The sequence below is a fragment of the Rhipicephalus microplus genome, chromosome 5, assembly GCF_043290135.1.
Source record: "Rhipicephalus microplus isolate Deutch F79 chromosome 5, USDA_Rmic, whole genome shotgun sequence".
Classification (NCBI taxonomy): domain Eukaryota; kingdom Metazoa; phylum Arthropoda; class Arachnida; order Ixodida; family Ixodidae; genus Rhipicephalus; species Rhipicephalus microplus.
The window spans coordinates 102,739,481-102,811,569 of record NC_134704.1 but is presented as its reverse complement, the minus strand read 5'-3'; the positions used below and the strand labels follow the sequence as shown (position 1 = coordinate 102,811,569).

Sequence of the window (72,089 nt, the reverse complement as noted above, 5' to 3'; positions counted from 1 at the left end):
GGGATAAAAAGAATAGAAGGAAAATAGACGGAGAAGAAGACAGCCAAGCGAGAGAAAAAAGGAGATAGGAAAGTGGGGATCCGGTCGAAGCAGTCCAAGGGCGGGGCGCCACAATGCGAGAGCTGCACGGCTTCAGGAGACCGCGGAGGGCGAACCAGTCGGCGGGAGCTACGCTGAAGTCGGAGATCGCGAGGGCACAACCGTCCAGCTTGAAATCCTGCGAGCGAATCCCACTAGTTAGTGTACGTTGTGCGACTGCTTGCCCGCGGCGGCCGGGAGAGAGACACCACAAAGGTGGATGCGCTGATGCTGGTGCCATCTCGTGGGCCACGTCCCTGTGCAACCCTCCTAAACGCCGGCGAATCAAACTCGTGTTCTCGCAGCGATGAGCTAGCCATTTTAGCGTAATAAGAAACATTGGTGCGATAAAGTTTTTTGATTGAAAACTTCCGATCGTGCAGGTGATGGAAGAACTTCGAACCACGAGAGCTTCAGAGACGACGGCGTTGGCCCTCCGCTTTCGCCGCATTCTTCGAGAGATAACCAAGCACCTCCACCGTATCTAGAGTGTATGCGTGTCGTGGCTAACCTCACCGAGCGTAGAGCTCGTTGGGTCATCCCTGTTGAGACGACGCAGTATACTTGTGGTAGCCCGTCTTCTTCGTTCCGGTGGACAAGGCCCGGAGACCCAGATTCCGACGACAGCGCAGCGTCCGGACCGCAGTCGGCTGGCGTGGGCCCACTGTTATCGGCGAACCCCGGTGAAGAAAGCAAGTTTCTGTCGGGCCGCCTGCCGTTGGAGCAACCCGCGAGACCATCGGGACTGCGCCATGATGAATACTATCTGCAGCCCACGCATGCGACGCAACGACCTGTGTTCAGGGGTGACGCCTGGGAGCAGTTCGTGCTTCACAGGAATGAATGGAACCGTCGGAAGGGAAGGTTTAGGGGAAACCAGAGCGGAACCGCCGCTTCGGGCGCTGTTCGGTTCACGCGGCCTCTACGTGAGTAATGACGTGTCTACGCTTCATTACAGCAACGGGGCAAAACGCGCGTTATCTAAATTTTTTTAAAAATTGAAATGGAAAATAAACGAAGGAGTTTTTGTCACCGTTACTTATCACGGGTTATATATATTTTTTTTCTTGTTTTCTAGGGCGACCACTTGTGTGAGTCAGACCTATATTCACAAACCAACGTTATCTCCGATCTGGTCTTTTCCTGATTGTTCATGTGCCCATAATGCGTGCGCAGTGTTGTACACGTTCCTGTAAAACTGTAACAGAAGCTCGTTCCTTCCAAATTTTGGAACGAGTTCCCGTTACAAGTTCCGTCAATGCAACAGGAACTCGTTACAGGTATACATTTCCGGAGATCGGATTGCGTAGTTAGGTTGACGTCACATCGGACATTTTGATAAATATATAGTGTCGCATAATCCTGGAGCGAAATAAAGTAATTTCACGCTTACATCAATCTACATGTATTTATAGGAATTTAATATCAGGATCCGGACAGGCCGCCATTGGAAGTTGAACTTGGCAACGTTTAACGCTAGAACCTTATCTAGTGAGGGAAGTCTAGCTGTACTATTTGAGGAGCTAGAGGGTGTTAAATGCGATATAATAGGGCTCAGTGAGGTTAGGAGAACAGATGAGGCCTATACGGTGCTACAGAAGGGGCTGTCGGGAATCCCACCGCTGATCACCAGTTGTTGTGATCCCGGGGTGCTGTGGTAGCGTGGTGTAGCTTCGGGTTGAGGAAACGACCGCTTACAAGATGGGGATACGAAAAACAAACAAGGTTTATGGCACTATTTACAAATATTTACAGCATGAGGTTAAGAGTTCACAAACCACGAGCGTGGTGGTTAAACCTTTGCTTGGTTCAGAGCGTCACAAACTACGAACGTGGTGGTTGAACCTTTACTTGGTCCAGAGCGACGTCCTGCACTCTGCGGCGCCGTTATAAGCCCTGTCGGGCTCCTCCTTCTTCAGTGGAACACCAATCACACACACACACAACAGGTGAGGGGTACGAGCATGCACGGCGCACGTGAACAGTCAATTTCGAGTCAAGATCACTGCACTTAAAGGTGGCGCCAGAGAGGCTCTTGCTCGTCGTGTATGTCGCTGGTCGAGGGGTCCCAAGCTTCGGACAGCAGACATCAAACGGTCCGCCAATCTGTCTGCTCAATTAGCAGGGCACTTTGTGGCGGCGGTCGCCGTTTCTTCAAAGGAATACGCTGTCTTTGTTGTCCCCTCTGGCACGGCTTACAGCTTCGTGGCGACACCACGTCTCATCCGCCGGCTAGCCGGGACAATACCTGGCGGGCATAAGCATTCGGCGAGTCGGCTACTTGTTTGAGGGTTAAAAGAGCGCCGCTCCTCCGTCAGCTCTCGACGTTGGTTCCAAGAAAACCTGGGTTCCAGGCGTGGGAACGCGGCCCGGCTACGCTTCTCAGCGACAGCATGGCGCCTACCGATGGCGGTCGTAACAGCTTCCCCCTCGCCAGATGAGTCACGGAGGGCAGCGGTCAACACTGCTGCTCGCAGGGACGACGAAAGGGTCAGTAGTTGAATGCCAAGAACTGGCCTTCGCTTGTGGCATGGTCCGGGTGATCGCCGAATCTTCGACAGCATCTCTGATACTCGACCACATGTACAAGTAAGCACTCGGCCCCCTTCGAACAAACCAAGCCAAAAGAGGGATAGCAAACCAATTTTAATTACTAGCTTTAACAAAAGCTCACACTCAGAACTCTCAGGATTTACTTGTGCTGAGAAATCAAACGTGCTACCTTAAAAATTTGCATACGATGCACGAAAAAACTAAAATATCAATTTTGTTACACCAAGAGCACTCCAGAATGGTTTAGAAAGAGCGGCTGAGCGCGTCCGCGTTTCCATTCAATTTGCCTTTTTTATACTTAATATCAAAATGATATTGCTGAAGAATCAAGCTCCACCTCAAAAGGCGACTGTTCTTCGATGTCGCAGTTTTCAGCCAGGTAAGGGGACAGTGGTCTGTTTCTACTGTAAATTTAGCACCTCCGAGGTAACACTGCAACTTATGAATGGCCCACACAATGCAAGCGCACTCCTTTTCTGAAGCGCAGTACGCCATCTCACGAGAACTCAATTTCCGGCTCAAATAGAGCACGGGATGTTCTTTACCATCGTCATCCTTCTGACATAGAACGGCTCCTAGACCTCGATCGCTAGCATCACATTGGACCGTGAATTCGCGGTCGTAGTCAGGAGCTTTCAAGACTGGACGGCTGATCAATGCTGCCTTCAGTTTTAAGAAGGCAGTTTCTTTCTTTTCATCCCAGGCCACCTTCGTAGGCTCTGTCCCGCGGAGAGCATCGGTCAAAGGACTTGCCAACGTGGAATAATCTCGGATGTAATGATTGTAGTAGCCTGTGAGTCCTAGAAACGCCCTGACGTCGGTCTTTGTTATTGGCCGGGGATAGTCAGCTACTGCTGAGATCTTTAGCTCGCAGGGTTTCCTGAAACCTTGTCCTACGTTGTGACCTAAGTAGTCGACGGTTGCTCTCGCAAGACAACACTTCTCAGCCTTTACGGTAAGCCCTGCTTGACGCAACCGGCCGAGCACCTCCCTTAAATGCATCAAATGATCCACCCAGGCATCGGATAATACAGCGATGTCATCCAAGTAAGGTACAGCAAAAGCCTCGCAGCCCTTTAAAACCTTGTCCATAAGGCGGGAAAAACAAAACGGAGCATTTTTGAGACCGAAGCTCATCATAGTGGGTTGATAGCTGCCCGCGGGAGTAACGAAAGCTGCGTATCGGCTGGCTCGCTCAGTGAGCGGCACTTGCCAGTAACCTCGAGTAAGGTCCAACGTAGTCACGTAAGCTGCTCGACTAACCTGTTCCACTCTCTCTTCAATGTTTGGAATCGGATACACCTGATCCTTTGTGAGAGCATTTAACTTTCGATAGTCAACTACAGGTCTCGGGTCTTTGCCCGGAGCTTCTACCAAGATCATTGGAGAAGCATATTCGCTCTCTGAGGGTTTAATTACTCCTAACTCCAGCATGCGCTTTACTTCTTTATCGAGAATATCTTTCTGTCGTGGAGATAAACGATAACAATTGGACTTCACGGGTTCCTCGGAAGTCAACTCAATGTCGTGCTCAGTCAAATCAGTCCGACCCGGCTTGTCAACAAAGCAGTCGTCAAACTCTCCTATCAGCCCTCAAAGATCCGAAAGCTGGGATTCTTTTAGTTCCTTTCTTTGCTTAGTTTTATTAAGGAGTTCTTTAGCGCTGCCTTTCCCTCCATTTAGACAAACAAAGTTGTCCTCCATCTCCTCAGGAAGATTCAGGGTCATATTCACCACAGCCTCTCTTTGCACATAAGGCTTCATTAGGTTGCAATGATAAATGCGTACCTCTTTACGTCTACCTGGAATTTTCACTGCGTAGTTGGTCATAGATAGCTTTGCAACTACTTCCGCAGGCCCTTCCCACTGTACTTCGAGCCTGTTCTGCCTTGACGCTTTTAACAACATGACCCGGTCCCCTATATTGAAAGTTCGTTGACGAGCTGTTCTATCATAGTAAACTTTTGATCGGGCCTGGGCTGACTTCATGCTGACCTCCACAAGTTCTTTGGCCTTATGTAGCCTCTCCAGTAGATTGAGAATGAACTCTACCACGGTCGGATCTTCTCCGTGTCCTTCCCACGCTTCGCGCACCATTCTCAAAGGTGAGCGCAATGACCTACCGTACACCAACTCGGCGGGGCTAAAACCAGTGGATTCGTGGGGTACCGTCCGCAAAGCAAAAAGTGCCGCTGGGAGGCATGCATCCCAGTCTCGTTTGTTCTCGTAACACAATCCTCGAAGGACGCGCTTCAGGACGGAATGCCATCTTTCTACGCTATTGCTCTGAGGGTGATGAATAGAGCTGTGCACTATTTTTATGCCACATCGTTCGAAAAAAGAGGTCGTGAAGACACTAGTGAATACGCTGGCCTGGTCACTCTGTATCTCTGTAGGAAACCCTACTCGCGAAAAGACGGACAACAGGGAATCCACAACACTCTGTGACGTAACCTCACGCAGTGCCACTGCCTCAGGAAATTTAGTGGCTGGGCATAACATAGTTAGAATGTAACGACATCCTGTCTTTGTCACAGGGAGTGGTCCCACTATATCGATCACTAACCGTTGAAACGGCTCGGTAATGATCGGCACTAACACCATAGGTGCTTTACACTTATCCTGCGCCTTTCCAACTCGCTGGCATGTGTCGCACGACCGCACAAAATTTTCCACGTCTTTGAAACAGCCAGGCCAGTAATACTCTTGTAATAGCCTCAGCTTAGTTTTTCTGTGTCCAAGGTGACACGACCACGAACTGCCATGTGAAAGTTTGAGCAGATCTGCGCGATATTTCTGGGGAACGACTAGTTGGTCTCGTTCCACTCCGCGCTTATCCCTGTATGAGCGATACAACACGCCATTCTTTAGATGGAAAGAAATATTTTTCCTGGCCTGTTTACTCGTTCTTTGGCGCTCTCTAATCTCCTGAATGGTGGCATCCTCTAATTGCTCAGTGGCCAAGTTATCCCTGTTTGCACTCAGAAGTAAAGTAAAGCTATTTGATGCTGGTGGCAGTAACGCACACTCAAGTTCATTATCACGAGATTCCTTCTCCGGCTGACCGATCTCTGGTGCCTTGCTGCCACGGTTGCCTGAAATGTCTTCCTCTGTTTGCACCACTGTTACTTCATGCGCTTCCTCAGTACTATCTGGCTCCGAGGATAGCTGAGTTGCCAATTTTCGCGCCTTTGAACGGGTTAAGGCTTGAACTACCCTGTCACTGAAGAGAATGCCCTTCTCTCGCAATAACATATCCGATTTGTTTGAGAACAAGTACGGATAAAATTTAGGGAGTTTTTCTGAAACTGCTGCCTCAGTTGTTAGTTTACCAAAGGGGCCCTCAATTACAACGGTTGCGACAGGCAAGCATACGCTCTGCTCTTCCACCACCTGGCGGATCCACGAGCACTGTCCTGTGTAGTCGGATGGTGACACAAACGACGGGTGGACAACATCCATTGTTGCTGCCGAGTCACGCAGCACTTTGCATGGCTTTCCATTCACCACCAGGTCATGCATGTAAGGCTCCAGTAACCTCATGTTTTCTTCGCAGTCACTGACAAATGAAAACGCCATCTTTTCTTTTCGGCAGTTCGCGGCTATGTGACCAGTCTCATTACACTTGAAGCAAGTGAACGGTTTCTTAACCTCAAAAGCATTTTTCGCTTTTCCCGCGTTTTGCCCTTTTTCGCCAGGTTCACCATCGTCCTTCTTTTGAAATTTGTTAGAAGAAACACTTCTTTCGCCTTTTTCATGTCGAGAGCTCGAAAAATGTTTTACGTATCCTTTACTTGAATTTGGCTTGGAATTGTGGGCTCCATCTGCACCCAGGTTATTGCTAAAATATCGTCGCGACGCATACTCCTCCACGAGTTCAGCAGCTGTCGTCGCAGAACTTATGTCACCCCGGTCCAGTAACCAGTTTTTTTCCTGCTCTGGGAGACAATTCAAAAACTGTTCTAATAGAATTCTCTCTACTACAGCGTTCTTGTCACTGTATGACTCTGTGCTCTTAAGCCATTCTGTCAAATTCGCTCTCATTTTGTACAAAAAGTCGGGATAGCTCTCGCTTTTAGACTTTCTAGCGCCCCTAAATCTTTGTCTAAAGGCCTCTGCGCAAAGTCTATATTTTTTTAGAAGGCAAGCCTTGACCTTCTCATAGTTGTCTGCGTCCTCCTTGCTGAGTCGCGCAACAACCTCTGCTGCCTCGCAGGGCAGAACCGTGAGTAGCCTTTGGGACCAGGTGTCCTGCTCAAACGACATTTTCTCACACATCCGTTCGAAATTTGCCAGGTACAGACCAATATCCCCTGACACCACGTATGGCTGGATGTACTTAGACATCTTGAACTCGGCCTCCCTGTGGGGAAGAGCTATCATTTCCTGGGGACTGCTACCCGACCTCTTTCCCAACTCTAGTTCTAGTTTACGCATCTCGATTTCATGCGCTTGTCTTTGTGTTTCACGCTCTCGGTCTAAGCGACGTTCCTCTCTCTCAGATTCCCGTCTTTTTGTTTCACGCTCTCTTTCGCGCTCACGCCTCTCTTCCTCCTCCTTCTGCTGTCTCTGTCTCTGACTGATGAGGTCCCATGCTTCACTGAGCTCCTCATCCTCAGCCCCCAAATCATTAATGACTTGTATGATTACGGGTTTTCGTGCCAAACCCTTTGTATTGATCCCCAATTCCTCACACAACAGCAACAAGTCCGGCTTATGCAGCTCCCGTAAGTTCATGATCGTACTGAGTGCTCGCTACTTCCAAAATAACTTTCCGAAACGGCGAAACTGAGTCTTTCGGCAAAGTTAACTACCAGTTCTAAAATTTAATTCTCTTTTAGAACCTGGTTCACTCAAAGGAAAAGCCAAGCACTCACCCATACGTGATCCATGTCTCGAGCCAACTGCTTCTCTTGGGCCGACTGTTGTTGTCACTTGTAGCTTCGAATCCCTCCGCTGCCAACCAGTTGTCGGGAATCCCACCGCTGATCACCAGTTGTTGTGATCCCGGGGTGCTGTGGTAGCGTGGTGTAGCTTCGGGTTGAGGAAACGACCGCTTACAAGATGGGGATACGAAAAACAAACAAGGTTTATGGCACTATTTACAAATATTTACAGCATGAGGTTAAGAGTTCACAAACCACGAGCGTGGTGGTTAAACCTTTGCTTGGTTCAGAGCGTCACAAACTACGAACGTGGTGGTTGAACCTTTACTTGGTCCAGAGCGACGTCCTGCACTCTGCGGCGCCGTTATAAGCCCTGTCGGGCTCCTCCTTCTTCAGTGGAACACCAATCACACACACACACAACAGGTGAGGGGTACGAGCATGCACGGCGCACGTGAACAGTCAATTTCGAGTCAAGATCACTGCACTTAAAGGTGGCGCCAGAGAGGCTCTTGCTCGTCGTGTATGTCGCTGGTCGAGGGGTCCCAAGCTTCGGACAGCAGACATCAAACGGTCCGCCAATCTGTCTGCTCAATTAGCAGGGCACTTTGTGGCGGCGGTCGCCGTTTCTTCAAAGGAATACGCTGTCTTTGTTGTCCCCTCTGGCACGGCTTACAGCTTCGTGGCGACACCACGTCTCATCCGCCGGCTAGCCGGGACAATACCTGGCGGGCATAAGCATTCGGCGAGTCGGCTACTTGTTTGAGGGTTAAAAGAGCGCCGCTCCTCCGTCAGCTCTCGACGTTGGTTCCAAGAAAACCTGGGTTCCAGGCGTGGGAACGCGGCCCGGCTACGCTTCTCAGCGACAGCATGGCGCCTACCGATGGCGGTCGTAACAGGGCACGTCCTTTGCTATCGGGGCTTGGCTGACAGCAGAAAACTGGGAGTTGGGTTCCTAATTCACAGAAACATAGCTGTCAACCTAGAGGAATACTATAGCATTAATGAAAGGGTGGTAGGTATCGTAATTAAACTGAATAAGAGATACAAGATGAAGGTGGTACAGGCTTACGCGCCTACATCCAGCCATGATGACGCTTCAGTTGAAAGCTTCTATGAAGACATGGAATCGGCAATGAGTAAGGTAAAAACACAGTATACAATACTGATGGGAGACTTTAATGCAAAGGTAGGGAAAAATCAGGCTGGAGACCAGGCAGTAGGATATTATGGCATCGGTACTAGAAACTCCAGAGGAGAGATACTAGTAGAATTCGCAGAACGCAATAATTTACGAGTTTTGAATACCTTCTACCGAAAACGAGGAAACTACAAGTGGACATGGAGGAGCCCTAATGGCGAAAATAAGAACGAAACAGACTTTATAATGAGTGCACACCCAGGTATCGTGCAGGATGTGGAAGTGGTTGGCAAGGTACGATGCAGTGACCATAGAATGGTACGGTCTCGAATTCGCCTAGACTTGAGAAAGGAACGGCAGAAACTGATACGCAAGAAGCCAATCAATGAGCTAGCACTGAGAGGGAAAGTACAGGAATTCAGAGTCTCGCTTCAGAACAGGTACTCGGCTCTTAGTGGGGAAACCAACCTCAGCGTAGATACAATGAATGATAATCTGACGCGTATCATTACGGAGTGTGCAGTGCAAGTTGGAGGCAAGGTAGTTAGACAGGACACTGGCAAGCTTTCCCAGAAAACGAAGAATCTCATTAAGAAGCGTCAAATCATGAAAATCTCAAGTACAACAAACAAAATAGAACTAGCAGAGCTTTCGAAGTTGATTAATAGGCGTAAGGTATCCGACGTAAGAAGGTATACCATGGAGAGAATTGAACACGCTCTGAAAAACGGAAGCAGTGAAGAGGAAACTTGGGATAGGCAAAAATCGGATGTATGCACTATGGGACAATGAAGGCAAAATAACTACCAATATGGATAGGATAGTTAAAATAGCGGAGAAGTTTTACAGAGATCTGTACAGTAGCCGGGACAACCACGACCTTAATTCTATAAGAACTAGCAGTAACCCAGACGACACCCCACCAGTAATGATAGAAGAAGTCAGAAAAGCTTTAGAGAGCATGCAAAAAGGCAAAGCTGCTGGTGAGGATCAGGTAACATCAGATCTGCTGAAAGATGGCGGACAGATTGTGTTAGAAAAACTAGCCACCCTGTTTACGAGGTGTCTCCTGACGGAAAGAGTACCAAAGTCTTGAAGAACGCTAGCATCATCTTAATACATAAGAAAGGAGATGACAAGGACTTGAAGAACTACAGGTCGATTAGCTTGCTGTCTGTAGTATACAAGCTATTTACAAAAGTAATTGCTAACAGAGTAAAAAAAACATTAGAATTCAATCAACCAAAGGAACAAGCAGGATTTTGAACAGGCTACTCAACCATCGACCACATTCATACTATCAATCAGGTAATATAGAAATGCTCAGAATATAACCAAACACTACACGTATCCTTCATAGATTACGAGAAGGCGTTTGATTCAGTAAAAATATCAGCCGTCATGCAGACACTGCGAAATCAGGGCGTCGTTGAAGTATATATAAACATCCTGGAAGAAATCTACATGGGATCAACTGCTACCATAGTGCTTCATAAAGAAAGCAACAGAATACCAGTCAAGAAGGGTGTATGAGGCAGGGGGACACAATTTCCCCAATGCTATTTACCGCGTGCTTACAGGAGGTTTTCAGAAGCATAGAATGGGAACAGTTAGGGATGAGAGTTAATGGAGAGTACCTTAGTAACCTGCGCTTCGCCGATGACATTGCATTGCTGAGTAACTCAGGGGACGAATTACAGCTCATGATTACGGAGTTAGACAAGGAGAGCAGAAAGGTGGGTCTTAAAATGAATCTGCAGAAAACGAAAGTAATGTACAACAACCTCGGAAAAGAGCAGCACTTCGAGATAAGTAATAGTGCACTTCAATTTGTAAAAGGCTATGTCTACCTAGGGCAGGTAATAACCACGGAGCAAAACCACGAGATTGAAGTAACTAGAAGAATAAGCATGGGGTGGAGCACATTTGGCAAGCACTCTCAAATTATGACAGGTAGATTGCCACTATCCCTCAAGAGAAAGGTAAATAACAGCTGTATCTTGCCGGTACTTAGCTACGGAGCAGAAACCTGGAGACTTACAAAGAGGGTTCAGCTTAAATTGAGGACGACGCAGCGAGCAATGGAAAGAAAAATGGTAGGTGTAACCTTGAGAGACAAGAAGAGACCAGAGTGGATTAGGGAACAAATGGGGGTTAATGATATCATAGCTGAAATCAAGAAGAAGAAATGGACATGGGCCGGGCATGTAGCGCGTAGACAGGATAACCGTTGGTCGTTAAGGATAACTAACTGGATTTCCAGAGAAGGCAAGCGGGTTAGGGGAAGACAGAAGGTTAGGTGGGCAGATGAGATTAAGAAGTTTGCGGGTATAAATTGGCAGCAGCAAGCACAGGACCGGGTTAACTGGCGGAACATGGGAGAGGCCTTTGTTCTGCAGTGGACGTAGTCAGGCTGATGATGATGATGATGATGAATATCAGCCAGCTATACGTACGTGCACAAAATTCGAATAAATGCTGCTAGATATATTTTTTATAGACAAATGACCTTTCTGCAACTTTTGCGGTCGCCTAATTAAAGTTATATGGGAATTGAATTACGCTAGAACAAAACTTCCAGTATGAATGTGCCCATGTATATGCGGCACATCACACTACGGTCTTCAAAGGCGCAGTCAGGATACTACGCGCCAGATAATTAAACAGATAGAACTGTCTTGAATGTACCAATACAAACATACGTCTTGCACAAAGAAACCCCGTGAAAAATGGTGATACGTACATGTTTAACGAGCGCTGTTTCTATATTTCAGAGTGCTGTAGAAAATGATGACATTTGCCACTTAGTAAAGTTCCCTATTTGCAATCAGCGAACATATTTCTGTATCCTTCCTTCTTTGTCAGTATTTATGTTTATTTTAATTTTTCTCAGAATTTCTTCTTTCTTTCTTCATAAATGTTTCTTTTTTTCCATCTCTTCGTTTATACGCACTCTTTCTCCCCTCCTCCTCACCATCAGTACCCTTCCCAACCCACTGCTATACTATATAATACAAGCACGACCGCTGGATGAAACAGTGCACGGAGCGCTCTTTTTCATCTAGTGGCCGTGATACAAGGCTCTTCTAGCAAGCTCACATGTTGCAGAGAAACGCAGAGCCAAAATAATCTCCTCAACATCCTACTTCATCAGGATGGTCGCTCGGCGGAAATGTAGATGTATTTGAGCAAAGGGAAAGTCAGCCAGAGAAAGAGAGAGAGAGAGAGAGAGAAATATAGTGGAAAGACAGGGAGGTTAATCAAGCCAGCCAGAATGTTATTTGCACTGATGAGATGTTTATCGTTACCGCCGTTCTAGTTGTGTGTAGCTGGTAATGGCCGTTACTTGATGTAGTCGCCGTGTAAATTCAATTTTTTTACTGCTACGTGTTCGTCATTGAGTCGTGATTCGAGCACAATGAAAATTTCTCTATTTGTATTGAATCGCTGTAAACTGCTAGTTTTATGTTGAATGTTTACCATGGAGGAGGAAGAAAGAACTTTATTCAAAGTCCAGGGAGTTGGTGGCATGGGCCAATGGCCCCGCCTAGGTTACGGTAAGGAGTCCTTGAATCCTGGCGGCTTCCTCGGCCCGCAGGACGGCGCACATCGGGTCTTCGAAGGCGGGGCTGAACATTGCGGCTTCCCAACGTGCGCGAAGGCTGTAACTAGAGGCCGCATACTCGTTTATGGGCAATAATCCCTAGGAACCGCCATAACACGTGCTCCAAATTAAGTGGCTCTGGGGTCACTACGCTTGCACTTGTCCGTTTTGTAGATATGGGCATATATAATGTGTGATAGCGCAGGATTTGGATACGTCCTAGTTTGTAACTGCCCCCATTCGACAGACTGTTTTTTTTTTGTTACTTTTCGGGGAGGTGGCGGGATTATGCCACTCTGTAACCTATAATGTTTTGTAATGTGATTGTATCTGGTCATTATGTCGTCTTAGTCCCACTCGTCTACCGCGCTGTCATCCCAGAATGTTGCTGGTGTGGCACTTAAGAAGGCAGCTGGAAGCAAAAAAAAAAAAGAAAGAGTGAATAGCCGAGTGTTTAGAACGCTCGCCTTGGAATCTTATATAGGTGGTCTCGAATCCGGCCTCACCAAAATTTCTTTTCTTCTTAAAAAAATTTCTATTTCTCGGTGTCTCTTTCTTTCACTCTTTTGTTTGTTCTATCGCCCATCAGATTTATTGCATCCTGATCCGGACAAACCAGGGCACATGTTTGGGGAGCGAAGCAAAAGAAGAAGAGGTCGCGTTCCGGTTTTTGACGTTGATCATTTTTATTTCTGCAGAGAGCGGCAAACATCGAGCATAGCATCTCCACCGTAAAAAAAAACAAATAAAAAACAGCTGTTTTTTCTCACGTGTGGCGAGTATCGGCCTCTTTCGCAATGCATGAGCTAAAGTTGCCTCACACCCCCGGCTGGCGCCTTAATGGAAAATGCAGGATGCATCGTAATCACGTGATGGGTGAGTGCTACATTTCGGCGCCTCACGTAGTTGTCCATCCGCTCTGATTTGGAAGATTGACTGCGTGCGCCTGTATAAAATGCCGTGAAACGTTTAAAAAAGAACGACGTTCCCTATACCGTTTTTTTTGCAAATGTAAGATGTTACCATTACAGATGCATTTATCATAAATGGAACGGTGGCGTTACTCCGTTCCTCCAAAAAGGAACTAGTTCCTGGAACGTCATTCCGCACAACGCTGGTGTGTAGTCCCTAAAACAGTAAGCAGAATGAAAGAGAACCGAAGTGTGTGTGTGTGTGTGTGTGTGTGTGTGTGTGTGTGTGTGTGTGTGTGTGTGTGTGTGTGTGTGTGTGTGTGTGTGTGTGTGTGTGTGTGTGTGTGTGTGTGTGTGTGTGTGTGTGTGTGTGTGTGACTATTTCCTTCATAATGACTTATGAAGTAGGTTAACGGAATAGAAATGAAAAAAATAGACGCCCCTAAACCACGATACGATTATGAGAGATGCCGTAGTGGAGGGCTCTTTAACGTGCAACTGGGGTCCTTTAACGGGCAGTTAAGTCTGAGCACACGGACCTACAATATTTCGCCCCATCACAAATGCAGCCGCCGCAGCCCGGATTCGATCCCGCGACCTGCGGGTCAGCAGCCGAGTACCTTAGCCACTAGACCACCATAGAGCGGCAAAGGAACAACAAAAGAGACTTGTTGTTGCGAGCGTGTACAGTTCCCCAAAATACGAACTGCCAGAACTCGACCTTTTGGTATGACAAATGAAGAAACGCGCCTACGGGCCTCTGTTATAACGGGAGATTTCAACGCCCTTTCATTACTTGGGGCTACAATTCCACCACAAAGAAAGGTGCGCGAATTGACGACACGGCTTGGCAGCGCAGACTGTCTCTGTGGAACAATCCACTCCAGACAAGAAGGGTAGAGAATAGCGTCTCCAGAGACACAAACCGGATCTCATGTTCACGTTAAATGTGCGTTCGGCAGAGAGAAGCTGTCTCCCAGAAACCCCGGAAAGCAACCACCAAATCGTCCAATTAACCGTAGCTTACACTCGCGATCCCAGGAGGAGTGGCAGGGTCCAAATAACTGAATAAGGATCATTCTGCAATGCTCTAAATGTGGAGACTACCATCGATAAAGTAGACTACACTGTGAGGAAGGTCCTTACCACGGCGGAATGTTGCTTCAAAAGAATACGGCTGAATGAGAAAGCAGCAGTCGTTCTCACGCGCCTCCTCGATCTCAGCGAAGCAAGAAGATCTATTCTGAGGATATAAAAGAGCCAGAAGCTAAATAAGAAACTCAGGAGGAGAATCGCCCTACTCAATGAACAAGCGCTGGAATATGCAAAGAGGTTAGGCAGACAGACCTGGTTTGCTTTCTGCGACACACTACAGAGAAATTTAAGCACAAAGAAAACACACATTCTTCGCGCTCTCCTGGACGGCGGCTCTACTCAGCAGCGACAAAACATTTGCAAGTTCATACACAACTACGCCGGATCAGAGGAGGGCCTCTTTCGAGAAGTCCAGAGGAAGCTTTGCGGAGACGAACCCATAGCCACGATGGCGGAAAACGAAACCCCGACCTCGATGAACCTATTACGCTAGCTGAACTCGGTGCAGCACTAGCTACACTTACCTGCCCATGGAAGGATCGCATTACCAGCAAGCATCTCCGCTACCTTCCGCAGCATTCCACCGACGCCATAATACAGTATTTGAACGATCGCTGAGAGAGTGGAGAACTACCAGCTCCCTGGGAACACTCGGAGGTTACAATGATCCTAAAACCCAACAAGCCCCTCAGCATCAAGAATCTGTGCCCCATTTCCTACACCTCGTGTGTAGGGAAACTATTCAAGCACATACATATTAACGCAATGTTCGGCTTCCGTCAACACCTATCAGCGCAAGACGTTTTCCTTCTGCTCAAGCAAGACCTCGTCGATAATCTGAGAACCAGAAGCAAATTTTATATCCTAGCAATCGATAAAAAGGGAGCTTTCGACCTCGTGAGCCACGGCGCTGTCTTCTTCAACGTGGAACATCTGGAATGTGGGCGTCGGATAAACAACTACGTTGAATTTTCTCACACACCGCACGGCCACAGTGGGAATTAACAATCTCCGCAGCGACACTTTCCTACTACCGAGCAGAGGTACACCACGAGGTTCGGTTATTTCACGGTTGCTTTTCAACGTTCCATTGACAAAGTTACCCAGCCTCTTCGACACTATACAAGACTTGCGACATGCCTTTTATGCAGACGACATTATGTTTTAGACAAAGGCCTCAAATCCCGGAATGCAACTGGATTATAGAGCTAAACGTACACACAACAAACGTGTTATTCTCTCCAGCAGTCTGCTAGTGTGACGGCATTAGGAAATAAGCGGTCGTCTGGAGGGGTATCAGTTGTCGATTTTCTCCTACACTGCTTTGCCGTGCAGTTGCACCATCAATCGGCCTTGTCCCGTGCGAACATTGGGTGCGATCAATTGACTGGTCTCACTTCGTTGTCTGCACTTTCGGCGGCGGAAGTGGAGATACCAGCGTCTAAGCCGATAAAGCACAAAATCTTGACGCGCTCAACGCTCAGTGCTGACTGTCTCCGCGTGTTTGTCATATGAAGGAATTCAGTGACAACGAGGAAGCAGCGCCTGTGGTTGATAACTTGACAGTGAAGGGTGACAAAGAAACCAAAACCAAGTCTGAACTCGTAGAAGATTAAGGACCCTATCGAAGCTCGGGAGAGGTAAAACATCGCCACCAGGACAGAACACACGAAAAGATGCCCAGATTCAACGCAGCATCTCTGCGTCGTTCTGCATGTCTTGTATTTTTATTTGGGGGGGGGGGGTTATCTTTCAAAGCAACTCGTCCATGCATCTGCTTCAGCTGATAACACGGCAAAAAAAAAGATCTCACGGCGGGCACGCAGCATGAATTTCACCATCGCACTTGTTACAGTGAGCATTCTCCCTGCGTCTACAACGTTTTCAAGCAAGTGAAGTTCTCATTCCGACACCTTCACTGCTGCGTTTCAACATTGTACTTCTGCAAGGTGGCAATATATATATATATATATATATATATATATATATATATATATATATATATATATATATATATATATATATATATATATATATATATATATATATATATATATATATATAAGGTATGGAATATGGCACAACGGGAGCGTTGTCAACAAGGATAAATATATTTATTTCCCAACAGTTTCGGGAGGGGTCCTCCCTTCATCAGGGGATGAGTTATACTGACATGAACTTCCAAACTTCGTTGCTGCCGTGTCCCTCTCGCCTTGAAAGATGTTTGCGAGAGTGAGAGGGGACTAAAAAAAATAAAGAAAAAAGGAGAAAAAACGAAAAGAAAAAGAAAGAAAAGAAAGAAGTAAAAAAGAGGAAGAACCACTGTCAACACTGAGAACGAAACCAACTGTACGTGTACGTCCACATCCGGTTGTTATCACGTGCTGGTCAGTTCTCGACGTGTGTCGGGCCACCCAAGATTGTCGCCGCGGTGGCGGGAGGGGTCCGTGACGGCGTGCGTAAAGAAAGGGTTTCCCCTTAATTGCTCAGTCGGCTCTTTACCTTTAATCTTCGTCCGTTTCCCTTCAATGGTCATCAAGTGGTAGGCGAACATAAACACTTTGTATGTGCATGTGAAAAAAAGAAAAAAAAGGAAAAAAGAAGAAAAACAAAAAAAAATTGCCCGCAGCTTCCCTCGGGGGAACACTGAGGAGGATGCGGACCATATAATTGGTTAACGGGGTGTTAAAGTGCGACTTACTTGGGTCGATGGCTAAATTGGTTAACGTGGTTGTGAAATGGGGTGTTAAATTGCGACTTACTTGGGTCGATGGCTAAATTGGTTAACGTGGTTGTAGGAGGGGGTGTTAAATGAGTGAACACGTACACACGTATGCGAAAGGGCGGCGCTGGTCGAAGGGACGTCGATCATTGTGTTTGTGGATTCGTTGGAATTCATTTCACCGCGACCTTGGACGTCGACGCGCCGTACAAACCAACCGACGAGCGGCAACTGAGCGAGCGAGCGCCGACCTTGAGTATATATACAGCACGACGGCGCATGCACTGTCAGCTGTTGAATGTTCTCGAAGCGCGACGCCACATGCGCGTTCACTGGAGAATCAGGAGAATTGTAGATGTCGAACGCGGTGTGTAGAGGAGGAAGGGTGCACAGATGGTGGAGGAGTGAAGCGCGCGCGGTGTGTAGAGGAGGAAGGGATGCACAGATGGTGGAAGAGTGGGCGACGGCGCGACGGCGCATGCGCGCGCGTCAGCTGTCGAATGTTCGAGAAGCGGTGCGGACGGCGCACTACAAGGCGCGAGTATAAGATGCTCCGCATCTAAAACAAGAAAGGACAGCGTACACGTACAAGTCAGTCAGAAAAAACAAGCATGGTGTCCAGCTATCAATCTTTGTTACCAATTTCCTCCTGGCTTACTTCTCGGAGGCAGGAGAGTTTTCCGGGGACCTCGTTGATGCTGGCTACTAATGTTCGAAATTTGAAAATAAAATATGCCTCACGCTGTTCGCGCTCGCGTCTGTTTGGGAAACCGGACTGCAAAAGAGTTACGCTGATATTTTCAAAACTGTGGTTTGGCAGGCGCAGATGTCTAGATAAAGGTAGCTTCGGCAGTGAAGTGGCGTGGTACCGGTGATTATTGAACCGCAGCCGAAATGGCGTGTCTGTTTGGCCGATATATTCTTGTCCGCAGATGTTGCAATGTAGCATGTATATTACGTTACTGGAGTCACAATTAAGGCTTTCAGTTATGCAGAATTTGAAATCCGAGAAGTTCGCTTTGGATTCACGTGTTGTGACCATCTGTGGGCATACCTTGCATATAGCTTTTCCGCAGGGATGGCACCCTGATTGAATTTCGGGGGTGTTTGTTTTTGCTCTGACAAGAATGTCCTTCAAATTTTTATCCCTGCGGTACACCACGTGAGGTGGCTTCAAGAAAATAGAAGTTATTCGTTTGCTTTGCCTGATTATGTTGAAATGGCGGGAAAGTATGTTGTTGATTCATGGCGCTAATCACAATAAACGGTGACTCCACGCTTCTCGGATGTTCCCCGCACCGAATCTGCCATGACTCGTCTTCAGAAGCGAATAAGTTCGTATTTTAAATAAACGACGTGGCATATTTTTAGAATAAAATTTTCATGGCGTGCGTTTATTTTTATTTACTGCGTGATCGCCAACTCTTGTCTTTCAACGAGTGAATGACGTTGGAAAAGGAGAGAGAAAGAGAGAAATAAACGTTTATTTAGAAACAGTGTTCCGAGCGAGGCCCGGTATCACCCTAAGGTGGGAGGGTTCCCTAGTTCAGGAACCCTCTGGCTTGGACTGCCCTCTTGGTTCTGGCGATTAGTTGTCGCTGGTCTTCCAGGTCCTCGAAGACGAGCTTGGCCTCCCACGTTTCCATTAGGTGGTCGTCGTTTATTCTTGGGGCTTGGTCCCGCTCGAGTTGGATGTCGTGGTTTGCATGTCACTGGCATTCCAGGAGCAAGTGTACCAGTGTGTCCGGTACGCTGCAAAGCGGGCACATGAAGCCATGTGTCGTTGGGTAGAGGCGGTGCATTAATATTTTATGTATGTAAGTTTTGCTTTGCAGGCGTCTCAAAATCACGCTCTTTTAGGTTAGTCTTGGATGGGGTGGAGGGTGCAACCGTCGCTCCAGTTTGTAGTGTTGAAGTAGCGACGAGTAAATGTTTTCCACTACCTCGATCTCTGCAACCGCGGATCGGGTATCTTTTGGTATCAGGGCAGCCCGGCTGACGTGCTCGTGGGCAGCGGCGTAGGACGCTTCATTTCCCTGTAGACCCTCGTGTCCAGGAACCCAGATTACGCAGGTATATGGAAGTGGAGAGCTTCGCCGTTGCAGGTTGTTAATTACGTCGGCTGAGACGCCGCCCTTCGCGTAATTTCGGCAAGCGGCTGGCGAGTCAGTGAAGATCACCGTGGTGTCTTTACATGTGATGGTGGCGAGAGCGATTGCCGCTTCTTTTGCTGCGTCTAAGTCGTGTGCCTTGACTGTGGCCGACGCTAACTCTCAGCCTTGAGAGTCTACGACGCTGATAGCATACGCGTTTCTACGGAGGTACTTGGGCGTGTCGGTATAGCGGGCGTTCAGGTCTTGCCTGAACTTGCGTTGAAAAGCTTCTGCTCTAGCCTTTCGTCTACCTTTGTGGAATGTGGCGTGCATATTGCGTGGGATAGGCGCGATGGACAGGGACTCTCGAATGTCCACCGGGATGTGCTTTTTTCGGTCTGCATCTGCAATGTATGATTCTCTGTAGTTGAGATACCGGAGTACCGGCCTCGCAGTGGGCGTGAGCTTGAGTCGTTCCAGCTGGCTGTTCTTGTGAGCCTCCGCAAGCTCTTGCCACGTGTTGTGGTCACCCATCTTAAGAAGTTGTGAGGTAGAAGCCATGGGTGGTAGCTCTAAAGTGGCTTTGGTTGCCTTTCTTATCAGATTATTAAGTTTTTTCCAGTTCCGCGGTTTTTAAACTCAGGTATGGCGTGCCGTACGTGATGCGGCTGGTGAGCAGAGGTTGCATTGTTCGTATGGTGTCGTGTTCTTTAAGCCCATTGCGTTGGTTTGCGATCCTCTTGACGAGGTGCGTGAGCTGCGAGATAGTTCTTCGGAGTCTCGGTATGGTGGCCGCTCCTGATCCATCTTTGTGTATGTGAAGTCCGAGCACCCGTAGCGCATTAGCCTTCTTCTACGGCATATATCACAGCGATTCAGGTATGTCAAATCTTAGCTCTCGTTGTGTTCGAAATACCTTTTCTTTCCGTAGGATTTGCAGAACATGGTCTCTCCTTTTATTATCCACCATGGTGAATGTCCCTGTCGAAAAAACACGCTCTTTGGTGTCTTTCGTTTTCGGCAATAGGATCATGATTAGAGGCCGGATTTATAGTCACTAAAAATCGAGCTTCAGGCATGAAAAATTAGGTTGCAGAACACAGTTTTATGTCCTTAAAATTGTAAACAGGCAAAATGAAATCTATACAAAATTTTGAAAAACATACGTGTGATTCCAGTGTCTACGTCAAGAACACAAGAAATAATTTACCTTGTGCAGGTACAAAGATATCAATGGGTTAGCAAGCAAAGCCATGAATTCCCCCCCCCCCCCCGCAGGGTTTGCAGAACCTAGTTTTTTTCCTTTTATTGTCCAGCATAGTCAGTGTCCATAGTCGAAAAAAAAAACATGCTCCTGGGTCTCTTTCGTTTCGGCATGGCTGAGAAGCGGAGAACAGGCACGAATAGCCAGACCGCTAATAGGCCAGGAGAGTATTTTAGCCTCGTATTAACCAGGTATAACCACGCAGGTTCTATGAACGCCTTAAAGGGCGCTTCACCAGGTTTGAGCATTTCAAGGAGCCAAGAGAAATGCATGCGTTGGGCGCTCACAATCTCTGGCGAACGCATCGTTCCCTCCCCGTGTTCGTGGCCGTGGCTCGCTCGTCGTTCCAGAGCGCTGCTGTACCAACTATAATAAGAGTGGGCTCTGTGCTGGTGCGTGAACGATTACACCTTGAGGGCGTGTGGACAGTCCGTTGTGCGCAGCTTGTGGCTCCTGCGAAACACTTGAGAATCTCGTAGTTCACTGTCCCACGTTAGCTACGCAGCGGGCTTTGCTGATTAAGGAATATAAATTCCTAGGACTCAAGTGCACGACCCAAGACGACTACCTCTTTGCGAGAGGTTGTGCTTCCCGATGCGATCTGGCCCTCCGAGCTCTCCTTACATTTATTAACCGAACGAACCTGGCCACCCGTTAATAGATGGTTTTTATTATTATTTATTTTTTTACTTATACTCGTTTGTCTTTATCATTTTTTCTTTACTTCCTTCTCTTGTTTCGCCACGCCGCGGTGGTCTAGTGGCTATGTTACTCGGCTGCTGACTCGCAGGTCGCGAAATCAAATCTCGGCTGCGGCGGCTGCATTTTCGATGGAGGCGGGACTGTTGTAGGGCCGTGTGCTCAAATTTGGTGGCACGTTGAAGAACCGGAGGTGATCGAAATTTCCGGAGCCCTTCACTACGGCGTCTCTCATAATCATAAGGTGCTTTTGGGACGTTCAACCCTACATATCAATCCCTTAATTAATTAATTAATACTTATGTTATTTCCTTTTCCTCCCCTCTTATCTTTGTTTCATTTATTTCTTCCCTCCTCCCGAAAGAGTGAGCAGACGTTGTGCCCCTCCAGGTGGCAGTTGCCAGCTTGCTCTCTCCCTCTTTCTTCTGTGTCCTTGTGTATCTGCGTATGCAAATCAAATAATAATATTAAGCGCTTGTCTGTATCCTCTCTGAGTGTGTGTATTTTTGCGCTTGTTTCATCATGAACCTGTACCAACACGCCCAACTGGCAGTCATCCTAAGTAATATTAATCTCTGGCGGCATAAGCTTCACATTTTAGTCATTGTTTGTTGACGCACTACGCTTACTGCGCTGATCGTATTGATGTGAATTTTATTCCATTTCAAAGCTTTCGTTATTCACTTCCTAATGCAAGCTAGTAATGCCGTGTTGTCTGAAGCAGTATTGCATAGTAAAATCGGCGTTTTTTTTTTCTGTACAAGCCTTCGTTGTACTGGCAGTGTGGCAAAACTGTTTAACATTCCCCAAATGCAATTTGCTGAGCTTCCTAAGGAAGCATTATGCAAGATTTCTCCAAAGAGGAAGAATAAGATTGAAAGTAGAGCACCCATTATGTGAAATATTGGCATCAAACAGCTGTGACACCATGACTGAGAAAGGAAATATTATGGTAGCAGACTCATGTGGCAACACACTGAGGCTCATCGAGACTCTGGTCAAGCTGTGCATCTGTGTTGCTTGGTCTCAGCAATAAGTTGGCGAGTTTGATTTCAAGGGAATGCAGTGGAGAAAAAACTTACTCACTTTGAGTCTGAGGGAGAAATTTTTGGTGAGTCTGAATCCGAGCAAGTGTCCAGAGCAAAATATATCTTTCGAGTGAGTTTAAGCGAGCTCCAATACTCTGGCTGGCTTCTCATTCTACGTTTACCTTTATATTTGTTACTAAATTGCTGCTGTGCATAATGTTTATGCTTTAAGTACTCCTAATCGTTGACCTCCTAATGTGACATGAAACATCATTTGCATTTAGTGTTCTTTTAATTCAAGGAGCACAAGTCTAACTGTAGGTTAGGAGAGGCAAGCATAATTCACCTTCCATTTATATTGCATATTGCAGTGCGTCTTTGTGAAATGTTAAGTGAAAATGTTTGTCAGTAATGGATTCAACACTGACGCCCTGGGCACAGCTTGTTCTTGAGCACCAAGCTGATGCTGTCTGTGCTTTTATCATTGAGTAAGCAATGAATATGAATGCCTCTAGTAAACTCATAAGTGTGCTTTACAAAAGCAACAAGCATCATAAACAATAATTGCTACTGCTTTCTCACATATGGTTACTGCTAAAATAAAAAGACATCATTGTTATATTTGGCACTGTTCACCTTTTTGGAATATAGCCTGTGCAAAAAGGGAAATGTCCATGTTTATGTATCAATCACCCGTCACTGTAACTGCCACTGTGACGTGCACTCCTAGACTGCTAAGAACGTCATTTGTTATTTTGAGTTAGCTTATTCACTGCCTGGCATGAAATGATTCAACTTTTGATGCCCCTTAGAGTTTTGAAAGACACAATGAGTAACTCTGCTTTCTGTTATGGTACGAGTAAAAAGCAAAGTGTCCTCCGCTGCGGGTGGTGGAGACAGTAGCGTAAAACTAGTACAACAGCTAGAAGGCAAGTGAGAATATTTTGTTTGGTCACGCTTGTTATTTGTTCGTGTGTCTCGGCTGTCCATGTCAAATAAAAGAGCAAGGACAATGTTTTTTACTAAGATTATATCTGAAAACTGTACTTGTGCATAAATGCTATAGGCAGCTGCTTCATCTGTTCTTTCATTATTTCTTTTAGGCCGTGCACCAGAAAGGTACTCCACTGAAGAACTGCTGGGGCTTCATAGATGGCACGGCACGACGAATTTGTCGGCCATCTAAGCTCGAGCAGGAGCACTACTCTGGGCACAAGCGCTTCCATTGCCAGAAATATGAGGCTGTTATGTGCGCCACTGGTATTATTTGCCAGCTAGATGGCCCATTCAGGGGACGGCGTCATGATGCTGGTAAGTGCTGGGAGTAAGATTTTGCCTTTGCAGAAACTCTGCTTATAGCTGTCAAATGGCAAATTGTCATATCACAAACATACCTAGGTTATAACTCATGTGCTAAGAACCTAGCTGAACAGTGAGCTTTTGGTCTAGTGTTATTGTTATTTGTCCAGGGCAGTATAATGTCAGCATACTGAGATCATATTTTTGACTTGCAGACGGCAGGCAGCTATTCTGTGAACAGATATGGCTAAGATCACTGTTAGTGCATGACGAAGCCTCTGTGGCACAAGCACATAGAACACTGTTTCAGTTTTAGGACAGTCGCTGAAGGAAGCAACCGCAGTAGGTAGGTAGTTGCGATTGCCACCACTCCCCATGCATTGAGAATAAATTACTAATAATATACCACTCACTTGAGTTAGTTCTGAGAAATATTTTTCAACAATATCGATGAATAAGTCTCCTAATCTAAAAGCCATCTTAATGTTTGATCGTGTGGCTGAATACAACTCCTGGATTTTTTTTTTTTTTGTGTGTGACCACTGCTTCACAGTCAGCTTAAAATAATTGCATTCATGCAATCAAATGTGGTGCCACATCGTCAGTGACATTCCAAAGAGTGCTCATGCACACAGTTGCATGAAGTACAGATTGCTGAGAAAGAAAGCTACTTGATCTTGCATAATCTTTTTCAACCAATTCATCAGGATATATAATGACTACCAAGAACTTCTTCAACCAATTCATCTGTAAATATAGTGACTACCAACAATGTAAGCCAAGATGCCATTCCAGCTACCAAAGTTTTCGTTTCACAGTACACCAAATTTTGCAATAGCGTGAAACCAGACTTCTCAATTGTGGAATACAGTCGGGAGGTGAATGTTCTGATTTCAAAATTAACTCAACATTAGGGGCCACATACAGGTACTATGTTTGCATCAGCATTGTTCACTCCACTTGCACTCTTTACTGGAAAACCATTGTTTGGCATTCAAAAAGTTCTTTATTATTACTTCCTAATAGGCTTTATGGTAGTGCAGTTAAATATTCTGATGATTACAGTGCAAGCTTAACATTTCTTTGTTACATGCCATGCAAAAAATTCACACGTAGTATTTTCACATCTGTCACACAATAATCTAATCAACTGCATTGTATACTGTTCCTTAAATACAAGTTAAACAGAATAATTTTGATCTCGTAAATTAAACTTGCCCAAATTGCTTCAAGATCCTACAATGTGAAAAATTACCTCCTTTCTTGGAGCTGGCTTCAAGGAAACTTTGTCACTTGCAGCCATGTGTAATGAACTTCCCAACTTTTCACGTTTTAGCTGGATTATTAGTTATTTTGCTAGAAAGTTGTTAGATTAGCTTAAATGGCATATAGTGTCAAATGCAGGTATGCAGCATGTCTGGGGAGAAGACACGGTGTAGAGCCAGCATGGCATTCTCTGCCATTCTTTACAACCATGTTGCAACAATTGGACACAAAAAATACTGTCGACACTGATCTTTGTGTTAATGCTGTGCACTGACACTCATGCATCAGCCAAGTTCTGGCATAAGAAAACTTGTGACACCTTTTGTTTTGTTGCAGGCATCCTGAAAGACACCAGGCTCTACGAAAATATTGTCAAGGTAGCCAGGGGTAACAAATATGTGATTTATCGAGACCCGGTCTACCCATTAAAGCCTCTGCTCCTGAAGCTTTATGGAGGCGCCCGCTTGCAGCCCTACCAGGTGCACTTCAACAAGTGCATGAGCACTGTACGGCAGGCTGTTGAGTGGGGCTTTGGTAAAGTGGCTGCAGACTTCGCATTTGTGGACTTTCACAAGAACTTGAAAGTGACGCGTCAGAGAGTGGGAAGGATCTATAAGGTCGCTACACTTCTCACCAACTGCCGCACCTGCCTGTACAACAGCCAGGTGTCTATGTACTTCCGCCTTGAGCCACCCTCACTCAGTGACTATTTAATTCCATTTAACTGATGCAATCTTATGCTTTCATTTTATTTCTTTTCAATTTACTGTACTAATATTTGTTTCTCTATATACAAGAACATTTGATTTGTGCAGAAAGTCTAGTGTCGAATGATGTTATGGTATTGTATTCAAGTGTGTGCCGTGATATTTTTTTTTAATCAGTACAATTCAGTCTTTATTCAGTACAATACAGCACAAGTAAAAAGTTTACATAATACAGAAGGAGGTCCCAAAGTAAAAACTGTCAGGGGGACCTCCTATGAATTCATGTATAAAAATATAGAACAAAGATTGGCAAATAAGGAAAAAACAGCAAGCGAATAAAACAAATTGAACGTAATGAAAATTATTATTGAAACTTATGGTGGTTCAAGATTTTTACATGTAAGTGATAAACAGGAGATGACTAATTGGATTAAATGACTATAACATAACACATACATTTTACTAACTAATACAGTGTCACTTCAGAGCCTATACACGTACACATAAATGCATATAATCGTATTTAAACACACATATATATACACATACATATATATTCAGGTGTCGCATGTTGTTAGTAAGAACTGTTTTAGATGCCGCCGGAAACAATGTAATGAGGTGCTTGATTTAATAATTGATGGTAGTGAGTTTCAGAAAGAAATTGCAGAAAACAAGGCTGTCATTTTGCTGTAGTTAGTGCTTACTCTTGGAAGCAGAAGGTTACTATTTTCAGAAAACCGTGTGTTATTAGTATGTCAGTGGGAATGTCACCGACTCTACTTCTGAAATAATAAAATTCCAAATTTGAGTTGAAAGGTGAAAATGAAAAGTAGAATTTCGAGAGTGCTAAAGAGGGGTGCTGCTAATGCTGAGGAGGAACTATGTGTGATAATTCGGACTGCTCTTTTCTGAAGGTGAATGAGATGTTAGGTGTGTGGCGTAGGTATTGGCCCAGGATGAAATGCAGTAGGTTAGGTGACTGTTAATGAAAACATAGTAAAGTGATTTTAAAATGTGTTGCTGAAAACAATGACATGTGCGAATGAGTATGCGGATGCCAAAAGCAGTCTTCTTGATGACAAAATTCACGTGAATGTTATATTTGAGTTGAGGGTCTAATGTGAAATCTAGAAAAGTAGTAAACTTTGATGGGGTGATGACGCAGTTATCAATGTATAATTCGGGGGAAAATGTAACGCATTTTTGGGACGAGTGAAATAACATAAAAGTTGTTTTAACAGGGTTGATTTTCAATAAGTTATTTTTGCACCATGAAACAAGTTTCGCGACATCAGTGTTTAATTTTGCTAGTATATTGTTAAGATCTTTGTCACTAGAAAATATCGTGGTATCGTCAGCATAAAGGATGCAGTCAGATGAGTTAAGTGATGATGGTAAGTCGTTAATGTAGATAAGAAACATGAGAGGTCCCAGAATTGAGCCTTGTGGGACTCCCTGGTTAGTTATTATTGGTGAAGATAAAACACCGCCACAATTGACAACCTGGGTTCTGTTAGCGAGGTAGCTTTGTAAAAGGGCTAAAGTAGGCCCACAGATTCCCAAGGAATTAAGTTTAGCATACAAAATAGAGTGATTTATAGTGCCGAAGGCTTTAGTTAAATCTATAAATAACGCCCCTGCCCAGAGCTCCTTATCGATGGACTGTTTTATGCTATCTGTTAGTTTAATAAGTGCTAATTCGGTAGAAAACTTAGCACGAAAACCAAACTGCTTATGTGACAAAAGGTAAAATGTTGCTAGGTAGTCCATTAGGCGATTCACAGTGGGCTTCTCAATTACCTTACTAAAGAATGGGAGGATTGTTATAGGGCGATAATTAGAAAAAAGTTTTCGGTCTCCCTTTTTGAATACAGGAATTACTTTTCCTTGTTTAAGGATTGTAGGGAAAATGCCTGAACGAAATGCGGTGTTAATAAGCTCTAAGAGCACAGAAGATAACTCACGAGCAACAAGTTTGATTTTAGCTGGATAAATTGAATTGAGGCCACATCCTGTCGTCTTCAAACTTGTTATAGTGCAAAGAACCTCAGCAGGTGACGCGAGTTTTAAGAAAAAAGAGTGAGGCAAGCGAGACAACGAAGGCAAGTTAGTGACAGTCGATACTGAGTTGCTGAAAAATGATTCATTAAAAGAATTGACGATAGTGACAGGGCAAGTTAGAACGCTGGTGCCATCCGAAAATTCGGCCTCAAGTGCTTCTGGCTGATAAAGATGTAAGAATTCTTTAATTACGTTCCAATTTTTCTTACTGTCATTACCATTTTCGAGCACTTTATTTTGATAGTAGGTTCGTTTGGCTTTCTTGAGTAGGACAGTAAGAGTTTGTGAATAGAGTTTAAAGCAGGTCCTGAGGGACAGATTGAACGGCTGAAGTTTTACTGTTTTGTAAAGGTTATATTTTTAATTTATGCTACGCAGTAGTCCTCTAGTAATCCACGGGTTTCTAGGCGCTGAGTACCAACGCGATATGGTGGATACAGATGTACACGAGTTTATGATACCTGTTAGTTTCTCAGTCAAGGTACTAAACGCTTTATTAACATAAGGTTCTTGCGATAGTTTCCCCAGTCAAAGCGGGATACCAAAGCAACGAATTTCGCAGAATCGAAACGACATCCACTGACCATTTTATATTTACAATTAGTTTGTGTTTTTAATAACAGAAAAATTTGATAATGATCTGTTAGATGAAAATTGACCACACCGGCCTTCTGAACTCACATAACGTTACTGCGTATATGGTCAATAAGCGTGTTCCGACCAGAAAGAGCACATCGTGTCGGAGAATCCAGCAGAGATGTCAACCCATGACCCATGAAGCAGTTAGAGTATTGAGCACAAGAACCTTCGTTAATATTTGTAATGTCAATGTTAATGTCGCCTAAAATGATCACGTTATAATTTTAAGAAATAAACAAGCTTACTATATTATCAAGCTCAACACAAAAGTCACCTTAAGATGATGATGGGGACCGATAAATTGAACCAATGATAGTTCTTTTGTTAGACGGAAGGAAATCACGGTCAAATTCGAGCCATACTGATTCACATTTCGACACAGAAAATGCGATATCAGTACGTCGTTTATATGACAATGCGTTAGAAATGAATATGGCTGATTCACCATGATAGTCCCCGAGGCAATGAAAAAATTCAGTACGATAGCCAGGAATAGAAAACATGTTATCATCAGCTGCAGATAGCCATGTTTCTGATAGACATATGAGCGAAAAGTGATGATCGGTTAAAGAAAGGAAATTAACCACATCATCAAAGTTTTTCGGTAAGCTTCAGGTAGTTTATTGATCGTGCTAGGAGCCTTAGTTGTGTTTATCTGGCCGTGGTATCGCTACATAGGAATATTACTACCACATAAACAATGACAAGTTGGTACTTAAACTGTACTGAAAACAGAGTTACCGCGTGCAACCGTGTGCTTAGATTTAAGAACGCTTTAAAGAAGCCAGACATTGGAAATAATTCAGACGGCATGCCTTATATGCAATGTCGTGTAACTTAACTGAAAATTTCATCTTTGTTACACTGTCTTCAGTGTTTATGTGGCATTGTTAGTGACTGACTGAAGGCAGTGGTAATTTTTGTCTGAAAAAAAAAAACATGCTTGTCTCATTAATCAGACTTTTGTTGTAGCACTGTCATACACGTAATCAATCGATGAAAGCTTTCTGCTGAACTCTTATATAAGATTTTTATGTCTTTACTGGTGCGAGAACATGTGCGTACATGTGGTAAATGCAGTATAGTGTCAGCCCCTGAGCCACTGAAGGATGCGCGGCTGCGAGTATTTGTATATGCGCCGTCGACCGCCTATCCACACTTGCGCGGGAGCGGTGCTGGCACCTATAGCCCGATCTCTGGGAGGTTGCCCGATATGACAAATTCTTGAGCCGCTAGACACCAATGGCTACGGTACCCTTTATTAGCTGCTGTGCTTCGCTTTAAGGCATCTTCATAATTTACCTTAATGAGATCAGCTCCTGTGTCATCCCTTCTCTCTGCACATAACAGTATGTTAAAAACAAAGTAGTGCACAACTGTCTGACACTAGGCATGTAGCTTATGCCTTTCTTCATGACTTTTCTTCAGATGAAGGGGTGATTATTTCTACACCGTTATCTTCTGTCTTTTTAGGTGTTATGTGTTCTGGTTTAAGTGCAGTTGTTCTCTAGTGGTGTCAGTTCTTCAAGGAGTATTTAGAAGACGCCTCTGACATTCCAAAAATAACAAACCTTGCTCGTGCCAACAGAACCTAACAGCTACCCATGTCTGCATTTTCCCATTAGTCTATTGTAAGATGGTCTGTTGAAGGCCGTGATTAAGTTTGGTGAACTACGTACATACGTACGTACGTGTGTGTGTGTGTGTGTGTGTGCACATGACAAGGTAATCATGGTGGTGCTATCGGGTCGCTCCACACCTAAAAATCTCCAACTTTTTTTATGAATCAGGATGTAATGAAAATACGGGGATGAGAGCCAGACACCTTGCTATGTTGGAGGAACGAAAGCAACTACCTGTAGCAGCACCTTCTGCCGATGCTCGTGCTCTAAACCCATTTTTATTTTATTTGCAACACACCTTAAATGTATTTAGAGCAAACTTTTATGCCCATTTTGCAAAATATGTAGATATATATCCATTTTGATGCACATGGCTGGGCAATAATGGTCACATATTTTGCAAAGGTTGCTTGTGCTAAGTCTGCGAAATAGCGAGTGCCAAAAATGAGACACCCATCCAAAATTACGCACCACGTAGAGTTTCACACCGATGGCACGCTTAATTATGCTTGTTGAGTGCTTCTGATGGGACTTCGTACAAGACTTTGAAGACTTCTGTTGTGTCTGTTTCAGCATATCTTTCTTGTTCACGCATACCCTACACACATAAAAAGGCCCTAACATACTTTGTGCCTCTTATGTTATGCCGTGAAACTTCACCACCTTTTAATACAAAAAGGCCATGACATCGTCTTTCAGTGGTTACCTGGGCATTGTGGTGTAGGCGGCAATGATTCTGCAGATCATGCTGCTCGCACGTCACATAAAGAAGCGAACAGCGTTCAGATTCCGCTTTCAAGAGCGGATGCGGCGAGGCAGATTCGTCAAATGGCCCGCAGTCTCACACTGACTGAGTGGAACACACCAAGCATACGACGTACAAGACTGCACAAGCTCGACCCTTCACTACAACTACGGCCTCCACCCAGCCTACATCGACGTGCAGCTTCGCTTCTCTATCGCCTTTGGCTGGGAGTTGCTTTCACGAAAGCTTATACCACGTTAATCAGCATTACTGACAGTGCGGCGTGCGATGTTTGGCGGCACCGACGAAAATATCGAACACCTGCTGTGCCATTGTCCTTGATTTGCCTCAGATAGACAAGTACTTGCCAACGCAATGCAGCGACTGGATGATCAACCTGTTTTTGTGCAGGTGCTATTACAGCAACGTCCACATGCCTCGACAGCCCACAAGGCAGTGAAAGCCCTGCTGTGTTTCTTGAGAAAGACAGGCTTGTGTGAACGCCTCTGACATGCGGTAGAGTTCTACACGCTGCAGTGAAATTACTGTCAGTCTCTCCATCACCCTTTTTTTTCTTTTCCCTCTCTTTTCTCCTTCTCGTCTTTCTTTTCCCCTTCCCGAATCCCCCGGTGTAGGGTAGCCAACCGGATGTCTTTCTGGTTAACCTCCCTGCCTTCTCCCTTTTGTTGCTTCCTCCTCCCTTATGTTATGCATTTTTAGGGTTTGTGGTTGCTTTGACGTATAATTTGATGGGATGTTTGCAGTTGCATAAATGTATATCTGTTTGGCGCTGAAAGATGTGTAGGCTTTATGCATGTTTCTGCAGCTGTGTGAAAATAAAGGATTGTTCAGTATCTCACCCAGTGTCGATGTTTTGAAATAGCATACAGTAGTCTGGAGTAGAAAAATCATGGCCTAGGGTAGAGACTCATTGCTCACTCAAAGTCGCAAAGTGTGCATAAAATTGTGACATAAACCTGGTGAAAAATTATTTGGTTTTATTTTGTTTGGCATTATTCATTACTAAAGTCACTACTCCGCTGGGCACTCAAGGTTTCCAAAGCATCTTTGTAAAATTTCAGGGACAAAAGCATCACAGAATGTATCACATGAGACCACAAAATGAAAACTATTTCAGCCCAGCCAGAAACTTTGATCTACAAAGTGAAAGCAAGAGGCAACATCTGAACAAGAGCCGGCTAAGCAATGTAAATATACTTGAGTTTATTGTCTATCACATAATTAACTGACCAGAATTATTGAGAAATAGCTCGGGGACATTCAAGATCTTAAGTACATGCAACAAACTTCAGGTACATCTAATATCACAATAACATATTGTGATAGCCCCTACAATGAAGACACTTTCTGCACAGCCAAAAAACTACATCTAGCTTTTGACCAAGCTGGGTATGCACAACACCTTGGAAGAAATAGCCAAAACACAATGCATTTCGCAGCTTGAATGCGTGTCAACCACTACCATAAAAAAACAACAAATTATGAACAAACTTGGCACAATTTACCACCAGCATGGCCAGAAAATTTATATCTCAACAAAAATTGGAAACACCGTTGCAGTGGCTAGTATTCATGGGCACGTGCACCTCGACTTCAACAGAGGCCGACGAAAGGCCAAAGCGGAGGCTTGGCTTTGTTTTTTTGGCATGGAGAGAAGTGCATGCTTTGTTGACGTGACCGAGTATTGTAATTGTGACAAGAGTAGTAGTAGTAGTAGTAGTAGTATTTTTATTTACAGTAATCCAGATACAGAGCTCACTGCAGGGGCAAAGGGCTAAAGGCGAACAGCCTGACAAAGGCCCTTGTCCCTCCGCAGTCCGTGACAGTGCAAGCTTAAACAATATATATATTCAATACATTAGTTTCAAGCAACCTGAAATTGTAAACACAAAATTCAAACATGATTAGCATAAGAAGTTTACATAACACATTTAAAAAATTATAGGTCACTCTCGTTATAATTCACAACTAAACAATATCACACAATTACACTGCCGTAATAATAGACAGGTTTCAAAGCTGAAATTACATACAGCATACGCATGGAACATTTGGAAATAGCAGAGGAAGTAGCCATATTGTTGCAGGAAGAAGACAGGCACACGAGTGCAGAGTTGGTGTTTTGACAGTATTTGTAGTGATTGCACAGGTGGTGATCAGTCAGGTCAATTTCTTCCAATCCAGGTGAGCTTTCTCGTTCTTTTTAGTGCAACATCATCCTCCCGGCAAACGTAGCTCCATCCCGGTACAAATCATGGAGGGCGAAGTATATATGGTTTGCGCCTGGCGACATGAACGTCACTGTTGACGTGACGTAGCAAAAACACGTGAGCTGGTGCTATTTCGTATACCCAACACAATATTGGCGTAAGGTCTTGTACGGACCAGAATAACACGAGAATAGTTTTTCAGCCGAGCTAACAAGGCGCGGGGGCGTCCAGAGCAGTACAAAAGAACCAAGAGGCAATTGTGTCTTGGTGCTGATGATCGTAGCGTCGCTTTTGAGAAGGTTGTGACGTCGCGAGGTCTTGATGAGCGACCTCTCGGGCATGGACGGCCGAAGTGATTGCATCGTGGGCGTAATTGGTTGTTGAGAATACAACACCAGATGGTAGGAATGTGTCGAACGGCAAGACAGGGCCGCAGCCATACAAAAAATAAAATGGGGAAAATCCAGCGGTTTCGTGACAGGACGAATTGTAAGCAAAATGATTGTACAGTAAAGCGGTGGACAAAATCATGGTGAATGTCGGAAACGTACATGGCCAGCATGTCAGTTAGGAGTGTGGTTTAGTCGCTCGGTGAGCCCCTTCGTTTGATGGTGGTATGCGGTAGCAATCTTGTGTTCAGAAGCTCAAAAGCGGAAAGGGCCATCGTCGACCTTTGGCAATAAGTAACGGGTGTCGCACAGGGTGTCGCGAGTGAGCATTGCAGGTAGAGGTGCGTTCAGGGCGAGATGAGGGCGGGTGTACAAAAGTAGAGTTGGCCCCTGCGCGCGAAGCAATTAGAAGTGGCGTAGTAAAGTCTTGCAGACCACCCATCAACAAGCAACGGCTTTGATGGCGCTTTCCCGGGCGTGCACAGCACTGGCGCCGATGTTGGTACATAGGTGTCCTGACTTGAGCGTATTTGAATATGAGTGGACTTGACCACTTACGTTGGCAGTGGGTAAGTAGCATTTTACACGTTTGGTAGAGGTGAGTGACGTATGTGGCTTGTGTGTGGCTACATTTCAGTTACTCGCCAGCTGGCCCACGGTTTCCGTCAAGAACTCAGTAGGAGGCATGTCATGTGATCCAGCAGATGTAAATTCTGGAGGAGGCTCAGTGGGCGTGCCTTGACTTGGGGAAGCACCTTCAGTAGTCGGTGCACGTGGGTTCGTGCGCAGGTCGGTATGGAGACGGGTGCCTGTATGGCAGGCGTGAGATGCGAGGTCTGCAGTGACATAGGCGGACCAGGCACGTCGTCCTCAGGAGCGTCGGTCATACTCGCAGCGTCTCGGAAGTTTGGCCATGGTCGATGGCTGGTGCCTTTAACTTCGGCTGCGGGAGACTGTAAGGGCGATGCTGGTCGTTGCTGGCAGGACGCCCAGAGCGTTGAGGCTGGTAGAGAGTCCCCTTCGGACATTGGGGATGGTGAAGGTTCAGCAACCGGGAGGTGAATAGCGAGTGAAAGGATGTCTGCGCTAGACTCCGAGGCGTGCGGCCAGGTAGCCGTCGTAGAGTCGGATGGGGCCACGGTGTCGTGTGCCGTCGATGTCACGGAAGACGTGCATGTGGCAGGCACGTGCGACGAAGCTGTGCATGGGGGCTCTGAGGGAATGTACCTCTCGGAGAGGAGGTAAGTCGCAGTGGGGGCGTCTTCTACCTTGTGGTGATGGTCAGATGCAGGAGTGGATGTTTCTGCGACTGGATCAGGGGTAGAAGTAGTCAAAGCTGGGGTACCGAGGCAGCAGTCAATGGAGGGCTGCGGACCGGTTCGTAGCTTGCTCTGCGACGCCTGGGAAACCTGCCAGGTTTCCCAGGCACATTGACCACTTTAAGCGCTACCTAGTTTCCGGAAGTGAAGCGGCCTGTGGACGGGGACAAAGAGTGGTGCATGAGCGGCGAACTAACCGATGACCTGGCAAAGACGGGGAGTGGCAAGATTTTGGCGGGAAATCGATCTGGTTGACGATAGTGATCTGGTTCGGCGTGTAGGGCGAGAAGGTATGATCGTCGAGCAGCAGGTGGTTGCGACTGGCATAACCGCTGACGCTTGGTTTGCCATTGTCGCTGACTGAGACATTGGCTGTTGGTTTTCCTGGCAAGCACATGATGTTTACTGCAAAGCTCCATCGTGGTACCCAGCACCTCCACCAAATGTTGCGGGAAGAGTGCAGAGGCACACGAGTGCATAGTTGGTATATTGACAGTAATTTCAGCAGTTGTCCAGGGGGTGACGAGTCGCATCATCTTCTTCCAATCTGAGCGAGCTTCTTCGTTCTCTAGATTGCAACAATATTCCACTGGCCCTAAAAACCCAGGTATGCAAAGTTGTCTAATGCAAATCCGAAACAGCAATAAAAAAACTACGTTAAAAGCACGATTCCCAAGGAAGCCTTGGCCATTCTGGCAAAAGCGGGCAGATCCCCAAACGTGAGCTCGACCATCCTGTAGTTCCCACTCACATCACCACAGAATGTGATATCCTCCCGAATAAAAACGAGACTACACAATTGATGGCCAGAGACATGCTGCGCTGAACACGGACATGCCTCTCGTACAATAAGGAACATACCTCGTGTATAAGGATAGGATCACTAGCTATAATGAAAAAAACAAAAGCATGTGTTAACACAAGAATGATATTCCCACCGCTTAGTCCCAAACTAAACAGCAGACAGGCCATTTTCTGGGGACAGCTCTAGATGAACAACTTCCCTAACCCAGTTTGTCTAAAATGGATATATTCGAACAATCATCAGGACGACACATAAAATTCGTACCAGAAAGGACGTGCAACACTCTAACACATGTTATAGGGTTGTAGTTATGTTGCCAGAATGCTTGCAGTTACTCTGAAAACCTTTTCATTGAAGTTGGCTACTGCTCTACACATCTCAAACATTGGCGTCTAAATGTGAGCAGTCCAGCAAGCTCACAAGGCGGCTTTGAGGCAAGGCTTTGACGTTTCCCCGTGTGAGAGGAACCCGATATTGCATTCAACCTTGATAGACATTCGATAAAGTTGTATCCATAATAAAAAAATTGGAAGCGCAAACCAACGGGACACAAGAGAAGAGACAAACAAGCCCGTTGGTTCGCGCTTCCAATTTTTTCATTATGAATTTGTACTAACTAGCCTGCCTGTCAACCCTTCTGAATGTTGTATCCTTTGAACCATAAAGTGAGAGAAAGAGGCAACATCTGAATCTCGAGCTTGTGCCCTATAGCTAAAATGTCTCAGCCTGAAATAAAATTAGTGAAACAACAAATTCAGCAATGAAGAGGAGCCGGTCACTCAATGCAAGCATATATGCACCTGCAGGCATCATATGAGGTCTGTTAGAAAAGTACCCACCCTTTGGTGGAACAGCAAAAACGGGCATTATTGGAGCATTGTAAACCTAAACACCCTCAAAGTAGTCCCCTTGGGACTCTAGAGACTGCTCTTAGAGGTTCTGCCATTGTTGGAAGCATTCTAGCGCTGCTCCAGCCGCTCCCTTATTTTCCTTGCAATGAAAAACCAATGAGAGCACTGTGCATACCTCCCTCAAACACTGCATCCTAGCGACTGACGAAATTGCCAGGCGGGAAAAAATTCCCACGTGCACACGAAGGCTCAAAATTGGCTAATGCAAGCGCGCTTGTTCCAAATCCATGAAGTGCTTGCAAAAAAAAAAGGGTCGGATACTGTTTTAACAGACCTCGTACATTTTCCACTGGCCTTATGTGAGACAAAGGGGCAATGTATTGGCAAAAGCGAGTGGCAAACGGGAGGCACTATCTGCAGAGCTTGTTGAACAGCTAACAGCAAAGCATCACCAAGAACAACTGTTGCAGTTTTGTACAACCATAAAATTGTTCATAAAATACACCTAAACCTCCATGTAACAAAGTACGAAACATCACCGATACAAATCATCGCATTGAAGGTTCTTCGCATGAGGGTTGGAACTTCTATGACAAAACCTGAGATGCCCATGTATTTAGATTTAGGTGCATGTTTAAGATCACTACATGGAGAAAATTTCTGGATCTCTTAACTACGGCGTCTCCCACAATCATATTGTGGTTTTGGGACATAAAAACTCTACAAATATTATTACATTACACCCACCTACTTTCCTTTGCAGTGCTATTCAAGTAATTTCATGACTTCTGTATTATATTACTACACTGCTATTTTTTCTACTTCAACTCTTTCCAAAATTTAGAAGAATGTATTCCCCTTCAACTGTAGTGGCTGGTCTCTGTTGCACGGAAGATGACTTGACAAACGCTAAAAGTACATGTTTTGACAACTGGCACTAGCAGATGTTTTAGTGTACTGCCTTCCTTTATTAATTTTTTTCATAAAGCGTATGGACATTCAGGTGCTAAATAAAAATGAAACTTCAACCTTAATTTTCTTCACGAATAATTAATTTCTAACTGTGAAACATGGGGTTAGAGTTCTCAGAGTGCAGTTTGTCAACCTAAAACCAAGTCATTGTGTCTCTGTAATGTTCACTCCAAGGAGCCATGACAAGCAATTTTCGTAATCTGTATAATAAAAGTTGGTCCTTTGCTGTTGGCAGATGAGCTGGTGAAATTTCAGCACATTTGGTTGAAGATTTAATTTATAATGAGGATTTTTATAAACACGCATGTGGCCCGGTAGCCTCACAACAGTACTTGTGAACCATGACATAATAAGCCACTTGCTTTGTGAGCGTCTCTACTCCGTCCAACAACTGTTTCATGGTCAGGTGCGGTACAATGGAGCTACTTCAACTTTTGTATGCCTTGTAATTAAAAAATTGAAGAATTTGCACTGGCTGAAGTTCGAGAGAAGACAGATCTCCTGCATGAAACACATGACGTCCCACACCCCATGGCAACATAACGGTAGCTGGCAGTGAGCGGATTTTATAGCTGGAGACTTCTATAGCTGACTTAGCAACAAGATATTATTTTTTTAATGCCTGTTTTTCATACATTTACAGACACAATAGACGGTCTACAATTTTTAGCTGAGAACAGCAGTACGGAGGGTGACCTTGTCATGGCCGCGAATAAGTTCTTAGTTATGTCGGACTTAGTTACATGGAGGTTCAAATGGATGCATCTACTTATTTATGAATGACTTTATGATTTCAAGCTGTGCTTGTTGATAGCCCTTGTTGTGCCTGCGCTCCTCAGCTAGCGCCTCTAGCTCCTGCCGCCTAAGCTGGAACTCAAGCTTCTTTAGCTTTAATTTCGCCTCCTGCTCCGCCTGCCTCTGTTGAAGCTCCATTTCTTTCAGCTTCATTTCCTGCTCATGGCGCTTTATCTCGAACCGCAGCCGGTCCTCTTCAAGTTGGAGGCGGCGGTTCTTAATTGCAATGTCCCGATCACAGCGGGCCTCAATGAGGGCATATATTGCCTCAGCGTGCCGCTGCGGACCTGCACAAATTTACAAGGAACAGTTAACTGTCTTAGGTTCAAATGGATGAGCAAGTGCAACAGTTTACAAAGCACCATGATATTCTACTGAGCACACATGGTTCTATTTAACACAGTATACTCTCAGTAAACTGAAATCTATTAAAGGGAATTGTTGCTTAAATGAAACAACTTCATTCAACACGGTTGCTTTCGTACTTAGATTCTCCACTTTTTTTTATCTCGGAATTACTGTTAAAAGGAAAACATTTTCTAGTCTCTTCACATTCCATTTATCGAGAGTCTAGTGTACAGTACTATTCCAAAACACTAGACTTATAAACACAGGCAGGTAAATACTGCAATAATAGTCAAGCTGCCTCTGTACACACAAAAATTGCTTGCAACAAAATGTTTAGAATACTTAAAAGAGTATTGGGAGAAATCTTTTAAGTTGTTTCTATGCATCAAATGAAAGGTCAAGCCCTCAAAACCAAGAAAATTCACTTATAAACTTGACTACACTTTAAAAAGCAAATGTGACACGTTTTTAAAAAGCTGGTTTTCTTTCATATACTGTATACTGACGTCAAGGCACACTGTAGCCACATGAGTTAGCGACATGCTCACGCTAGATATGGTGATATGGTCACATTACACGGACGTTCCATCATCTATTGCTATACACATGTGGGTCAAAGAAGGACCAAGTGTTGTTCTGGCTGGCATCCAGTTACTGCACACTTGTTGTAGCACCCAATAGTGAACGAATCTATGGAACTTGTATCTATTGCGGCCTGTTTTGCTACTGAACTTGTAACGGGAACTCGTTCTGAAATTTGGAAGGAACGAGCTTCCGTTACTGATGTACAGGAACGTTTACAACACTGCACACGCATTATGGGCACATGAACAATCAGGAAAAGAACAGATTGAAGATAATGTTGGTTTTTCAATTTGGGTCCAACTAACACAAGTGGTCGCCCTAGAAAACAAGAAAAAAAGTTTAGATAACTTGCGATAAGCAATGGTGACAAAAACTCCTTCGTTTATTTTCTATTTCAATTTAAAAAAATAGATAACCCGCGTTTTGCCCCCTTTGCTGTATTAAAGCGTAGACACGTCATTCCTTACGTAGCGGCCGCGTGAACCAATCAGCACCCGAAGCACCGGTTCTGCTCTGGTTTCCTCTAAACCTTCCTTTCCGACGGTTCCATTCATTTATGTGAGGCACAAACTGCTCCCAGGCGTCACCCGCGAACACAGGCCGTTGCGTCCCGTGCGTGGGCTGCAGATAGTATTCATCATGGCGAAGTCCCGATGGTCTCGCGGGTTGCTCCAACGGCAGGCGGCCCGACAGAAACTTGCTCTCTTCACCGGCGTTCGTCGATAACAGTGGGCCCACGCCAGCCGACTGTGGTCCGGACGGTGCGCTGTCGTCGGAATCTGGGTCTCCGGGCCTGGTCCACCGGGACGAAGAAGACAGGCTACAACAAGTATACTCCGTCGTCTCAACAGGGATGACCCAACGAGCTCTACACTCGGCGAGGGTAGCCACGACACGCATACACTCTAGATACGGTGGAGGTGCTTGGTTATCTCTCAAAGAATGCGGCGAAAGCGGAGGGCCAACGCCGTCGTCTCTGAAGCTCTCGTGGTTCGAAGTTCCTCCATCGCCTGCACGATCTGAAGTTTTCAGTCAAAATACTTTATCGCACCAATGTTTCTTATTACGCTAAAATGGCTAGCTCATCGCTGCGAGACCACGAGTTTGATTCGCCGGCGTATAGGAGGGTTGCACAGGGACATGGCCCACGAGATGGCACCAGCATCAGTGCATCCACCTTTGTGGTCTCTCTCTCCCGGCCGCCGCGGGCAAGCAGTCGCAGAACGTACTCTAACTAGTAAGTAGGTGTTCTGTGGTACACTCACGGGTGTGCATCCATGCGATATTCCTGCGGTAATAATAGTGAACTGTGCCGTATTTGGTTGCTACAACCACTCCAGTAAGAAGGCTGGTTATGAGAATGCGTCTGATGTCGGCTTTTTTTTTTTCATACCTAAAATGATTGCAAACCAATCGAAAAGGTTTGCATGGCTCAGCCACACATATACTACGTGTGTGTTAAACATTTAATTTCATTTCCGGTAAGTGTTCAGAGCATATGCGACATCGTAGAGGTTCGCTTTTGTGGTGAAAAACTTCTGCTTTCGCGACGTGCTATGTAGCTTCGTTTACGTAGCAGTAGACGAACGCACGCACTACGACCGCGATCGCTGCTTATCAGCGGTATCATTCAAGTAGGTGTGGTGTGTTACTGATTTCAGTGTGTTAGTAAACCGTCAGTGACGCGGTGCGCTCTCGTTTACCCATGCATTGACGAGCCGAGCAAATAAACGGCGATATCACATTAACGTCTATCAGTTACAATAGAGACCGTGTGTGATCTCTGGGTGCGCAACTGCCCGACGCGCGTCTTTGTACTCTGAAGCAAAGACCATTTTTGATCGCAAACGGCTTGGGCTCAAGCACAAACGAACTATGCCAATTGTATCACCTCACATGCTCTTGTAAATGGTGAAGCCCTTCCACAGAAAAAATTCGTGAAGTGACACGACCGCGGTGAAAAAAAATAAATATTTGTGCGAGCACTGAGCAAAGAGAACCAGTCAAGTTTCCGACGATGACGCGGCGGCTGTCTCCGAGGTCTCCAACTCGCTGCTGTTGAACCCATCTGCTAGTCACATAGTTGCGGGCGTCAATCAATTTGTAGGCTTTGAGCTCATCCCTTGTTGCGAAGCTTGGGCCGCCAACAAAGTGGTCCTTAATGTCCGTGAGCTCGATGCGGGAATAACACTTCACATCACACGCAGTTTCATCGCTGCTGAAGTCGAACGGGTCGATATCTGCCGCAAAGATGAACCTTATGTTCGTAGCGAAGTTTCGCCAAACCTCGGAAGTCGCGCGTAAGCACTCAGTCGAATTTCACCCCGTTGGTACCGCACGTAGCGGTACGCACACAACCTCTCACTGCCGCTTGCCGCTTCAAAAAGGGCGCGCCCAGACCATACTGACATGGCGCTAGAGGCAAACGCCGCTAGCGCCCCAAGCGGATGACGTCACGTACAACCCTCCTATACACTACAGCCACAACTTCCTTTAGGTCGAACGCTATTAGCAAGTCTCGTGTCTCATTCCTAAACAATTCACGGGTGCCTGTGTGATACCGCGTACGAGCCACCACCGACAATAAACGCCAAGTCGTTCTCCTCGCTTATGCTAATAATGAGAGTGTGACAAAACACAACATGGCTGACAACGATGCTGATCGCTGCTCTTGATGTACAGCGCAGTCAGCTGTTAAAGCAAATGCTCGAAGGAGCACTTTTCGCATTACTTTCACCTATGAAAAAACATTGCGTGTGAAACCTTGGTATTTCAAAGTGATTCAAAATGGTCAACCAGCAGTAGTCATAGAAATCTAAACCAGTGTACTTTTTGCTAGATAGTGAGACCGGACATGCCCGGCACAGGACATGCCCGGTACAGAAGTTTTCCCTTTCGCAGTAGACACATCTGTACGTATTTGCGCTTGAACGCTACAGGACTTCATTTAAATAAGACTTAATACCTAATCTGTAGAAAATTTTTACCTCACGGTTTATGGAACACGTGTTGTGGAAGCGATCGTCGCAACATGATCACAGTGATTTCAGGTTTGTGAAGGCTGCTAACAGGAAAAGAACTCACCAGGGTTGACATGCACATTGTTGTTGGATGCCATGGTAGCGTTCTCGGGTTCCGGTGGAGAACTCCCGTCAGCCTATGAGACACACGAAGGTACACGACAACAAACTATAATAATCGTGACGAGATTCGAGAAAATAAAAGGGCGTGCATCGCAATTACTCAGCCGGCACGCTCTCTCCCGCTGCGATTTTTCCGGCAACGGATGCAGTAAATCCGATAGACGAGACAACGAGAGAGAGAGATAGGGGGGAGAAGAAAAGATATAGAAAAAAATATCTGGGGTTTTACGTCCAAAAACCACCATATGATTACGAGAGACACCACACTAATACCCTTGTCACATGGGCACTCACGAACACCGTTTAGCTTATTCGTCCTTACGACAAGGGAGATGCGGTCCGTGTCACACGGCAACCCTTACGCAAACGAAGGTAAACGCAGCATTTCGCAAAGACCGTTCGACGATCTCCCTTTGCAGCTGAACGAGGTACTCTCGTTCCGAATATCGGCAGGTCAGCAAAAAAATTCGAGCACTTAATTGCCGCAGTGACAACAATAAATACAATTTGGCAATATTAAACGTTATTTTGTTGCAGTACTCGTTCATAATGCGTGTTTCTTTGGCGCGGTGTGGAGGGCATCACCCATGCGTGCGGTTCTTGTCGCCGTGTTTGCGTGGGCCTGGAAGAGGAATGACTGACAGTGCTGCATCATTGTCACCTGCTTCGACGACTGCAGGAATGGGTAATAGGACCAGACTTAATTCAAGGGCGACTTGGGGTGCGCTCTGGAGGAAAGGAAACACAAGAACTTTGGTACACGGGCTACAACACCAACTAGTCACCGAGCACAGCGCAATTGTAAACATAGCGTTAGGCACAAGGTGGCCAGCGTCGCTGCCAGGTAGGTAGGTAATCAACTTTATTGATTCACGAAGGAATCATTTCAGGGGGGGTGTAATAGGGGAAGTGGAATCAGGATGACGACCAGCCCTCGGGCCTCTCTAGGCGGCCAGACCCTGCTGTGCTTCGGCGACCCTTCTGGCCCAGCTCACTGTCCGGAGCTGTAAACCCGGTTGTGAGCTGCGCAGAGCAGCCTCCCATCGCTACTGGTGATCTGATCCTCGCCACGGGGGCTTGGGTTCGTTTGGACAATTCAGAAATATGTGCTGGAAGTGGGCTCTGGTGCTAGGACATAAGTTGCAATGAGGCGAGGTTTCGACATGTGTAAAAAGGGACAGAAGAAAAGGAGTCGTCACTGTGGCCGTTTGAAGTCTGCGCCACAAAGCCTAGTCACTTCAGGAGAGAGATTTATGTGGTGGGGGATACGTTTGGCGGGAATTTCGGTAAAATAGCGTGATATCATGATAGCTGAGGAGTCGATCCCTGGCACCTCGAAGCGAAGGCAGGTCGCTGTGAGCCCGGTTGGCGAGTGCTCGGGCTTGGGTGTGAGCGGCCGTGTTGCCTGGGTGTCCACAGTGCGCAGGGACCCAGAGGAGGGTGATGAGGCGATCAGGCGGGGAAGGGATGATTCAAGAATTTTAGCAGCCGGAGAATGCATTCGGAAAGTGGCAAAATCACGAATTGCAGTTTTTGAATCCGAAAATAATATACTCAGCGGAGGAGTGAACAATGGCTAAAGCAATTGCCGCCTCCTCTGCTTCCAGGGATTTTGTCGAATTTGGAAGGGACGAACTAGCGACCAGTTTTTGAAATCCATCTACGACGGCTACCGCGAAAGCTCGATGATCTACATATTCGGCCGCGTCTACATAGACTGCGGGAGAATTAGGAGGGAAGCGCTTCTGAAGGGACTTGGCTCGAGCTTCCCGTCGCGCCCGATTATGTTCTGGGTGAGTATTTTTGGGGAGTGGCGGGATTGATAGGTTGCTGCTAACAGTGACGGGAACAGCGTACGTGGCCGTGGTGTGACCAGGAACGTTGATTCCAAGTCGGCGCAGGAGTACCTGTCCTGTTTCTGTGATTAATAGTCTTTGATATTGACTGAAAAGATGCGCCTCTACAAGCTCTCCCAGAGTGTTGTGCACCCCAAGTTGAAGTAGTTTATCTATGGCTGTTGATTTAGGGAGATGGAGCGCAGTTTTATAGGCATTACGAATGAGTCTGTTAGGTTGCTCGATCTCCGTAAGTGAGAGATAGAGGTAGGGAACAGAATAGGTAATTCTGCATAGGCAAAAGGCCTGTATGAGGCGGCGTGTGTCTGCTTCCCTCATGCCGCGATGATGATTGGATATGCGCTTAATGGGAGAAGCTGTATTATGAACTGAAGTGTGGATTAACTTTATGGTGTCAGCGTTCGAACCATTGTCGGAAATATTAAGGCCTAAAATATTGATTTTATTGACCCTGCAAATAGGGATATCATCAAGCATGACTTGAATGTGACATGTATCTTGCTTTTTAAGGTCAATTACTAGGAGTTCCGATTTAGCCGCCGAGCAGGTCAGCCCAATAATGTTGGCGTGTTTAACAACCATGTCAGCGGCCAACTGAAGCTTCGATTCGATTTCGCCATGGTTGCCACCCAGATGGTGATGTCATCCGCGTACAAGGAGTGATTGATGGAAGAAAGTTTGGCAAGTTCCCGCGCTAGCGGTATGAGAGTAACGTTAAAAAGGAACGGGGACAAAACCGATCCCTGGGGCGTTTCCTTGCTACCTAGTATGAAGGGATCGGTTCTGAAAGTGCCCAACTGTAGGCAGACGAACCTATTGCTGAAAAAGGCAGAGACATACCTGTGCGTGCGAGAGCCTACGTTTAGTTCACTAAGAGATTGTAAAATCGAGGAGTGAGAAACAATATCAAAAGCCTTAGTCAGGTCCAATGCAAGGATGGCTCTGGTGATGTGTGGAAAAGCAGAATTTAGCACGTCCTCCTTAAGCTGCAGCATGACATCCTGAGTGGAGAGTCCTGCTCGGAAGCCGTACATGGTGGAGGGAAACAGTTTTTCTTTTTCCATGTAGCAATTAAGACGATTGAGAATTACATGCTCCATCAGTTTTCCTGTACATGAGGTAAGAGAGATCGGTCTCAAATTATTAAGGTCTAACGGCTTAATATATTTGGGTATGAAAATCACCTTAGCTGAGTTCCATTCCTGGGGCAGCGTGCCCTGCTCCCTTTGTTGATTCATGTAATCGGTAAGAGCTGCCACTGACTTGGAGTCTAAATTTCGGAGTGTCTTGTTAGCAATTCCATCTAGTCCTGGAGCAGATGTGGTGCAAAGTTTGCTTAGGGCAGCCCAAACTTCCGCCTCTGAAATTGGTGCATCCAAGTCTGCATTGGGAGCTTCATTGTAGGTAGGTAACGATTCTCGCCTTGGGCCAGGGAAATACGTAGTTTTAAGAGCAGTTTCAACGTCTTGCCCTTGTTTTTCTACTTCAAACAAGAGTTTCGTAATTCGCTTATTACTTTCACATCGCGAGGAGCATGGGTCTAACATATGGCGAAGCAGGGACCAAGAGTTCTTCATATGTAGAGTACCGTCTAGTCGGTTACATATCTGGTTCCATTGCTGCGATGAAAGTTCGGCCGCGTGTTCAGTTACAAGCTGGAGTGTTTGTGACATTTTGCGTTTTAGTCTGCGATTATATTTTTGCTTGAGCCATCGTTTCTCCAAGCTCTGATAGGCCTCCCATAGGTGCAGTAGCCTGCTGTCTACTGGATCGCAGATATGTGCTGCTGGGGCTACTTTTTCGCTAAGAGCTACATCCTGTTTAAACTGAGACGCCCAGTCTTTGTAGTCTTGAATTTCTTTTTTCGAATTTCGGTCTCGGATTTCACGAAATTCGTCCCAGTCAACAATAGCTTTTAAATGAAACTGTGGACGAAAATTGGCATGGGACAGTGTAATTGTTAGGATGTAATGATCACTGCCGAGGTTCACCCCACTGTGTGTCCAGTTAGCTTGTCGCACATTTTTAGTGAAAGTAAGGTCAGGGGTGGTATCTCTGCTCACACTGTTGCCAATTCGTGTTGGTAGCATGCAGTCAGTGACTAGAGTGCACCTGTTTCGCTGAATGTATTGAAAAAGGCTGGTGCCCTTCCTAGTGTTTCTCCTGTAACCCCAATCTACGTGCGGGGCATTAAAGTCACCTGTTACAACTATGGAAGCAGAGTTTACTATTTGGATAGCCCTATCGATTGCTTCAAAAACAGCAGAAGGCCATCTCTAGGATGAGAATAAATATTCAAAATAAAATATGTGCCTTGTCCTGTACGACGTGGGAGAAGTTCAAGAAGAAGGCAGTCACTGTAAAGATCTGAAAGATCATGCGCTATAAACGAGGTATTCCTCTGTATACTATATGTGGTAGCCTAAGGGGAGCTAGGATGCGAATGTACAGCCTGATAGCCGAGGAGCTTGCAAGCTTTTAAAGGCTCCTGTACGGAGATGACATCAGGGGCCCGTGTAGACCGCTCTATATAAAGTGAGAGGTTGTCTCTCTTGTTTCTTAATCAACGGCAACTCCATTGCCATATGCAGAGTGAAGAAGGTGAAGATGAGGCAAGGGTGCAGGCAGGGGTTATGGCTGCGAAGGCGCTGGAGAGGGTTGAGATTGTGGGAGAGATTCGAGCCGAGCAACTAACACGTCTAGAATACTCTCTATCTTATTGAAGCGTTCAGCAATTTGTGTAAAGCCTAAATCAACCTTTTATTTGAGTTCCCGGTGTTCTTTCCGAATTTTTTGACTGGTGCTTTTAAAATCATCCTCCGATGACTCAGGTTTATCTGTCCTTTTCTTTTTTGCTGGCTGTGGAGAGGAATCTATCATATCGGTCCCTGACTCGGCTGCCATATCAGGCTCTATAATAGAGGATGAGATGGATAGGGGTGGAGAAGACGCCGGTGGGGCAGCTGTAAGTGTACTTAAACGTTCCAGCACCAGAGCCAACTGTTGCTTTAACTCTTGATTCTCTCGCATTAGACGTTCGATGGTCTCCCGAGTTTTAGAATTTTTTTTAGTGTCAGAGAGCATACAACAGGAGCAGGAGGCTTGCTTTGCCCAGCTCACCTTTTCCGGTTTGGTGCTGAAGTCGCGGCTTTGTGATGCACTTCGTCCAGGGCTTTTGCCTTTGCTGCCACGGTTTCGTCCAGGACTCTTGCTTTTGCTGCTACGATTTCTATCATCGTGAAAAAAACTCCTTCTCGAGCTGGAACTCGGGCTGCTCCTGCTGGTCCTCTTGTTGCGGCCTTTGTCGTGGCCGAGAGAGACGGCTGAAGCCACGCTGAAAGCGTTGCTTGCATGCCCTGTCACCAGTCTTGTGAGCGTCCCCACAGATGACGCACTGCGGGGTGCAGGGATAGTCCTCCGGGTGTTTCTGTCCTCAGCTTGAGCAAGTGAGGCGATTTGGCAAAGGACATACATCTCGTCGGTGGCCGACTTGTCTGCAGTTTAGGCACGCTTCCACCTTCAGTCGAAAGTTGAAAACTGCGTAGAGGATGCCAAACATTTTGACTGACGGAGGAAGCTCCTCAGCCATAAAGTGAATGAGCACTGAGCGTGAGGAATGCCCCATGTCCCTTGCTTGGACTATTGGTCGAAGGGGATTCGCCCAACGTAATTCTTGAAGCAAGTCCTGAGGTGATTCACCATTCCAAGCGCGGTAGATAATGCCTGCCCGTGCCCCGTCCGGGGAAGCCATGTACGCATGAAATCCCAGTTTTTCACCACTTGGCGTGAGTTCTCGTATTTTTGCATAGTTGGCAACTCGGTCGGCGCAAGAAGTGGATACGGTGAAAATATTCTTGGCCAGATTGGTGCACACAAGATCTTCGTCGGCAACCACAGAGTGCAGTCCGCTGTTGGCGACTACAGCCGCTCGTAACTCTCCATCGTTGCATTGGGCTAGATCTACGCCCGCACTCGGACGAAGAACCATCTTGAAGTCATCAACTGGCAACCGTGGCAGTCGCTTTAAGCGAGGACGCGCCACAGCTGTGTCGTCAAGCTTTGAGGAAACGCTGGGCGGTGATTCCGTTTTGCGTGCGGGCGTTTCGGCAGCTGACGCCGCTTTACTTGACTGCGTTCCTTCAGTTTCCTTTGACTGCTGTCGAGGTGAGCGCTGTCGGGCATTCAGGACTACACTCCATTCTTCTGGGTTGAATTCTGTGGCAGGTAAATCCGTGCCACTCACCTTGTATGCCATTGCGTTGCCGAATGAACTTGTGCACGTGCGTCGAAGCGCGAGCCCGACGCCGGTGCCGGTAACGTTAGGGCTGACGAGGCGGCGTTCCCCCGCTCAGCAAGAGTTGAAGTTTGGAAAGCTCCTCAAGAATAAAGAGGTTTGAGGCACTCACCAGCAGCGTCGCCAACTTGCTGAAGTTCAAGAGAGTCCACTGTTGGCACCAAAAAAGCAGTCTTGGTTCAACAAAAACTTCGTAGAATACGGAGCCCATGCGAGGCACACCAGCCTTGCCTGGCCCCCTAGCGGAACTCCCCGTTGCCAACATTGCTACAATTAGCGAATAAGTTTCCATTTGAAATACTTTTTAATGATTTGTTGCCTTTAGACGTACTTGATATTGTGTTTTCGTAAAAACCGCATAACAAGGATTCACAAAAAACACCTAGAGATGAAAGTGGAATACTACTGTGCAACTCAAACAGTGCCGGCTGAGCCCCCTCGCGGCAACTATTGCAACCTTGTCATTGCCGTGTGAAACTGATACAACTCAATCTCCGTCGAACAACCTAACGGAGCTTTACGTTGACCGAGTTTAACAGAGCTCAGTGGTGGCCGTGGGACAGGGGTATAAAAGGCTCCAGAAATTTTGACCATTTGGTGTTCTTTAACGCGCACTGGATTTGCACAGGACACGGGACATTTCGCCTCCATCTTAATTCGACCACCACAGCCGGAATATTGTGTATCCCCGACCCCGTCCCTCGTTACCACGAATTATGGCGGGGGCTGCGCCTTTTAGCCGGAGAGGGACAATTGCAGAGCAGCGAGCATGGCCGAAAATGAGATGCAGGTGTGCAAGTTTAGTCGGTGTCGCTGCGTCACCAGCGTGCGCGTCACCAGCCCGTCACCTTCAGAAGCGAACCAATAGCGCGCGAGCAATCCTGATGCTGGCACTGGCGTCCTCCTCCCACTCTTTCTTTTTTTTCAGGCACTGTGCCGTGCTCCCGACCGGGCTGCCGAAATTAGGTGCCTTTTCTCATCTTCTAACCACTACCACCACCACCACTTCTTTTTCTTTTGCCTTTTTCGTGCGATGCGGGACAAGCAATTCCAAATACGCGGCCGGAATCACACTGGCGAACTTGGAGTCAACAGCCAGACACTCTCACCACTGATCCACCGAGGCACACATTGAAAAGCCTTTGTAGTGCTTGTGCATCGTCGCTGGAATGTGGAAGGGTGCGCACACTTGGAACGGTGTTCTGAGAATGATTTCTGTAGGGTGGAAAACATCCCTGCATGTATAAGCATACTGACCAGCTTTTGCAAGTGTCCATTTCGCTGTAGTTCACGGTATTATGCCAATGGTATGAGAGTATTATATTCGCCTAGGTCAAAAAAACAAAACAATTGCTTTCTTCTAATAGGTTTGCGTTGCGCAGAGCAGTGTAGAGGTAGGTACGCAACTATAGATTTTTATGTTTTTCACGAAATTGTTAGAACTAACAGCTAGCTGTCCTTACGGCATCATTTGTCAAAATATACCGCTGTCGAAAGTTCATAAAGTATTCTCTGCACCTATAATAATGTTCACCAAAGCGTTATTACTCTGTCCAGATTAAAAAGCAAATGATCCTTTGTTTGACGTATGCATGTGGGAGGTAATGGACATGGGCCGGGCATGTAGCGCGTAGACAGGATAACCGCTGGTCATTAAGGGTAACTAACTGGATTCCCAGAGAAGGGAAGCGGGTTAGGGGGAGACAGAAGGTTAGGTGTGCAGATGAGATTAAGAAGTTTGCGGGTATAAATTGGCAGCGGCAAGCACAGGACCGGCTTAACTGGCGGAACTTGGGAGAGGCCTTTGTCCTGCAGTGAACGTAGGCAGGCTGATGATGATGATGATGATCCTTTGTTTCCCCGAAGTACATCAGCGCTCTTGTCGTACCCGTTGCCATTATGCCACAGGTATGACTCCATTGATAAAGAAGAAAGTCCATAAGCTCTATAATGGCAGAGTGTTCTTGCTACGGGATGCTGTGATTTATTAAGCCATGCAGTGATCCCTGCAAAATGAAAACACCAAGACCTGGACTTTTTTTTTTTTTTACACTGTTCAAAACCTATTTCGAACAACGCCTGCTCAGGTTTCCTTAAATGTGAGAAAGTTAAACTTGGAAAAACTTAGTACCCGTGTCACACTGAAGGTGTTTATATCATCAAGTTCAAATATAATTCTGAGAAACAAAAGCCATTTGATCTGTGGGGGTGATAACACTGTAAAAAGTATAATATAATTTGTTCATGATGCCACGATGTCGACAATTCAGAAAAAAATGGCCAGAAAAGTAGAGGAAATGAAATTTAGAGTGGTGAAAAAGTGAAGTTATTCCTTTTAACAACTTGGGGGAAGTCTCTATGCTAAATAATGCATCACACCACGTGATGCACACGTGGTATAGTTTGCGGTGCGACTGCAAACTTAACAAAAATCCAGAGAATTTCGCATTTGATCGCTCTAAAGCATGGTCTCGCATACCTCCACACGTGCGAACAGCTCGCAACGGAAGAGCAGTATAGCCTTTTATGAGAGAAAATGTCTCCGGCTAGGTTCATTACGCTCGTGCAGCTGATGCCATCACTGTAGATACACGTGCACATAGGCGTCTGCTTGTTTATATCATGGCCGACAGCGCCGGCGGCCAAGAGCCACAGAGGTGGTGGTGGTAGTAAACGTTTCATTCTGAAATATACCAGAGTTCCTATGTGCCTAACTGGCAGTCCCTGGTCCGGGACGCCATTGGAGATCGCCGCTGCTCAGGCGCGCGCCACTAAGAAGCGGTGTGGAGATTAAATAAATTTTGTGACAGCCTTCTGTTCTCAAGTCTTCAATAAGATGACTTAAAAAGCAACATCAATAGTACCCCAGGCGGTCGAAACTTCCGGAGCCCTCCACTACGGCGTCTCTCATAATCATATGGTGGTTTTGAAATGTTAAACCCCACATATCAATCAATCAACATCAATAATGAATGCAGGTTAAATTTATATATATATATATATATGTATGTAGCCGCCACATAATGTAATTCAATGCGATTTTCATTCCATTCGAATGACTTAAAACGCGTGTGTCCTCCACATAGCTACTTTTATGGGTAAAAATGCACTCCTAGATTATAAACACGGCCGTTTTACGTGACTTGCCAGAGCTGCGCGGCACACTCGAAAACCAATGTGACCGACGATACGACCGGGCTTGAGTACAGTGAACTGAAGCTGACTGACTTTCCGGCTGCAGATATGAGCTGGCAGCAGCGATTTCGTGAACCTTGGTCTCAACGCCACGCGCAATCGGACGATCAACATTAGCGATACGACAATAAAGCGTAAATAAAACTGTTTTTTCGCGCGTACTACTATGTCATCCAACCAGTAATATGTTGATCTAGTAAGGAATAAGATATTTACAAATTATAAGGCTAACAGCCATCTCCCTAAACGTCCCTTGCACCGAGACTACTCATTCGGTCCCGGAAATCGAATGTCAATGTGTTCCGGGCATTCATTCGACAGAAAATGTCGTTTTCATACAATGGCATTAGTTTTGCTTTATGACAGCAAACAAATCACATTAGTAACGAATTCTGCTGTTTATTTTTCGTGTGGCAGCAATGTCAGAGCACAGCCGGTAGGAAGACATGTTCTTTCACGTGCCTCCATTCTGGCCGAGCTCAGAGTCGGCAGAGAAACGTGAAGGCAAGGTTCCTTTTGGCATTGCATAAATCTGTTGCCAGACTTTGGGGTGGTTGTTGCCAGACTGCCGCTAAATTTGGCTGAAGTTTTTTCTTGTAGTTGTGGCTTCTCCGTAAGAGTTTTGTGCTATCCGCGGTGCATTTCTTGGCTGAAAATTTTTCTCCTGTAGTTGTGGCTTCTTTGCAAAAGTTTGGTGCTATCCACAGTGCATTTCTTGGCTGAAAATTTTTCTCCTGTAGTTGTGGCTTCTTCGTAGGAGTTTCGTGCTATCCGCGGTGTATTTCTTGGCTGAAAATTTTTCTCTTGTAGTTGTGGCTTCCCCGTAAGAGTTTGGTGCTATCCGCGGTGCATTTCGCGAGTGCATGAGCGACGCTGGCCGTTTTAATTAACGGAATGAACCGAGCCTAGCAGAAGTCGTGCGTGGTGCTGCCGTGCAATTAAGAGGCCGTTTTAATTCCACTTTAAATAACGGAATGGACCGAGCCTAGGAGAAGTTGAGCGCGGCGCTGCTGCGCAATTAAGAGGCCATTTTAATTAACGGAATGAACCGAGCCTAGCAGAAGTCGAGTGCGGCACTGCTGTGCAATTAAGAGGCCATTTTAATTAATGGAATGAACCGCACATTACAGAATTCGTTTTATTTACGGAATGAACCGCGCCTAGCAGAAGTCGAGCGTGGTGCTGCCGTGCAATTAAGAGGCCATTTTAATTAACTGAATAAACCACGCATTACAGAATTCGTTTTAACTAACGGAATGAACCGAGCCTAGCAGAAGTCTAGGTGCGTTCTCTTGCTCTGTGCGCAGCTGTGCGATTAAGATATCGCGTCTCAGTATTAGGGATGACGGGGAAAACTGAATAGAGTCCCAGGAGGTGATGCGCTGCCCCCTTCCCCCCTTACTTTTCTTTTTTCCCTCTCTCAGCTGATCGTGTCGCGTCAACCGCGCGCTACGACGGGGGACGCTACGCTTTGCCTAGCTGTGTCAGCACAAGACATATCGTTCGGACTCGTGTATACATGTGATGAATAAGCGTTCCAAGGCTGGTGGCTGGTTAATCGAGGTATGTCGGATATGCTACAGCTATATACGCCTGGAAGGCTGCTTTATCGAAGCAGATGGAGCGAATTAGGTGCGACTTGCGATGGGATTAAGCGCGACCTGTAGATGGGACCCGGCCGACGAGCCACCGTCGCTTACAGGGCCCCACCCACAATAAGCACAAACTACCAAAATTCCAAATAATGATTGTGTATTGTTTCTCAGCTCAAGAGCTTAGTATACAACAATAAGAATAAAATGACATAATAAACATAATAATGACAATAATAATAATACAACATAATGACAACATAAATATAAGAATAATACGACAATATGTCTCACAACGTGCTAATCCCAATTAAACTGGACACCGGCGAGCAATTACCTCCATTAATCGAAGAAAAGGGTCTTTCACGTTGGGACGTGCGTTAATTGATCTCCACCAAAGCCAGGCGAGGTGAGACGGCATAAGTGAGGTAGTCGTCTTGTTGCTGTTGGGAACGAGACGGCGCTTGGCCTTTTGCCATTAACTTTCAATCCTTTGCGTGATGGCGCCTGTCGTAGGATCAACGAAGTTGACACTGTGGTTCATGGTGTGCCAGTCCAAGTTTAGCGGTGTTCAATTGGCATCCACAAGTCTGGGTATGCACTGGTACGCGGCCCACTCGTCGCTGTACACCGTCGTCCCGGGAAGAATGTGCTGCCGGTCGAAGCGATGGCGCAGGCGACAGTCCGATTTCACGAAGGAAGGCCTCTTCCGCTGCAGGGTACCTTATGATGTCGGCGATTTCGACAATGCTGGGCTCTATCCGTGGCGTGGCCATGACGAGACGCTTCCTGAACTGGTAACAGTGTAGCTTGCATGGCTAACGTTACGGTATCTTATAAGGGTCATCAGGTGAAAGGGGGATAGAGCGCTCTAACGTTGACAGGGCGCCTACGTGATGCAGCGTCAGCGGGGAAAGATGGGGTGGGTCACGCGTCAACGTGGCGCGAGCATCTGCCGAGAAAGAGTGGATGGGCCATGGCCCTAACGCCACGCGAGCACCTGCGAAGAAAGACGGGATGGGCAAAGACGCCTGGAATAAAAAAACACAAAAAAACTTTTTGTACATCTAACGGTGGTTGACATGGCGCCGACCCGACGCGACGCGAGTGTCTGCGGAGAAAGAGGGGGTGGGTCACGGCGCCGTCGCGGCACGAGCATATGTGTGAAAATACGGGATAGGCGAAGACGGCTCGAATCGTACAACACCTAGGTCACTTACTCCACTTCGGTGTCCCTCCTTCTCCACAGCAACGGTGACTTGAGCAGGAGTGCGAACGACGTTGCATGATGCCACGTGATGTGACCCACGTATCACGTAAACAGTACACCACCTAGGGCTCAGTGCATTGGGCCTCGAGACATGGCCAAACTTGCTCACGTAAACCTCTTAAGTTTCCTTATTTGGTGCTCCCTATCTCGGTCGCAATCCCTAAGCTTTAATCGTGATCCTTCTGAAATGCCGTAACGTTAGTTGTGCAAAGTACATTGTCACCATTTCGGGAGCCGTCGCGTTAGTGGACTGTCGAAGACGCCATCGCTTCGAGCGGCAGTTTGAGCTGCAGACAGTCGGGGACAGCGCAGAAGGGGCCGCCGACATCCGAGTGATGGGGAATTTGCAAGGACCTCGGCTTAATTATGGTGACCCAGGATGCAGTAAGTCATCACGTACAATCGCCCCGGCAAAAAAACGAGCAGACCCACACTTCAGGTACAATGGTTGCAGGAAACAGCTAGCTGTCCCAGCTCCGCGGGACACTCACGATGCAGGGTAGACAGGGGCAAGGCTCCTTTTTTTGCCTCTCGAGACGTACTTGGTCATTGCACGTGTCAACGTGAAAGACCCTTTCCTTCGATTAATGGAGGTGATCGCTCGCCGATATTCCGTTTAGGGATCCCTGCCATATCGTGAGTGATGAGCGTGTAGTGAGACATATTATGCCATTTTATTCTTATGTACCCACCCTGTTGTTTTATACTGCGCTCTTGAGCTGAGAGACAATATGTGCTTATTGTGGGTGGGGCCCTGTAAGCGACGGCGGCTCGTCGGCCGGGTCCCATCTACAGGTACACGCAAGTCGCGCTCAATTCGCTCCATCTGCGTCAAAAAAGCAGCCTGCCAGGCATACATAGCTGTAGCCTATCCGACGTACCCCGATTAACCAGCCTTGGAACGCTTATTCATTACATGTATACACGAGTCCGAACGATATGTCTTGTGCTGACACAGCTAGGGGAAGCGTAGCGTCCCCTGTCGTAGCGCGCGGTCGACGCGACACGATCAGCTGAGAGAGAAAAAAAAAAGAAAAGTAAGGGGGGAGGGGGGCAGCGCATCACCTGCTGTGACTCTATTCAGTTTTCCCCGTAATCCCTAATACTGAGACGCGATATCTTAATCGCACAGCTGCGCACACAGCAAGAGAACGTGCCTCGACTTCTGTAATGGGCAGTTCATTCCGTTAATTAAAACGGCCTCTTAATTGCGCAGCAGCGCCGCGCTCGACTTCTGCTAGGCGCGGTTCATTCCGTTAATTAAAACGGCCTCTTAATTGCGCAGCAGTGCGGCGCTCGACTTCTGCTAGGTGCGGTTCGTTCCGTTAATAAACAGGGCCTCTTAATTGCGCAGCAGCGCCGCCTTCTGCTAGGCGCGGTTCATACCATAAATAAAACGAATTCTGTAATGTGCAGTTCATTCCGTTAATTAAAACGGAATTAAAATGCCCTCTTAATTGCATGGCAGCACCACGCGCGACTTCTGCTAGGCACGGTTCATTCCGTTAATTAAAACGGCCTCTTACTTGCGCAGCAGCGCCGCCCTCGACTTCTGCTAGGCGCGGTTCATTCCGTAAATAAAACGAATTCTGTAATGCGCGGTTCATTCCGTTAATTATAACGGAATTAAAACGGCCTCTTAATTGCACGGCAGCACCACGTGCGACTTCTGCTAGGCACGGTTCATTCCGTTAATTAAAACGGCCTCTTAATTGCGCAGCAGCGCCGCCCTCGACTTCTGCTAGGCGCGGTTCATTCCGTAAATAAAACGAATTCTTTAATGCGCGGTTCATTCTGTTAATTAAAACGGAACTAAAACGGCTTCTTAATTGCGCAGCAGCGCCGCCCTCGACTTCTGCTAGGCGCGGTTCATTCTGTAAATAAAACGAATTCTGTATAGCGCGGTTCATTCCGTTAATTAAAACGGAATTAAAACGGCCTCTTAATTGCACGGCAGCACCACGCGCGACTTCTGCTAGGCTCGGTTCATTCCGTTAATTAAAACGGCCAGCGTCGCTCATGCACTCGCGAAATGCACCGCGGATAGCACCAAACTCTTACAAAGAAGCCACAACTACAAAAGAAAAATTTTCCGCCAAGAAATGCACCGCGGATAGCACCAAACTCTTACGGGGAAGCCACAACTACACAAGAAAAATTTTCAGCCAAGAAATGCACCGCGGATAGCACCAAACTCTTACGTAGAAGCCACAACTACAGAAGAAAAATTTTCAGCCAAGAAATGCACCGCCGATAGCACCAAACTCTGACAAAAAAGCCAACACTACAGAAGACAATTATCCGCGAAGTTTAGCGGCAGTCTGGCAACAACCACCATTCCAGTCTGGCAACCACTTATGCAACGCCAAAAAGAACCTTGCCCACGTGAAGACGCATCATTTTGTGAAAATAGTTGGGTTCGTGTATAGCATATGAACGAGAAAAACGTCTTGTAGGGTGACATACACATTGAGGACGAGACTTATTGTTGAAAAACAGCCTTACGTGGCGGCCGCCCCACAAATTTTCGCAAGTGACGGAGACAACTCGCTGTTATAAACGTGATTGTGGCAGCGCCTGCATCGGAAATCAACACAAGGTGTTGCACATCTCTAAGCAAGCGCGCACGCTCGCACGATATTGCACTCGTTACGGCCTGAAACACGAACGCTTTGAAACCTCGTGGTTGCGAATCATACGCGATCAACGTCGATTTGATCGCGTGCTGTAGCTGAATGAAGGCTATAGCTCCGAATCCAGTTGGTCACAGTCCATCAACGCTTCCCGAACCGTGGCGCACATAGTCTCAGACTCGCAGCTTATATACGCAGATTCTATAGAGCAAGGCCACAAGCAAGTGCAAGCAAAACAAGTCATCGCTACAAACATTGACAATAATCGCCATGCCAAAATGGAAAGCCCCATCAGAAACAGACCAAAGACAGGCTTACCTCGCGAGCTCGAAAAAAAGTACGGCAACACGAAGTCCTCAAGAGCCCACGTGTCTGCTGGCGTGTCTCTGTGTGGTCATTCAAATAGACGAGTGACTGTGCTTCTTTGGAGCCCCCTGGCGCCCTCTTGTACCTTTTTGCTTGATTACTGCGAAGTAGTTGTGTGCCTCGCCGAGAGGTGGATACCACCAGAAAACAAGGACACCAGATGGGGTAGCATGTGACCTTGGTCCACGGTTTTGCCGTGCCTTGGTCCGCTAAACAACAACAATGGAAAAAAAAACGAAATATTCTGCAGTAAACCCCTTTTGTATGCTCCGACGGCCCATGACACGCCCCAAGCCTCTGGGTGACTCGTGGCCTGCGCGGTTACCTCCGGTTCCTGAGATGAACGCAAAAAAATACAAAGAAACGAAGAAGCAGGAAATAAATGCTACCGGTTTGTGTGGCTTTTGCGACGTGTGCCGGGAAGCGGGCGTACGAAAGGTAACGTTTTGCCTGGACAGTGGGACACTGAAAGGAAGCCGAGGGGAGCTTGTTATGACAGGTTCAAAACCAGCGGAGACATGCTCCTGAACTCAAAGTTGTTTCAACACCCTCCTCGCTCTCCTTCTTCCCTAAGCAGTTCCAACCGTCAGGAGAGTAGGCGGAATTTTTTTCAAGGGGTGAACCACCTTGATCTGAAATGGGAGCAGGGTAGGTGGATGTGCAACAGACTTTTGGGCTAGTTGGTTGGTTGCGTTCAATGAAGCCATAGCGCTGATAAGACACAGACCACAGAAAAAGTACAGGACGTAACGCTTTTTTTTTTCGCAAACATGACATATCTTTACAGCAATGAAAGCAGAATAACACTAAAAAATTCGTATCGGAAATGCAAGCCAGCATCATTCAGCTACACACACAGGGCAATCGATGGCGCGCTGACGCAGTTCGTATTTTCTACAGCGAGAAATCAACCGGGCGTCCTACTATCATTCGTGTGTCCTTATCACAGTTCCTCCACAGAACTTCAGATTCGCTGAAAGTTGTCGGTAGCCGCAGTCATTGCAATCTGCTGATACGTGCTCGTCGCGGTAACATTTAATTTTCTGTTTGTGCTCTCTGCGCCTATGAATAGGGTATCTGCCTGTCTGTTCTATATACGGTTCGCCGCACGAAAATGGCGCAGACCACGCTCGAAGACGCACTGCTGCTTCATGGCGCTTCCTCGGCGTTTCATGTGAAGAGTCAGTAGCTTTACAAAACCTCCTTAATTTTTGTGAAGCGGCAAACGCCGGATCTACTTCCGCTTTGCAGGCCACCTGTCTTGTCTGTTCGAGCTTGCCGGTTCATTTATCCCAACGCCTTCTCCGCCACTGACAAGAGCACGTGGGCAGGGCAACCTCATCCAGCCGCCGCTATTTTCGACTGGATAAACAATCAGTGAAGGCGGCTTGCACCGTGCATTTCCCAAACAGAGGTTAGCAATTGCGCGCTCCATCAACTAGATATAGAATATGCCAATGTACGCGGAAGGAGCGTTTTAGTCTCGCGAGCGTGATATTTTCCACAACACTGGCTGCTGGCACGTTGCTGGGCTAGTTGGTTGCGGTTGATCATTCATACAACTATCATCTGGTGAAAAGAGTTTGATTTCTAAAAACTGGATGACATTATCAGCGGGAACTTTTTGCGCAATAACTACAGTTTGTCAGCACAGTCGCAGAGCATGGAAATCACTTCAGTCACAGTGTTATTTCAATCACACTCATACAGCACGTTGTCAACGTATACCTAAAAACGTGCAAACACTTTATCTATTTTTTTTTTACTTTTAGGGGTCTGTTTAGACGGCCGAGAAGTAACTTCAAGACAGCTGCAAGACAGGAGCCAGTATACAGACCTCTTCTTTCTGAAGACATATAGTCTCACCACATTCAGCAAATGTGGATTTTAGATAAAACGCCAGTATAGTTACAGGAAACCGCTTGCGGAAATTCTTGTCTGGGTTTGGAAGGCAATGACGCCATAGACATCTATGTGGTCTTCAATTCAACGCATGATCGCATCATGTGGCATGCAATAGTACAGTTCTTCAACGCAATACGAGCAGGCAAACATTCTCCTCTCGTTATTTGCACTGAGGTACTCTAATACGTTGTTCGAGCTTTTCAAGTTACCAGGAATGGGTCGTCAATACGGAGTAGGCTAAGCTTATTTTGCAAAAAAAAAAAACGGCAAGGGTATCCTGTCACGTTATTTTTTTAGATACGATCCCTCCGAGTGGACAAAGTAACTTGTGGGTCTTTACAGAAAACATAACTTCTAAACTGATGCTCTTGCTCCCTGCGACAAATATCGCCAGGTAGGAAAGGTTAAAACGAGAACATAACATTTCCCCATCCGCTTTCACTTTCTGCATCGAGACGTCTTCACAACCCCACAAAACAGACGCAATGGCTTCGCCAGCCTTCGATTTCAATTCATTCTCAGTGAGGACAGCAAAGCCTTGTAGGCCGGCAGGACGCATAACGAAGAGTCCCGTAAAAAATGCTGTACTCGTAGCACATATTGATGGGTCACACAGGCTTCCTATGACACATCACATCAAAGCATTTGCTCACGCAAGGAACACCATCACCGTCCGATGGAGACCTGCCAACGCATCGTTCCATACAAAGCAGTTCGGGTGCTGCCTTCCTTCGTTCTATAACAAACTCCGGCCCCAGGCTGAGTACTCGATGCGTATTGGTCCGGGAGGGTGATATTCCCCGCGGTCCTGACCGCTTCACGCCGGTGAGCACTACTTTTTTGGCTTTTCAGCACGCGGCCTTGGAAGAGTGATGCTCCACGAAAATTCGGCCGTCTGATCCACAAGCAGAAAAAAAATTCCGAGCAGCTTTATCGGCATTCTCTTTTTATGTGTGGAGAGATGAATGCGCTGATATATAAGGATTTCTGGAGATCCGTGCCATGAATGAAGAACTTTATTTATCCCTTTTTAAAGAGAAGGGGACAATAGGAAAGAGTGTGGCGGGGACTAACTACATGAAGTAGTCCTCCTCGACCCTCTCAGCCCACTCTAGGATGACCTCGATCCTGAATATCGGTCCTCGAGCTGCGCAAAACAGCCTCCCACTGCTCTTCAGTGGACATTTCTCTGCCATTCATAATTCAGGATCTTGCATGTCCTTAAACCGTGGCCAAAAGAAGGAACAATGCCGACATAAAATAGCTTTACCACGTCGTGTATAGAATCCGTGCTCTGATGCAAAAGCGTTCTGGCTCTGCAGGCTGCAACGGTGATGAAGGACACTAGAGTGCACGGATGCGGAGAACATACAAAAGGGCCCGATGTACTAGCAATAGAAGCCTAGGCGATTTCAAGCCTATAAACGCTGAAACATTTTCACACGGCGCTGAACACATTTCGACGTTTAGGCTTCAAATCACCTCAACGGAGCCTATCCACCCACCATGGTCCTGTATGGACGTTGCATGTAACTTCAGTGTCCCTAAAGTGCTGACGAAAAGCACGGTTCTAGCTGAGGAAGCAAAGTTTCTGGTGTTGGACCATTTGAACACCATGTATACCGTGGTCACCTACAAGTTTACACGGATGGATTGGTATGCACACAAACGGATAGCTGCACAGCGGCTTTCTCCATACCCTCCCTGCGCGTGTCATGGTCAGGCCGCCTAAATCATGTTGTGTCGTTCACAACAGTAGAAAGCACAGCAATCTTTGCGAAAATTGCAAACACTTTCTGCACGAGATATGATAGTGCTGATTGATTCACAGTCAGCGTTACAACGACTGCATCGAGGGCTACCTCAAGAAGGATTCACAAGACAATCTCTGGCGCTCATTAAACACCTGATTGGCAGGAGCTTCGATGTAAAATTTCAGTGGATCCCATCCCACGTTGAAATTGAATTGAAGGCAACCTAAGGCTGCTGCCTTTGCACGCGAAGCGCGAACTTGCGTCCCAAAAATTAAGAGCTCCTAAAACTTACCGGAACAACTACCTAGAATGTAATACGCAATCACTTCAGGACAATCCACAAGCTTCCGCATTAGTCATTCGTAATCCACGGACTTTCCAGAGAACAAGCGACGCCGCTTTATCGAATAAGAACCGTCTCCGCATACACGCCGTGTTAGTCATTCAAGACTGGGTGAGGCACTTCCCAGTTTTGTGCCGTTTGTGGTGCAATCAGTGACATTGAGCATTTCATTTGGCTGTGCCCGCAGTTTGACAGAGAAAGGACAGAGATGCTACGCAGCTTTCAGAAAGGTTGTCACGAGCACGGTGTAGTGAAAGAAGAACGAAGACAACGAGAACCCACGCAGCGGCTAAAAAGAAAGCGCGTGCTGGCGACGAAGGAAAAAAAAAACAGAGGAAGAAGCGAGAAGCACCCCTCTGCGCATTCTGCGGAGAAATGGAATCGATTGAACATTTTTTATTGTCGCCGCTGACACGCTATACCTAGAAAAAAACTTTGAGTTAATCAATTTCTGAAAATAGGCGTTACATTGACGGCGGAAACTGCACTTAACTTTGGTGCCTCAGTTTTGGGACATTGCCACAGGGATGCTTTCAATGCCGTTTGCGATTATATTCAGGCATCCAAACGTGTGCCATTGTGATCTTCAATGAAATAGTTAATATTTAGTATCTAAAAAAGTTCTAAATGGTGAGGTGAAGTAAACGCAGCTGAGTGGTGATCACGGCACCTGAAATCTCAACATTTCTCAAATCGACTTTTCCGTTTTTTTTTTCGTTTGCTCTCTTTTTATGTGACTTTCCTTACATTAGTCATACTATATTACAAATTAATTTTTACACATAGGTATAATGCTCACAGAAAGAATGCACTACGCTTTCTTGGCCAATCCCCCTGAGTGGGTGTGCGTCACGAGTCCAGGGAAACAAACACACAAACTGGAAGCGTGGCCACGCAGGCAGACAGCGTTCGAGAGGCGACCCATGTTCGTGAGGGCTACTCGGGACTACCGCTGGGCAGCCTCCTGACTGGCCACGCTACTGCGACCACTGATACCCCAGGCGTACTACTTGTGTCCAGTACATGGATGGTTCCTGAGCGGTCCCGTGCCTACCGACCCTCACGTCAATTCAACCACCACGAGCCCTGCTGCATCGCAAGCCACACCGCGTTGGACGTTCATGACCGGCGACTGAGGGTCGACCGCTGGCCTGCTGTGAAATCTAAGAGCCCACTCAGGACTGCAGATACGCTTGCGTCACGTCAGGGATCCCTTCCTGCTTGCGTGGCTATTGTTTGTTAATATTGTTGTTCTTTGTTAATATTGTGTTCTATTGTTTGTTCTTTGTTAATATATAATGTGTACTAGATCCAGTCTTTCGTTCCTTTCTTCACCGCACCGCACATGAACCAAAGTGACCGTCCCATATTTAACACACTATACACGGGACATTGGAGGATGTCATTTTTCCTGAAGAACCAACGGTGACGAGGAAGAGCGTGCAACAGATCCTGCTGACTTTCCTGAGAGACACTTGGCTGAGTGGCATTTTGTGACTGACCCCTTTAATTCGAGAGACGCTCAGGCGGTACAGTTGCCAGCCTTTTAGACCAGGCTAACAACGCCTTTGCAACATCACAACAACCCCCGAAATTTAGGAGAACAGACTGTTCGGCTAGTTGGTTAGTTATCCATAGCTCTGATAAGACAGGGACCACAGACAGGGACCGTGTTGCAGAGTGTATTTTTTTGACTCTAAGCCACGGCAAAAAAAAATATTTCGGGGGGACGGGGAGGAGGTGAGCCCGGGCTGGTGTACCACCTATGCCAACCGTGAGCCTAGAAACTCCTCCAACAGACGACCCAAAATCTTCTGAAAGCCTGCAACTTCTGACGCTTTCTCAGCGCAAAAGGCATTGCCCGTTTCAGTCCGACTCAACCCATAACCTGTCCCCAAGTGGTTCTCGAGGAGGTAAATGCTGGCGCCTTATTCTGCTGCTCGTGCCGGAGCACATTTCTGCGCATTGATTTGAAAGTGCCTCTAGTTCTCTCTTTCTTTCATTACCAAGCCTATACGAAAAGCTACAAGACAAGAAGGTTGGTTTAAGTCTGTTCCCACGTAGAACAAGTTAAACGGGGAAATAATCCAGGGGCCTACGTAAAAACATTTTTCTGGCTGTTCTGAACTCTGGAAAATCTAATCTGTGTTCTTTCATGTGTTTGTATCGTTCATAATGCAATGATTTCGGGGTGATAGAGAGTTGACAGCTCAAACCTCCTACCGGCTTTGCCACTGAACATATCGCATGAAATATTCGTTTTCTTCTGGTTTGGCCCAGGCCACCACGGTTTTTGTTCACATAATCACCGTAGTGAAAATTAGAAAGTGAGAGCGCGGCTCAGGGCGTAGTAGCTGAATGGTTGCGATCGAAACTCCGTATCAACGGCTAGCATTCGTGGGTTGTCACAAAACGAGCGCTAAAAACGGGCGCGCCGCCAAATTCTTGCGATAACGGGCGGGAGAAACGCCGCGAGGTCAAAAGAAAAAAAAAAGAAAGCAAACGTCCAAGGCTCCCCGGGCGCGCGCTCTCCCCGCAGAAGCGTGGCTTCACGACGAACCTCCTCACCCCACATCGGCGGCCGAGATAGCCCGCGATGTTTCTAGAACGAAGGAGGCGTGGCCACGCCGAGTTGACTCATCCGACGCGGAGGGCAGTCGAACCGTCTCGCACCTCTCCCCAGCCTTCGCTGCGCATCGCGCCGACGAAATGAGGAGAACTTTCTGGAAGGTGGCGCGGAACGTATTTAATCGAGCAGCCGAGACGAGAAAGCAGGAGGAGACGGAAGTGAGCGCCAGAGCGCGTAGGGATTCCGCCGTGTAGTCGGCGAAGCTTTTGGTCCGAAGGGACGAGGCCGGAGGTGAAGAGGATTTCCACCTGAGGGGTGACGACTCGAGCTACAGGCAAGAGTGTGTGTTTACCGCTATCGAGCGAAGACGCGGGGCAACAGCTGCGTGTGTGAAGCCGACGTGTTCCGGCGAAGAAGTTGAAGTTGGAAGAGTGGCCAATTGAAGACGGGAGGTTTCCTGGAAGAGAAACTTCGAGAGCTGCGGAACGACAACAACGCTGGACTTTGAGTGAGTGATTCTCGGAAGAGTATCATCTGGACTTTGGTTCCAAGAACTTTGGACTGAATAGGTTTTCTATCCCTTTAGTCTTTGAGTGTCTTGGTTGTTCAATGCATGCGACTGCATTGTAGTGCGTATTGTTGTCTGTGTCCGTTGTTCGAGAGGGGCTAATTATACTGTGTAGTGTGTTGATTGATTGGTGACGTATTGTATGTAACTATTGTGGAGTGTGCATTCTCGTGTATTGTTTTTGATCTGCCAATTTTGAGAATATAATTTGTTTGTTTATCAGCTCTCGGCTCTGACTTGTTCTTTGGGCCACAGCCGGCGTCCGCTGGCGCGCCAAAAAGGACCACTTCTAAATTGTCCACGCTTTCGTGGCGCGGTTCGGGGGGCCGATACTTCGGCTCTTGGAATTAGCCCGGCGATTGCCTCCCTATTTAACGGGACCGGTGTGACATGGGTAGAGACAGGGACGAATTGATGATTCGACAGGGAAAAAAAAAGGTTAACAGGTCACCTGTTTAGAGGCTGTTTTTATACTTTTTTCTACTCTCTCAAAATGAATTCCCCCCTCATTTTATCTCTGTATATAGGTTCAAAACACGTTTTCCGATCAGCGTGCCTATTGGTGAGGGATGCCAATGACGTACACGAAGTTCCTGAACCAATGTTTGAATATAGACTTTGAGGTGGACGTGTTTTGACTGGAAGGAAAGGGGGAGGTGTCAGGTGTCAACTCACAGCTGTTGCTCCCGGATCAACATTAGCTCACCGTTAACAATCTTAACGCTTATGCGCCAGCGGTGGCGGCACTTCCAGAAGTATTTCATGGTGGTGCCGTCTGTGTGCCGACGTCGTGCACGGAATGTTTCAGCGAGTACAGCAGCAACAAGGCACGGAAACAACGAATACGAGGGTGCAGATGTCCTCCAAGCCCTATTCCTAAGGTCGGCTGTCTCGCGCGTTGTAGAGGCCATGATTCGTAAAAAGACATTGCCTGGCATGTGCAACTACCGGAAAAGGCTTACTGTCACACTTGTTGGGCGCCACTAAAACCACGCGCGTCTGCAGTGGGCTGTGTCGTGTGCTGCGGCTGCAGCCGTCTTGTGCTGCACGGACTCGGCACAGCCTAGTCTTGCCCGACAGCTGCAGTTTTCGAAACTAATACCGCAGTGCCACCGCCGCCGTGTCAAACTCGTGAAACGGATGGATGAATGGGTGCTATGAGCGTCTCCTTTATGACGGGACGGTGGCATGTGTGTCACCAGGCTCGCAAGAAAAAAAAATCTTTTTAAAATGTTGGTCTAATGCCTTATCTACATCGATTAAATGGATCTTATTATAACAATGAAACGTATATGTTTGTGTTCCATCTCTCTGCCTCTTCCGGCAGAATGACCTCATTTTCCCACTATTTCTGTCCTTTATCTCTACTTTTCTGCCACCAGTACTCTAACCATCTCTTACTTGCTTCTATCGCGGATGTGTTTAGCTTTCCATATTTGTCCCTAAAAACCAAAGCCCCATCTATATATGGTTGTACTCACACGCATATACCTTATTTCTTTATTTCCTTTCCTTATTGGAAAATTTTGCACATCCTGCCTCTATCAATAAAACTAATGCTTTATACGCTTACTTTGTCTCATTAATTTCTGCTTTGGTGTGTGTGTGTGGGAGGGGGACTAGTATTTGCACATGCTTGTGTTCTCGACTGTATGTCTTGTGCATGAAGGCTTCGGCTTACTTCAAGCGAATCGTTTCGCTTTTCGCCCAAGCTTGCCCACATCTTTCGAGATGTAAATAAGCTTTGATTTGATTTTAATTATACCTTGTTGGATATCTCCGCATTCAATCAGAACATATGTTTCATCGTTTCCTTAATCCCCCCCCCCCCCTCCAGCATGTACATTGTTCTTCTTTTCTGAACCTCGCTTTATGAATACGCGTTCAAAGGCAACTCGACCTCGCTTCGAACAGTAAAGGGCTTTCCCTTGAATTGTCAATCTCTCGCTTCTTCTTGAATTTTTACAAATGCCGGAGTGCAGCGCCTCCGTCAACCAATTCACGAAGCGCAAGTGAAACGAATGGGAACAATGCATAAGTTTCCAGCTTTCTTGGCATCTCTCCACCCTTCCCTGAGCCAACAAGGACGTTGTCAAGCCGCCCGTGACTCACGTCTTATGACTCACTTTCCTGACTATGATCAGGCCATTGCATTTCTCTCCGCGGCGATAAGTTAGTACAGAGATAAGAGAGACGGTTGTTTTCGGTAGTGGGGGAAGGGGGGGGGGCAAATAAGTCATACGTAGGTGAGAAGCATGACTCAGATATCAACTCAACACCACGTGTCTCCACCAGTACAGCTTGTTATTCTTCAGGCTATATTCTTATCACTGGTCTCAGTGAGTCCTTCCCCCCACCCCCCTGATTTGCAAGTTAGATGCCGGCACAAATCATTCAAGTCGGAAAGGATCATTTATTATAATACTGAGCGCATGACTCAGAACACGGGTCAAGAAATCTAAAGGTTCTAAAGGGAACTAGAGCTAGCCCATACAGTAACTTTTAGGTAGCATATACGTATACCTAATGGTAGCATATATAGTAACTTTAAAGGGCTCTGCCAACTTTAACTTTAAACGCGCTCTGCCAACCAAAATTTGTTAGAAACACATGAATATCTTTTCTCACGTATATCTCATTCCTTCCTTTCAATAGTCCAAAGCACGTGGAAACATTAGGAGAAACAGCTGTCGACGGAGGTCGTATTCATCATTATAGGTAGTTATAACTGTAAAGAGAAAAGATTATTTGACACGGTGAGCCGGCAGTTTGACTTTGGTGGCCTCAGGTGGCGGCACCGAGTTTCTGGACTCGGGTTACATCCTCGGCCTGCCGGACGGCCCGAAGCTGCGTGTTCAGCTCCGAGCTGTGGAGGGTCACCTTCCAGCGGTGGCGGCAAGTTTTCTTTTTTCTTAGTGCGACAGTATTACCCTGAACAAATTTATTTTCTAGATTTGCTTGTACTGTTCCCAACACCACACAGAGAGGGAAAAGGGGTGGCGAAGAGGGAGTGGTAGTTTTGAAGTGAAAAGTGCTCCTTGCAAGTGTCTCTCTCAGGGAGGACACCTCAGCCGTAGTGGTGGTGAAGGTGGTGATGCAAATGATTCCTGAAGAAGAGAAAATGTACCGACTTTCTGTCTGTTGTTAGGCGACACGACACAGTTCCTTTTATGGGATGGTAGGAGAGGACAAACAGAATATAAGAGGGAAATACAAAAAGAAGGAGAAGAGCAGAAGACGGCGGCCGCGAGTCCGACGCGGCAAACTGTAGTGGCGGGGTTAGAAGAAGGCGCCTAATTTTTGCAGCCCGGTAGGGAGCACGGTGCTGCGCCTAACAGTAGTGCACAGGGGAAGGAGTGGGGGAAACAAAAGATTTATTTATTTATTTATTTATTTACCGAATTAATACTGCAAGCTCAAATCAGAGCCTATGCAGAAGTCGAAACAAGCACTTGTATAAAAAATGAATTGACAATCAATCAGTATACTCTTCGCACGCAATGTACACACAAAAATAGTACTCTCATACAAACAAGTGTACATATAGCAATTCATATTCAACAGCATTTTCACCACATAAATCAGTAGCAATTTGTGACCAGAATAAGTATATGTACACAAACTATTTACACTAGTACAAAGTCGCAACATAACACATGACACAGCAATAGAAGTATTAATGCGTTAACACATTCTTGTAAACGCGTGCTCAAATTTGGATGCACGTTAAAGAACCGCAGGTGGTCGAAATATCTTTAGCGCTTCACTACGGCGTCTCTCATAATCATATGCTCGTTTTGGGACGTTAAACCCCTCATATAAATCAATCAATCAATCAATCAACATTCTTGTAAACGTCTGGGATTACACGTGCACGTACATGTAATCCCAGATAAAGGACGATGGAGGCAGGGAGGCGTCACTGGCGAGAAATATCGGCTCACGGCCCAATCAGGAGAGAGATGCGGAGAGAAGGTGTGTCAACGCCCTATCACTGAGGGGACATCGGCTCAATGGCCCAATCGGAGCTGTTGGCGGGGCAGTAGCTTTGATGATGGTGGAGTTATCGACGAGTAAGCTCCAGAGAAACAACCCTGCTGTTGCCAACAGCAGAAAATGATAATTGAACTATAAAAGTATAATCGAAACACCACTTGTTTCTTGTAAATTTAGGAGAGTTAACAGCAACTTCTAGGCGAAATGAACTGCCAATAAGGCTGTAATTATCCTAACTTTATGGAAGAAGTTAAACTTTGTTTAGCTGTCGCCCGTCAGCTGGTCTACGTTCGGCAATCGCCACAAAACTTTTTGCGTCAATCTTGGTCTTCTTTCGTGCTTCTAATCAGCTTTTTTATACTATACTGAAAGTGGACTTTCGGGTATAAACTCCTAGGACATTGTCATACTTCATGTTAGGCTAAGTTCTCCGCCACATTTTCTTGTTTAAATTTTGCAGTCAGTCTGGAATATATGTGGCCCGAAAACAAAGGCGAGGTTGAGGAGCTGGTCAGTTACGAGGACTGGGTGTTCAATCTAGCCAACGCGACGAGCCTCCATAATCCTCGAGTGTCGACTCCAGTGACCAATCCCGCAATTACTTTGGTGCTCCCGTCCAACTGCACGGAACTTTCATCTATGGACTATTCCACTGACGACTCTATCAACGCGTCTGCTTTGCCAGCTTGTTCATCGGAGACTAATCTGACACCTTTGGTTGCGGATTTGTCCTGTTCTTCCTTTAGTGCCGTGGAGCGCGAAGAGTTCCGCAGAGTCGCTGGGTGTCGACTGCCTCCTTCTATACCCTGGCACTACTGCAACGACCAGCTGATCGGCGAGAATGATTCGACGTTGCCGTTAGACATCGTCTCAAGATGCCTGCTAGAGCGGGCGCACCGTCAAGATCTGGGATGCATCATTGCTGGTGATGAAGTCGGCTCGGGAATGTAGCAAGGTAGGAGCACGTGTTGGTGCAACCGCATGTTATTCGCTATACATAGTGTTCACGTGACCTCACAGACAACAGACAGGTTCTAGGTGCTGGGTATCCAGACGTGGCGGTCACCGTGACTTTCTGTCTGATTATAGAGGGTCAGTGCAGGGGGGGACATGCAGTCGTTTGGTCCCCGAATCTCGTTGTTGTTTGAAGTAATTTGTTTCAATTCCCGCGTTTTGTCCCCACATTCTTGTTTTAGATAATTAGTTTTGAATCTTTAAGTCGAGAAAAGAAGTGTGGTTGCTTCTCTAAGCTTGCAGCGATGACCATCAGCAGAAACGTCAGTATGGAGCTTTAAAGGTATGACGATACGATAGCGTTTTCCAACAGCCCCTTAAATTTCCAACAGGGGCTGCTGCCGCCGTTATCTCTTCCAGGATTTGTTGATATGCATGATCTTGATCCCCTCCCCTAACGTCCCGAATGCCCCGCCTTTGTACTTCCATCCAAAAGTTTAGAAATAATGTACAGACTTCTACAAAGGAGTAACAAAGGCTGATGCGAACGCGGCTCTGGCCCTGCGTTTTTGGTTTCTCGCGTATATTTACAACAGCCCTTGGCCGGAGATTATCGCGACGCCCAACGAGCTTTTGTCGAAAAGTCGAAGCTCGCGGCAGCGGGTAGCATGAAAAACATTCCAGTGGCACTACCTCGGTACTCTCATCATAACACGTAGCGGGTTTGGTTGGTGGTACAATCTCACTTGGAATATTGTATAACGCCTCATTATACGAGGAGAAGACAGAGAAGTACACTCTTAGAAGAAAGATGGTAGTACTTGCTAACTTTGGGGTAGCAATGGTTTGTCACATATGTTACAACCCTGGTAGTAAGTGCAGTTAGTAATGGCGAGGGTGGTAACAGTTACTACATTTGCTATTACTACCAGCATGTAGTAACTACTACCCAAGCCATTACCACTCATAAGTAGTAACTTCTAAAGGTTTCAAGAAAAAAGTAGTAACCGAAATTACCTTGTTCATTCATTTTGGCATATTATTTCTCCACTGCTAAAGTTGGTCAATCAATGTCTCATGATGAGTCAACTTCGGGTAATGAAGCGTGGTGTGCAATGAATGCGAAGAATACATAGACCAAACATGTTCACTATTTTTTACGCATACTTTTTTTTCTTCATTACCGGTTTCGCACAAGGTACACACATCAATATAAGTCACTGTAAACAGTAACGTACAAACAGAAGTGATGACAAAACAGCCGCGGAATTATTAGTGATTACAGTGCTAAAATTCCTTCAGGTTCACCAGGGGTTCGACCCTGGAGAGCCATTCCGGAACAAAATCTTGTTGTTTGAGTATATCAATGTACTGAGCAATGCTTTCGCGGAACAGCATACGGGCCGGACGCCTGTCAGGGTCACAGTAGTAACCGGCCATTCTTGCCCGCCATAGACAATGGAGGCCAAGCAGCATTATAAGATCAAAAGGCAGTCCCTCCTCTTTTTCTACTGTTAAAAACCTGATACCCAGTGAATGTAAGGGAAGTTCCTTTTTTAGAGTTCTCTGTAAAACATCCAAGAAGTAAACCCCGTCCCAACAATGAAGAAAAACGTGATCTGTTGTCTCCGGCCTTCGGCAGATCAAACAGTTCGAACCCCATGGCATATAAACTCCTCTATCTTCTATAAAAGTCTTAACCGGTAGTGTTCCGGAGTGTAGTTTAAAGAAAAAGCTTTTTGCACTGGGCTAAATTTGCATTTTCTTAACACGCTTAAGAACGTCATTGCCTTCTCCCCCGCTATTAATTAACCTATACATAGGAACTGGAATAATCATGTCGCATATGTCTTTATGCGATTTCTTTCGCCCGATCGAAGAAAGGTATTCATTGGAAAACCGAACTGACAAGAACCGGGCACTGTCTGCAACTTCCTTAAAGATACCTCGCATAGCTCCCGGCATGCTTGCGGTGCTAACCACAAAGTTAGGCAGAACATGACAAAGGCGTAACTGGCATACTGTTCTTAAGAAGGGGTGTTGAACATCTCGAAAGAAAATAAAACGATTAACTAGTTGTCGCGCGAACAGATGCGACAGGCTTAGTCCCCCTGTGTTACTCTTCGGAACAGATTTGTCCTACTATATTTTTCCCAAGTAGACCCCCATATAAACACAACAAATATACATGCAGCTTTTGCACATGCACCCGTGAGAACACAAAACCTGCATCACATACCACAATTTGCTCATTAAAAATATGTTGCATACAGAGGCTCCAGGGCCGTACCCAGGAATTTTTTTCGGGGGGGGGGGGGGGGGGGTTGCGTGTAGAACGGCTGCCATTTTTTAAGATTTATACTGGCTTATTTTCGTGAATAAAGCAAGTACATCGCTTACTTGTAATAATTCGATGGTACTTTTCAATGATTTGTACCCAAATAAAGAAATTGGTATGTCAACCTCAAATTCTGGTTAAAGCAAGAAATAAGTTTGGACAATAGCACCACCAAAGCCGGGGACACCGCCACCAACGGATCCTGATGAAGTAACACAATGTAACCGCGGTACAAAAACGGTATGTATATATATGTGTGCGTTACAAGCTGCCACTCTATCGTCGCCAGGGCGAAGTCGGTGTCGGGAATGGCAGCAGGTTAGGTCGTTCCGTACGTAAGACGAGACAGTGAAGAGATCAGAGACGTATGTGGGGAAAAACAAAACTCTAGTGATATTGCAGCACTGCAGAGGAATCTAGGAATATTGCAGAGGAATCTAGTACAACACTTAATAACAACTAACAAAATACATATAAAATCAATAAATCAGCTTACAAGAGAGAAGTATTACAAACTACACAAAACTAACCAACAATAAAACTACAGATGAGAAAGTCCGAAGGTATAAACAGGTGAAGGGATACCTGTGATGACCGGCAGCGTT

At 46.3% G+C, this 72,089-nt stretch overlaps 2 protein-coding genes across 2 annotated transcripts in view; one reads left to right on the top strand and one right to left on the bottom strand.

The window, feature by feature from the left end:
- Positions 1 to 1,116, top strand: part of LOC142817338 (uncharacterized) — a 7,527-nt gene extending 6,411 nt beyond the window's left edge. The window contains exon 3 of the mRNA XM_075894373.1: positions 462 to 1,116. Coding sequence (XP_075750488.1) covers positions 462 to 1,012 — 551 coding nt within the window. The 3' untranslated portion in view covers positions 1,013 to 1,116. The remainder of the gene's footprint in view (positions 1 to 461) is intronic.
- A 24,392-nt stretch (positions 1,117 to 25,508) lies between these two features.
- Positions 25,509 to 57,167, bottom strand: LOC142817891 (uncharacterized). Its single transcript, XM_075895834.1, has 3 exons — positions 57,010 to 57,167; positions 41,793 to 41,865; positions 25,509 to 38,062 (listed from the first exon to the last, which is right to left on the bottom strand). The coding sequence occupies exons 2-3, from the start codon at positions 41,824 to 41,826 to the stop codon at positions 37,746 to 37,748; spliced, it is 351 nt and encodes a 116-aa protein (XP_075751949.1). The 5' UTR covers positions 41,827 to 41,865; positions 57,010 to 57,167; the 3' UTR covers positions 25,509 to 37,745.
- Positions 57,168 to 72,089: the final 14,922 nt, after the last annotated feature.

What these genes read in the sequence shown, in the direction of transcription:
- LOC142817891 (XM_075895834.1), bottom strand. Translation starts at nt 41,826, where the DNA reads ATGGCATCCAACAACAATGTGCATGTCAACCCTG. An exon ending in CAATGTGCATGTCAACCCTG is followed by an intron (nt 38,063 to 41,792) that starts GTGAGTTCTTTT and finishes AAATTTGTGCAG; the next exon opens with GTCCGCAGCGGCACGCTGAG.